Here is a 60,147-nt window from a genome sequence, read left to right as displayed (position 1 = left end):
CAGTGGGCAGGATTTGGGGAGGTGCACACAGAATGTCCTATTACAGCAGGTTGCTGCAGAGACGTTACCTCACATGTCAGCATCAGCAGAAAACTCTCGCGCTGGCTGAACAGCCAAAATGCTGGGTGAACAAAACAGTGCTCGCTACAAGCAAGCCTTTTTTTTTTTTTTTTTTTTTTTTTTTTTTAATTCAGCCAAATGTTGTTTCATGCTGTAATTGCAATTTTCAAGAACTATATTAGCATGACAATTTATATAAGTGCCGGCCAAGTTACTATACCACTTCTAGTATCTGTGCCTAAAGCAGATTTCACAGGGGGGTATAGGAAGGGGCTTGTACAACTTTGGGGGCTCTGTTTGGATGGCCAGCTGCCATCTAAAATGAGATTTCTGCCATCCCCGGATACCAGAAAGGGGTAAATAGCACTTTTGTACAGCACTGGGAATGATTTTCCTTGGAAAAGAGGGGGATTCAGCCCAGCCCAGCCCTTCGGACTACCTGAAGCACAGTCAGTGTGCTGGGTTGTATTTTTCTCTTTGTCTGTAGTAGAATATATTTATAGATTCATGAAAGGGATTTCTGAGCCTCAGAGCCATGCCTGTGCTGATGCATTAGGAGCAGAAAGGACGGGCAACCCTTGCGGCTCCTGCCCTATTATTATTGCAGGCATAAAAAGTATTCAGGGCCCCTGCTCCCACCTCTCTGGCTTGGGACGAGCTTCAGAAACCCACTGCTGGGAGGGTTACAAGCAAGGGAGAAAGAAAAACCGGCTGATACAGCAAAGCAGAAGGCAGCCCCATTAGCCCCTCGCAGGCCATGCACACAGAGACCTCCCCAAATCAAAAAAATAAGTATGATGCAATTAAATATGTTACACATTATGATCTTCCTCCCTTAGAAATAACAAAAAACTGCCAAACCAAAGCATTCTGCTCCTGCCTTTCCTGCTCATGCAGAAGTCCCCTTGGGCTTCACGGAAATTTTGGACTCACAAAAAGCTGCAGAACAGGGGCCCCATGGCACTGTGTAATAAATCTTAGAAGTTAACAGCCAGAACTGTGCCAAATGTGATGGGTTTTGCTTTGTGCAGGGTCCTGAAAATAATACATTCTGGCTCAGTAAGTTAGGCCTGATGCACCAAGGCTAATGGCCCGCTGCCGCTGCTGCTGCTGGCGGATTTACATTTTTGTCTCCTCTGTTCGAAGGCTGTGATTTGGGAGGCCAAGGCCCAAGGCTCTATCAAATCTCCCCGTGTCCCTGAAGGGAAATCCTAATTGTGCCCTAAATCCAGCACTCAAGAGTCACCTTCCTTCGATCGCCTTCCTTCCCTCGAACTTGGTGCATCCGCCACGGCTCTCCTGAGCCACTGCAAGCCCCCAGGAGCAGTGCTCCCCTTCCCAGCCCAGATTTGGGCAGTTTTGGTGTCGGGAACAAACTCAGGATGTCTTTTTGGGGGTGTGCCGGAGGCTTAAAGCAATGTGCTGAGCTCCGGCCTGCCCCCAGCATCTCAGGTGCTGGTGGCAATGCCAGAAAGGAGATGGGAGAGCATCGTGCTGGGAACAACGGGAGGTGGATGTGGGGGACCTGGGGACAGTGGGAAACCTGCCCAGGGTGATTTCTGAGTGAAGCCCTATTTAAAATGAAGTTGGGAAAAGAAATAATGAGAACCCATGGATCAAGGGTGAAACTGAGCCAGATAAAACACGAGGGCTGGAAAACCAAGGGCTGAAACTACTGCTGAAGGGAGCCGGGGGCTCTCCAGAGCTTCCCTGCCCACGAGGGCAGGGGTTGTGCTCCTGCAGCTGTGTGCAGGAGGCAGCAGGCACGGGGGCAGCAGCCTCTGCTCGGCACGCAGGACCTCCAGAGGAATCCCACTGGCCCTAAAGAACCGTGTATCTTATTGACTAAACCTCATTACTACGTAATAACTTTTGTTATTTTAGACCAAACCTCGCATCCGGCTAATCCGCTTTGTTCCAGAGCTGCCCATCCTTCCCCTGAACGGGAATTAACTTCGGAGGGAATTAAAAGGAGGAGGAGACTGCTGGAGGGGTCCTTCGAGGTGTCTTTTTATAGCTGCTGGCTGCCCCCCCCCCCACCTCTGCTTCCCTTCTCCTCGATGTGTGGTATCCCTCCCCACTGCTTCTGTCCTTTTTTTGCTCGCCAGGCATTGATTTGTTCCCGCGTTGTTCTAATGGAGCTTGCAATCAACAGGACTTCTGTTGGCGGTTGTTGTCCTTGCCGTTCACATCTTTGTTTGGGGCTCAGCATCCTCGGCGAGGCCCGGGCGGCTCCGTTTGCAGGCTGAACACCTCCTGAGCAAGGGAGCCACGAAGGCTGCAGCCGTGCCCACGAAACAAGGGCTGCTACGAGGCGGAGGAGCAGAGCCTCCCTCCTCCTGCGTTTCAGCCCTTGTGCTGCTTGGGAAGCCCTTCCCTTCTCGAGGCATGCAGAGCGTGGCCAGAACAGGCTCCTTCCTCCATGAAAACGCTGTACGTTGGGATTCACACACACAAAAAAAAAAATAAAAAATAGATATATTGGTGAGTGTGGCTGCAGATCCCACACGCCGGCCGCACGCAGCTCCCGCTGGGTTTGTGTAAGGTGCGTTTACCCGCTGCGTGCCAGCACCGCCGGGGAAATTCGGGGGGCGAGCCTCCAGACCCCCCAAAACCGGGGGAGAGCCCCCAAAAACCTGGCTGACGAAGCAGCGGAGATGAGCAGGGGACACCTTGGAGAGGCGCCCAGCCTCCATCCTTCCCCCGGCTTTGGGGAACAAAAGGCGGCGGCGAGGAGGCTGCAGAGGAGCCGGGGAGGCACGGAGCGAGGCCGGGGCTCGCCCACAACCTCCGCTCTCCCCGAGCGAGCCCCGGGGCTCCCGAAAGGGATGCTGCGGAGCAGGCAAAGAGTTAACGCGGCTCCCTCCTCCCCGCCGCTCCGCACTGACATCACGGAGGAGAGGGCGAGCGCCGCCGCCTCCGCCCCGCCCGGGAGCGCGCGTGTGAGTGTGAGCGCGGCGCAGCCAGCGGCCGGCCGTGCCCTGCCCGCCCGGGCACAGCCCCTGCCCGGCCATGGAGCTCCGACACCGGCTCGCCCCGGCCCCGGCCCCGGCTCCGACCCCGGTCCCGGCCCCCTGAGCGCCGCCGCCGGGCTCCCGGCGCCCCCCCCCCCCCGCCCCGTACCCCGAGCGGAGGCAGCGGCCGGGGGCTGCTCCCAGCCCAGCCCCGCCGCCGGAGCCACGGCACGGCCCAGGGCTGCTCCCTGCTTCTCTTCGGCTGCTTTACAACACCGATTTTTTTTTTTGTTTGAAAGCTTTTCGGTCTTTTTTTTTTTTTTTTTTTTTTTTTTGGAAGGTTTTTGCCTTTTTTTGAAAAGGTTTTTGCTCTTTTTTGAACCTTTTCCCTCTTATTTTTTACCTTCTCCCTCTTATTTTTTACCTTCTCCCTCTTATTTTTAACCTTTCCCCTCTTATTTTTAACCTTTCCCCTCTTATTTTTAACCTTTCCCCTCTTATCTTTAACCCTTTCCCTCTAATTTTTTACCTTTTCCCTTTTATTTTTAACCTTTTCCCTCTTATTTTTTACCTTTTTCCTCTTTCCTTAAACCTTTCCCTCTTCTTTTAACCTTTTTCTTCTTTTTTTTCTAACCTTCTCCCTCTTTTTTTCTAACCTTTTCCCTCTTTTTTAACCCTTCTTACTTCTTTTAACCTCTTTCAACCCTTTTCCTTTTTTAACCTTTTCCTTTAACCCTTTTCCTTTTCTAACCCTTTTATTTTTTCCCCTTTCTCTTTTAACCTTTCTCCTTTTTCCTTTAACCTTTTCCCCTCATTTCAACCCATTTTTTTTTTTTTACCTTTCAACCTTTCTCCTTTTTCCTTTCCCCTTTTTCCCCTTTTTCCCTTTTTTTTTCTCCTTCCTCTTTTCACCCTTTCCTTTTTTTTTCCCCATCCTTTTTTTCTCTCTCTCTTTTTTTTTTTTTTTTTTTTTTTTTTTTTGGGTGGATTTCCCCTCCCCTCCCAACCAGCCTCCCCGGCGGACATCCCCGCTCCCCTCCGAGCCCCGGGGGACCCCGCGGATGTGCCAAGCTCCCCGGTCCCCCCCAGCCTCCTGCCTGCTCTCCAGCCACCCCTATTACCTCTTCACCCTCCCGCACCTCCATTTTTCCCTTTTTTTTAATTTTTTTTTTTTTAAGCAGCACCGCGGGCGGGGAGGGCTAAAGGGGGGGGGCCAGCGACGCTGCCAGACCGCCCCTTGCCCATTTCTCGGAAGGAACTCTCATGGCTTCACAGCTGCACACAAGTTGCCCTGCATCTTGGTGGACTATCGGAGTTTGCATCCTGGCGGCCGCGCTCTCCCCAGGTGAGCCGCTGCCGGCCGGACCCCCCCCCGGCTCCGGGTCGGGGCTTTTCGGGATGGGGGCAACCCCCCCGTGGGGGTTTTGGGGTGTTTGGGGGGGGTGGAGGGTGCTGGGGAGGACGGGAGAGGCTTTTTGGGGTGCGCCTTTGGAGAGGGTGTGGGTGCATCTGGCCGGGGGTGGGAGGGGGGTCGTGGCCGGATCCCCCCCCCCCCGGTGTGGGGAGGAACAAGGCGATGGTTTGTTTGGGAACCGAGGCGGTTTTGTTTGCTTTTTGGGGCTGGAGCAAACGGCTGGCGAGGCGCAGCAGCCGGGCTGCCCCGGGGAAGGGAGCCACGAGGCTGGGTGCTGAGCCCAGATGCTTCGGGAGGAGGCAGCGAGGTTTCAGCCACCCCCCCCCCAAAAAAAAAAAAAAAAAAAAATGCCCCCTCCCTCCTCATGCACGCTTCCCACGGGCCCTTTTGGCAGCTCCCAGGTCTCCGAGCTTCTTCCCCTGCTTGCTTTGTGCTCGGCGAGCCTGCTTGGGTGCTTGGGGTTGTTGGGAAGGAGATGGGCAAGGATTTGGGTTGTGTCCCCCCACCCAGGGCTCGGTGCTGCCCTGGGCTCCAGCCCGGCTCTCGGCAGTGGGTGGGTGACCCCGCTGCATAACGTGCCCATGGGGGGGGGTTTCTTCTGCTGGTTCACGCCACCCTGGAGGGCTGTGGAAACGTTCCCATGGCAGGGCGAGCAGCACTTTGGGTTTGCAGGGCTTGTGAATGAGCTGGGAGGTGAAAGCAGGACGCTGGTTTGCTTTTTGGAGGCAATCTGGGGGTGGCTGGGTCTGGAGAGGGGGCAGCGGGCGCGTGTGCCACCCCCGGGCAGGGCGAGGGGCAGCCTGTGTCTGCAGAAGTTGTGGCATTGCCTCTGTTCCTCCTCTTTTGGGGCTAGAGGAGCGGCCAGGCTGGCTGGGCTGGGAGCTGGAAGCAGGGTGGGAGCCAAAGCTCTGGCCACCAGGGCAAACACCAGGGCCTGGGGGCTGTGGGTGCTGGCAGAGCTGGAGGTGGCATCACCCTGGGCATGGGAGGTGGGCAGAGCGCAGCGCCCAGAGGGGGTCCGGCTAAAATGGGTAAAGGCAGGGGTGAAACAGGGGCTGGCTGGGTGAGAAACCAGGCGGATGGGTGAGAGGGGAGCGAAGAGAAATCCGGGCTGGGTAATGCCTCTGTGCTGCCAGGACAAAGGGATCTGCTGTGCATTGCAAAAAGGGGTGATGGAAGGGACAGCCTGGGGCTCCCTGCCTGCTCTGTGCTGCAGGCAGGTGCCTGGCTGAGCTCCGGAGGAGGCTCAAAACTTTCCGTGCAGTTCCTCCCGGGGGCTTGCCTCCCTCCTGCCCCTCCACCAGGCAGCCCCACGCACAAAACCCTCCCCACGGCCCTGGGAAAGGCGCTGGGGCTGCAGTGACGCGGCGGTGACGGTGCCAGGTTAGCCAGAGGGGGGTTTATCCTCCCCCAAATCCCCGCAGGAATTGCTTCCACCAAGGAGAGACACCGGCAGCGCTCGGGGGCAAGCCTGGCATTTCACCTTGCCCTGCCACGGGAGATTTCTTCTCCCCATTTCTTCTATTTCTGGCTGGCGTTGGGGCTGCGCTGCCAGCACTCAGCCAACCTCGTCTCCTGCCACTCCGTGGTAGCCTGGCAGTTTGTCCTGCCCTGTCCTGCTGACAGCTCCGCCGGAGCGAGCCAGCACTGGGTGCACCCAGCAAAGCGAAGGGCACGGGCAGGAAAAATCCCCCCCCGACCCCATCCGTCGGGATCACGGGGTGCCCTGCAGCCTGCGTGGGCGCCGCTCTCGGCCGGACCAGTTTGGGGGTGGCTGCAGCACATTTGTGAATCTGCCTGGTGCTCGCTGTGCCTTCCTTCACTCAGCCCTCCCCTTCATTCGGGGGCTTCTGCGGGCGCATCCCGGAGCTGCAGGGGAGGGAGCAGCACGTTGGGGTGCTGGGTGCTGCACAAAACCACCCCGTACTCGTGGCCCTTGCTGGAATTAGGGTCTGAAAGGCACGCCGAGGCAGGTTTGGCAGCGTGTTGTGCCGCAAGAAGCTGGGGGGATGTGTATATATATATATATATATATAACAAGCCATATGTGAGCGCCGAACGCAGACGGGCTTGCTCATCGAGGAGAAGGGGAGAGGGTAACTTAGGATTCTCTGCTACAAGTCAATTAGTGGCTGTGGACTTTTTTTTGGGAAATGCTGCTTGGTGCCTAGCACCGGAAGGATGGGGGGAAGGCAGGAGGCACCACGGGCTTTCTGGAAAGCCTTTTGTGCCCGTCTGATCAATGCCATTTGATTTTGTTCCCATCCATGCACACTGCTTCCCCTTTCTGCCAACGTTGCCCTTCTTGCTGACAAGGAAATAGGATTTGCCCGCTGTAGCAGCTGTAAGGAGCCCCTGTAAAAACCTGCTTTACAAATCATCCTTAATGCAGTCGTCTCAGTCATCCAAAAAGGGTTCAGAGCGGGGTTCCTGCAGCCTTCCATGCCCGTCTGCCTGCCTGCCTGCTTGGGACCCCTCGCCAGGTCCCACCTGGCTGTGGGATCGGGGTGGCAAGGTGTTAGAGCAAACAGGGGCCGTGGTAAAGCCGTAGGGTGCCGGGGAGGGAAGATCCCCTCCAGCTGATTGTCAGAGGCTGCCAACACTTGTGGTTGGATTTCTGCTTTGCAAGCTGCAACAATCCACCCGTGTATCCCCGCGTGATGCTCGGTGCAGCTCGGGGTGCAGCCACGAGGAGCACAGGCCCTGTTTTTGTCCCCTCTGGCTGGGGACAAATTCCTGCCTGCCATCACCAGCCACCTCTCGGGCTCAGGCAGGGCCCTGCGAGTCTTTCTCTGCGAAGTGCTTTGAGATCCCCAGCGGGGGAGAGCCAACCCATCCCCTTTAATGTCCCGAAACAGCTTCCAGAAGGCCAAAAGTCGCCAAAGTTTTGCTCAGCCTTTGCTTGGTTCGTTTTTATATTTTCCTGTCCTCCTGAAACTCTGAAAAAAACACCACCAGGCCGTGTCAGGCAGCGAGGCAGTGCCCTTGGCTGATGTTTCCTCATTAAACCCAGCTCGCTGCAGTGGAACCGACCCGGCGAGTCCTCACCCGGCGTGAATCGGCGAGCGAGGCGCCGGCAGCCAGCCGAGCCCCCGAGCAGCCAGGGCATGGCTGGGATTTGTGCTCCTCGCTCCCTCTTCCAGCAGCATTAATCACTTTTTGACGAATTTTTAGACCCGTTTGCAAAGGGTTGTGCAAAGCAGGGGCATCGCCACGTCGTGGCTAGCGCCGGGCAGGTGCTTGCAGCCAGCTGGTGGCCGACGAGGTGCCGGTGGTGGCGGTGCCGGGCGCATCCCTCCTCGCATCGCATCGCATCGCATCGCCCCTCCTCTGGGCTGCAGCCGGGGCTGGCCACGACGCTGAGTTGCAGGGAGGCACCCAAAGGATCCTCTGGGCACCGCGCACGCCTCAGCTGAATCACGGAGATGGAACCAGAAGAGCCTGTTGGTGTGACCTGCTTCCCACGGCCGTGCGTCCACGGGCACCCCGCGCCCTCTGCTCGGGCCGCTAAGGCTGGGGACAGCGGGGACAGCCCATCCCAAATTGGCTACGGCAGCCACAAAGCCAGGGGAAGGCTCTTTCCCATCGGCAGCACCCCGGGGTGCTGCACAGCACCGCCAGCCCCAAGGGGAGATGGGGGCAGCACCCGGGAAAAGGACTTTGGGGAAGAGCAGAAGGCTGCAGGGAGGAGCTGCTCAGTCCTTGGGGCCTGTGAGAAGAGGTTTGCGTCTCGCAACAGCATTGCTGAAGGTTGTGGTGGCTCTTGGTGTCGTTTTCAGAAGCCAGCAAGGCGCAGCGGGGTGTGAAAAGCAAGAGAAGGACACAGGGGCTGCCACCCCCGGAGATGTTGCCTTCAAAACCACGCCATTAACTGAGGGCAGCGCCGATGCAGGGCGAGCTGGTGCCGCCAGCTGCTGGAGCTGGGACCCCGTTTGCACGTGAGACACCTCCGGTGTTAATTACCACAGCCTCCCCAGCCCAGCACAGAGAATTCAGAGCTCTGCGCCGAACCCAGAGTGATGTTGCAGGTGAACGTTTGTTGAAGTAAAGCACGAAGCCTCGTGTGAAATGTTCCTCTGCTTTCCCTCCGCCTGCTGTCGAGCTGCAGGCACCCTCCTGGCCTTTCGGTTTCCTCGGCTCCCAGGGGAGGTTCAGCCCAGGTGAAGGTGACGCACGGAGCATCCAAAGCAGCCTGGCTCCACGGGGAATCCGTGACAGAGGAGGAACTCCTGCCCGAGCTGCCCAAATGCAGAAGTGCTGGCCACGAGAGGAAGGACAATTCTGCCTGATCTGCAAGTTAAACCCCCGGGCAGGCAGACAGGCACCGCTCTGGCCTTTCAGCGTGCCCCTGTGCCGGGTTTCAAGTCCTCCATTCCCACCCTGTGTCACGCACTAACAGGAGGGAAGTGAAAGCTGCAGGTTCAGGGGTTGTCGTTGCCAGCACCGAGTCACATTAATGCCCTCTGCTGCCATTTTTGCCTCTCCCTGCCTCCACGGACACCCGAGGGGTTTAAGGCACTGCTGTCCATTTGCTGTTTCTCCCCGTCCCCGGGACTGGTAACAGCATTTGCTCAGGCTGGCGTGGTAAAATCTGCAGCAGCTCTCGGCTCTGCAGCAGTCCCGCGGCAGATGAGCAGCAGCTGCTGGTGTGAGAGGGGGAGCACGAGCTGCAGTCCCTGCTCTGTGCCCATCCCAGGCTGCTCGTGCCCCACATGGCACGAGTTTTGGGGAGCCTGGCCAGCGTCTCCGGTCCCTTTGGCTTCTCCGTGGCGTGCTGGGGCTGGACCCAACCTGCTGCTGAACCTTCTCGTCTCCATTCCCCTGCTCTGGAAGGGAAGGGGCTGAAGGAGGTGACCGAAAACCACCGCCCAGGGCTGGCCGGGTGCCTTCCCGACTGCAGGAGATGGCAAAGTGGCTCCGTCTGCTCCCGACCGTGCAGGAATGTGAGGGACAGGCCCTCAAATCACATCACTGCCTCGCAGCGGCGGCAGGTACCAGATGGGCCACCTGGCTCGGAGACAGAAGGTGCTCCCAAGCCTGGTTAGCCACGAGATCTCTGCCTCCATCTCTCTTCTCAGCACTTCTCTCCCTACCTGGGAAACCCCCATGATCGGACCGAGCTCCAGCCTGATTTTCCTTTCCCGTGGAAGATCCCTTCCTCTTCCCGTGCTGGAGGGAGGCAGGAGCAGGACAGAGGGGCCATGCAGCAAAGACGCAGCAGTGTGCAAGGCACGGGGCTGGCACGGCCACCTGAGAGCAAAGCCAGCCTTGTCGGGGGGTCTGTGGCCACGTCACGCAGACACAGCTGTCATTTCTTATGGAATAAGATACCCCTGGACCAAGGGGTGTGCTGGTTGGGAAAGGTTTTCGGGAAGAGAGACAGCCCGAGGAGGAGGTCTGGGGGCCAAGCTGTGGCTAAGGACTCGATGCTAGCACGTAGAAGAGGCTGACAGGACTCGAGAGCCCAAGCAGAGCCCTTTGATGAGGGGATGTTGTGCCGAGTGTCCTAGCAAAGCCGGGGTTACACCCCGTCCCTGATGGGCAGAAGTCATAGAGCAAGGGAGAGTTTAATACGATGAGCGGGGATTACTGGAGGCAAACACGGAGCTGGCTAGGTGAGGAGAAAGGTCGGCATCTCCGTCACCGTATTCTCACGGTTTCTGTGCTGAGCAGCTCAATATTTCGCCGTGGTGCTGCCTGCATGAGGCACGGCGGCACTCGGGGCAGGGGCAAACAGCGAGGGCGGAATGAACCCTGCCCGTCCTTGACCAGCCCACAGAAACTGCCCAAGCTCAGAGTCCGGGGCTGGCTGAGCTATCAGCGCCCCGTGGCGTCACAGCTTGCCCCTAGCCCAAACCAAACTGAGACCCCTTGTAGCCCAGCCCTGAGTCACCTCCCCACCAGAGCCCTTGTGCTGATGCTCTGCGTAGAAGTCTGTTCAGGGGCTGGAAGTGCACCCCAGGAAAAAAATCTCCCCTGCTCCAGGGCGCTCCCAGCACGCAGGCTCCTGCCTGTGTCGCCTACCCGAGGCCTGTGCCACTTGGGGCTGTCGTGGTTTGGCGGAGCGCAGCGGGGACGGCGGCACCAGCTGCTCGTGCTGGGGCTGCCCGTGCTCTTCCCATCATCAGCACGGGGTTTCGGCACCGACCGGCTTCTCGGGGACGCGGGGGGGAAGCGAGGCTGTGCCCATGTATAGGCATTTTGGAAAGGGCCGTGTCGCACGGCAGCCTCCCTGCCATCTCCTAATTCGGATCAGCTGCCGCCGTTTCCACGGGATACGGGACCCCTCTGGGCTCTGCTGGCAGTGCTGCTGGGTGCTGCAGTCTGTGGTGTCCCCCCCGCTGGACACGCTCGGCATCTCACTCGGGAGGGCTGAGCTCACGTTCTTGGATTTTGGGGCTGAGAGCTGGGGGTTAGGGGCTGAACGGGGTGGTCGCAGCACAGCTCAGGGGGGCAAAACCTGCAGGACACCGACCGGCACGGCTTCAAAGCCAAGCGCGCCGCTCCTTGTGTCAGAGTGCACATGGTTTCTTACGAAAGCCTGGAGAAAAAGCTCCTGGCTTTTCCCTTCGAGGCCAGGGTTATGAAAGGCACTCGTGCACCAACACGTGAACCGACACGCAAGCGCCACTTCTGCTCCGGTGCTTGCCCCAGCGCGGGCACGTCCAGCCCGCGGGCAGCACTCCGGGCACCCCGTGCTGCTTTTCCCCTGGGTCCCGGGGGTATTCAGCAGAGGGGACGTGCTGCCACGGCTCAGGACACCTTCAGCATGGCCCAGCTCAGCTCCTGCTGCAGGGGGACGTGAGGCCCAGGCAGCAGCATCGCCCTGCTGCAGGCAGGGACAGCCTCTGGATATCCACTGTGTGCTGAAAGGGGACCTGCACAAGGCCTGGAGCTCTCTGGTGCAAGTTTGGTGCAGATTTTTTCTGGTGATGGGTCTGAGCTTGCCAAACCTACCTCAGCGGGAACCCAGGGACGGGGCAAGGCTTAGTGGGATCTCCTTGCAGAGGGATGATTGCAGCGCGCTGTGATCTCGAGAGGCGGCTTGTTTGGGGATTTGCTTGGTGCTCTGATGTCTGATGGGTGTGTTCGTGTATCCCTTTGATACAGGCGGAATGGGATCCTCCTGGGAGGATGGCAGCAGTCCTGGAAGGAGGTGGGAGGGATGGGAAGGAGAGAGGCTTGCACAGAGCACAGCTCGTAAAAAGGGGAATGCTGTCAGAGCCCGAGGACCCGGGGGCAATTAGGGGCAGAGTTACGCAGGAGGAGTGCTGCAGCGGTTGCAGAGGATGGGGATGCTCCAGCAGGGTCTGGTTTATCCTCAGGAACCCAGAGAGCAAGGCTGAGGACTTTGCATCTCCCACTGTGGCCGTGCAGGGCTGCTTCACCTGCGCTCTGTCAGTGGGGTTTCCTAGACGGCTGCCCAAAAGGGACCTGGCCTCGCTCCCCGCTCTGTGCAGGGACAGAAGCATTAACCAGCAGGGACATTAAATTATCAGAAATTAAAACGGGCATGGTGATTCAGAGCAGGGTGCCTCCTGCATTCCCCTGCCCCAGAGCCCAGGTGGCCTTGCCATGCAGCAGGGCTGGGACATGCTGCTAGAGGGGGGGAAAAACCACGCGGGGCTGTGCCGGCTCCAGGGCCATGTCCTTCACTCGACATCCAGCAGCAGGTCCCTGATCTCATCCCCGCTGCGTCTGGTTACAGGCTCGGGCTCCCAGCCCAGTAATCCTGGCTGCAGATCCCGGGGGGGTGCCGTGTCACCTCCTCTCCCCGGGACCTTGTCCCAGGCGCAAGCAGGGGCAGCGCCGGAGTCACCCCCAGGATTCAGGGGAGCTGCTCTGCCTTTGGGACTGGTCCAGCTGGGAGATGCACCAGCAAGCTGCCAGTGGGAGAGCCTTTATCCCCCGACCCCGCAGCCCTGCTGGGAATTCGACTTTGCAGCCTACAAGTGCAGGATGGGGATAGGAACGCATTCTCCGGGGCTGATTTTTCCACTTATCACTCTCTAGAAAGTCTAATCTTTCTTTTTTCCTTGGCATGGCAGGAACAGACTTTCAAAAATGTATCCTGATTTTTAAATACTCTTTTTGCCTGTGGTGTAAATACTAAGATGTGTTTTTTTGTTGTTGTTTTTTTTTTTTCCTCTCCCCTCTCTCCTGGAGTTTAAAAATATCGCTAGCCTGGGGAGGTGCATCTTCCAGCGAGATTTATAGCGGCTGCTCTCAAGTGATGTGGAAAATGAGCCTCCCTCTGCCCCATCCAGCCTGGCACCTTCCAAGAATTTATTTCCTTTATTTGCGTGAGCCTAGGAATACTTAGAGGCTTCATCTCCGCCCAAGCACTCTAATTATTGAAGTTTTGTTTATGGCCAGGCTCTGGGGAGGCGAGTAGGTCCGGGCTGCCAATACCTGCCTCGTCTGGATAACCAGATGTTATGCTGTTGGGCCTGTGTGTAGCAGAGCATCATGCCAGAGCCATAGATAAACTCTCTCTAGGGCTGCTTTTGCCTCAAAATCTGCTCCCAAACGGCCTTGAGCCCCGTGGGACTGGCTGTGCACGGGGCAGGGTGGCAGCTGGGCGGGCGCGGGGTTTGTCCGCACGCGGCCTCTCCTCCAGACAGAGCGCAGCCGGGTGAAGTCTCCTCGTGGTGCCGGGGAACAAAAGCTGCTCGGAAGGGGGAGGAAGGAAGGAGGGGGAGTTTCCCTCTTGCTCTTCAAGGCGACCCGGCAAGGTCGGAGCGAGGCCCGCTGTGCAGATGCTGCCTCAGCCGTGCCCTGTCTGCGGCTAAGGGGAGGACTCCAGCTCGCAGCTCTGTTGCTATCGATCCCAGGCCTTTCACAGGCTCTAAATTCACCTCAGAACTACGAGGCTAAAGTCATTCTTTTTGGATACGTGGCTATTTTGCATCCTTGCGGGCCCATGGTGCTCGCTGGCAGCGGGTGGACCTGCTGCCTCACGCCGGCTTCCACCAGGCGTGAATCAGCTTTTACTTCAAGGGAAAGCTTGGCCTGGAGGTGATGGCAAAGGCAGGCTGAGCTCAGGAGGGCTGGCAGCATTTCTTGGCTTTGCCACAAGCTCCCTGGAATATCCTTGGCCAGCTCTGTTCTCCTTCGTGTGCCTTGCCTTGTCCGGAGCTGCTGCTGGCTGTCCTCGTCTCCTACCCCGCGTCAGGGCGCCTCGCCATGCCCACGTGCCTCCCTTCGAGCTGGAGATCATCTAAAAGGCACGGGGGAAGGCGACTCCCCTTTCTTCTGCCATTTTCCTCAGCCTGCCGAGATCGCACAGCTCCCTGCCCAGGGATTTTAGAAGACAATTAGACTTGAGAACGGTTTTGCACAATTTGCACCAACGCTCTGCCAGGGTTTCTGAGTGCGCGCTGCGTGGGTTGGAGCCGTGGAGGTGGGAGGACGCGGTCCATTGCCTTCCCTGCCTGCTTTCATTCAAAGGCCTTCTGATTTCCACCCCACTAACGCTGCATTTGGGTCACTTCTGGCTTGCAGTCATTACCTGGGGGGGTGTTTTGGTGGTAGGTGAGGGGTGCAGAGATGCTCGGTGCAAAAGCAAGGGAGCAGCGGGCTGAGCCCAGGCCTCCTGCTGCAGCCCCCCCTGCCCCGGCTGGCAGTGCTCCATACCTGGTGAGTTATTACAAAAGCCTTGTCGGGACAGAATGGAAAGTTTAAAGTTCGATAATTGTTAATTATTACCCGTGCTTCCCGTGAGACCTGCTGGAAGAAGAAGCAAACCCTCACATGCCTCTGTGCTGCAGAGGTGTTTTGTGGGCCATTTGTCTCTGTCCTGGCCACGCCGAGGCCTTCCTCGCTGCCTTCTTCTGCCTCCAGTGGGATTAATAAAGAGCTGCTGGAGAGCTTCTTATCTCCGAGCCGAATAATGTTTGTAATACGGGGAGGGGAGGCAGCTTTGATCCAGGAAGAGAGCAGGGAGGGGAAAAAAAAAAAAAAAAAAGGGCTATTGGGGCAGGGGGTGCGGGGCAGGCTGGGCTGTGCTGCTGCGTGGGAAGCTGGCACGGCTCTGCTGCTGTGCTGAACCTGTTCTGCAGAGACGAGCTGTGGGTTTTAGGGCTTGCCGGGTTGGGGAAGAAAGGGCTGGAGCAGCTCCAGGGCCGGCACGCCAGCCCTGTGCTCCGCTCCGCTGGGGGCTGTGGCTGCGCGATTCCCTCTTGCAGCCCAGCCCGGTGAGAGGGCCGGGAGCCTGCTGGCCGTGGGAGGCTGGGTTTGGCTCTTTGTTGGTAAAGGCGTGGGTTCTGGTGGCGGAGGAACCCAAACACCTGGGGTTTGTACCCATTTCTGTCGCTGCCCCCCCCCCCCCCAAGCTGGCTGGGGCGAAGCGCTGTGCCTGCTTGGAGACCTGCTCTCATCACCGAGCACGTTCGGGGTGCCACAACCCACAGCCTCCCGAGGGGTCTGACCCCGAGCAGAAACCCAAAATCCCAGGGTGGGGGGATGGAGCTGGGGGTGCTGCGGACGCCCCCATCCGAGCCTGGAGGCTGCCGAGCGCCTCCCGCTCCCTCCTCCCGGCCGCATCCAGGCTGGCAGCAGCAGGAGCCCGGAGGCGAAGGGCCACACCTGAGAGGCAGGACGGGCTCCGGCTCTTCTCACGGGTGTGGGTTGGGAGCCGGTTGGGCCGGGCTGGGCCCCCCCTCGAGGCCAGGAGCCCCGTTCCCGTGCCAGGGCTGCGGGAAAGGCAGCGGCGTGGCGCAGGGAGGAGCGTTTGGCCCCCGTGCATCCTCCCCGTGCGCCAGGGGGACGTGCTGCACATCTTCCCACACGTAGTCTGTGATTTTGGGGTATTTCCAGGAAGGTCTGGGTGTTTAGTGGCTCCAAAGTCCCGTGCCACAGCCCCATGTAATCCCCAGGGGGATTAGCAGCCTGGTTTTATCGTCACCCATCCCAGTCTAAACCCCTCTGGGAGACCCAGCAGCAGCTGAGCCCTGCGCCCTCCCGCTCTGTGATCCCCCCAGCCGAGGTTTGGGGAGGGCAGGGGGATGCTCCACGGGCCTGGCAGCACCCAGCTCGCCCCATAGGATGGGGAGTCCATGGGTGATGGGTCCCAGAGGGTTCCTGCCCCTCGGGAGGGGAGCACACAGGTCCCCCCGTGGGCACGTCCCTGTCCCCGAGGCGTGCGGCCGCGGCCCCGCATCGCTCCCCCTGGGGTGGGCTCCGGCCGCCCAGGACCATCTGTTCATTTTCGGCCCGTTGCCGTGGCGACGGGGAGGCTTTGAGCTGGGGTTTCACCAGCAGCAGCGGTTGGGGGAACGCCGGGAAAATAACACAGGCGGGGAGAAGTCTTCCTTTTCCTGGGCGGAAATGGAGGGGAGAGGGAGGGATCCAGCCACGGAGCCTGCGTCCCGGCCCCTGCCTCCCCCCGATGCTCCCATCCTGCTCCCAACCCCAAGACGCACGATATCAGCGTGCACCCAGCCAGGGAGCACCCGTTTTGTCCCCATTGTCCCCTCCAAGCCATGGCAATGTCCCTGTCCCACCACTTTCTACCCACGGTGGCTCCCCAGGCTGCAGCCACCGCTGCGGTTCCAAGCCAGGGGACGTCCCCAGCGTCTGCTCGCACTCAGCCCTGGCAATGGGAGCAAAATTTAGGGTTCCTGCGTGCCAGGCTGCGTTGGGGCCCCTCCTCTCGCCATGCAAAGCCTGCGGTCGCAGGGGAACACGTCTGCAGGTGGGCAAGTGCTGGCAAGCGGGCTGCGAGCTGTGCCCCGTGCTGCCTGCTCTGCCCCGGCACCGGAGGCAAAAGCGAGCTGGAGGAGGCTGGGGAGAGTTTGGCCGTGGGGTTTTACACACAGGGTCGCTGCTCAGAGCGAGCTGCCCCTGGTTTTTTGCATTAAATAAGTTCAGGGCAGAGAGTGAGGCTGGTCTGCCCCTGTCTGTACCTGGGTGCGTATATCCGCGCATGGCTGCGTCTAATTCGAGTGGAAATGGCTTTTAAAAAGCAAACGAGAGAGGAAGCAACAAATAACTATCTGCTTGTAGATGGCGAGATCCGGGCTAACGTGTGACAGACGAAAATGAAGCGAACGCAAAGTGACAGATTGACAGATAGACAGACATGTTTGCGCGCCGCTTCAGCATCCTTGTGGAAACAGGAGATAATTCGGGTTGTGGAGGACCTCGTCAGGTCGCCTGCCTACCTGCCGAAGCAGACGGCTGTGCTAAATGCCTTTTTTTGAACCAAATTCCCGTGGGAGAGGCCAGCACAGGGCCGTGCATGGGATCGGCAGGCAGGAGCCTGTTTTTTGGTGCCCACGAGCCAGGCGGGGGGCAGCAGACATCGAGGAAGCTCGCCCTCCCCGCCTGGGTGCGATGCTGGCTGGAAAGGCAGCCGGGGCTGCTCGATGATGAGGCTTTTTGTTTGTTTTTACTAAATCTAGGGAAACGGGATCGATTAAGTGAGTTATCGCTGTGTACCTTGCGCTGGAGGCCCGCCGTGCTGGCTGCGGTCCCTGCTGGGGGATTTTCTCTGGCTTTAAGGTTTCCACTGGACGTGTCCCTGGACCTGTCTGCTCCCGGGGCAGGAGGGGGCACTTGGGGCCAGAGCCGAGCCTGCGGCCCTAAATACAACCCCAGTGGCCCAGCGATTGCTGTGGGAAGCAGAGAACCAGCCCCGTGGCCCTTAGGAACACGGAGCTGGCATAAAGTCACCTTCCTCCCTCCTCTCGTGTCCCAGATCCGAGTGCAGCAGGGCTGAATGTCACCTGCTCCCCTGGGACTCACGATTTACAAGCGCTCATCCTGCGCCTTGTTTGCAGAGCAAATGCCCTTTTCCTGCTGGCTCTGCCCTCCCCGCGGCGGGGAATCAGCATCTTCTGGGCTCAAAGCTTCTCCCAGATTTATGAGCTTGCTCTTCACCTTGAGAGTACGGCTTCCTCGCCCCGAGACGGGTCTGAAACCCAAAACACCGCTTGCTGACTTAAGCAAACACCATTGATCCCCCAGGAAGTCAAATTTCTTCCTTTTTGTCTATTTTAGGACGCGAGTTGTTGAGGTTCTGTTGTTGGCCTTTCTGGGTTTCTCTTTTCCTCTGCTGTCAGAGAGTCCCAAAATATTCTGAGCAAAATCAATACGATGTGAAGAGAACTCTTCGGTAACACTGAGAGGTGGGACGTCGCCTCCTTGCCAGAGACCAAAAGGAAAAGAAAAAACATGAAAAAAAAACCTCCTCCCGGCTCCCTCTCCCCTTGAAAAGCAGCATTCGTTAATTGGCTTTTAATCTGGGGGAGAGGAGAGCCGTTTGCATTGAATTGGTAATAGGGGATAATATCCTACCCCGAGTGATGGGTTATTTGATCTCTGGGCATCAGAAACCCAAGCGTACGGCTGGGAAACTGGGGGCAGGGACGCCAGGAGCACAGCTGCTTTGTGATTTCTGATCACAATTAGAAATAAAACGGGGAACAATCACCTGTCCTCTTGCTCCAGGGCATCGGGTGACACTGGGAAGCCCGGGGAAAAGCCTTCAAAGCATGGCACGGGGCGCACGGGTGGTGTTAGCATCCCCCAGCCACGGGTGGCACGGGGCGAGCTGGGGCTGCGGGCACAGCCTGGCTGTGAGCCCGGGGAGGCTGCAGGAGGAGCACAAAATGGGCAGTGCTGGCCTGGGGGCTCTGCCTTTGCCTCCCACCCACCTCCCACACTTGTGTCCCTGCTGTCCCTGCTCAAAGCTGAGCGATGCAGGAAGGTGTCTGCGTGGCTTCCTGCGGCTGCAGGCTCTGGTTGCTGGCTGAGCACCGCTCAGCGTGGTCCCACCACCCCACTCTCACCTCATTTTACATCCCCAAACATCATTTCCAAGCCACGGCCACCACCCTCCTTCGCCGAGGGAACAAAAGGGCTGAACCAAGCGGCAGCACCTCACCCTCCCGGAGCCGTGCGAGCTCTCCAGGCTCTGCAGCGGGGTCTGGAGGGGAGAGCATTGACGTGAGCAGCCCTGGATGGGGCTGTCGGTGGCTCGGCCCCGTGTTCCCAGCAGAGATCCCCCCCAGCAGCAGTGCTGCGCCCAGTGACACGTGCTCTGAAATGCCTCCTGGCTGCCCGCTGACTCAGGAGCGCATGGGAGGCTCGCTGGGGACGACACCATTCCTTCCCGGCTGGCTCCGTTTGGTTTTGCTTCTTGCTGCAGCTGCCTTCGGAGCAATAAATAGCTGTGGATCCTGCTTGTGGTCTGCGCGGAGCGGTTAATATTTAATCGGAGGGCTGGAGCTGGATTTGGTTGGTCGGCGAAACACGAAAATCACTTTTTCTGGTTTTAGAGCTAGGCAGCTAGGGCCAGCCGTTCCGAAAAGCTCAGGGTCAGCTTTTAATTGATCGGTGGTTCTCAGCTTGCAGCGTGCTGCTCGGTGACAGGTTTCCCAAACACCTTGGGTCCCAGCAAACCACCTTACCAAACGCCAGAGCAGCTGAAATGCCTGGCACCCAGCGAGGAGTATTATTTATAGAAGTGCTGTGTCCCTTCTCCTGCTCCTCCTCGGGGTTTTCCTGCAGGTCTGCTCGCATGGTTGGATGCAGGTGGGAGGGAGAGGACCTGGCTTTCCCAGCGAGCCTTCCCTCTGGCTCTGGTGGCGTTAGGCAGCCAGGCTTTGCGCAGCCATTAGTGCAGAAACCCTGCCGCAGGCTCCTGGGGGAGAAAAGCTGAGCTTTGATTCCCCCATTTGCAATTCTGGCCACCGACAGAAACGCTTTGCAGCGGGCACCTCTGGTTGGAAGCATCCTGGGCCCCGCAGCCAGACCATCTGGGTCGTTGCTTTACCATTCCCCACAAAAAGCCACCTTCGGGCCAAGGTCAGCCCACAGAAGAGGCACGCAGGTTTTTGGGGGGCCCGTTGCCAACCTGGAAGGTGGCAGCTGAAGCATTCAGAGGCGAGCATCCAGCAGCTCTCCTTGTCCCCAGCCCAGAGCCTGAGGCAGTGCCACGGGCAGGATACCACCCAGCAGCCCGGCTGCAGCATCCTGCCCCTCCCGGGCCCCGGGGAGCTTCTCTTCTCCTCTTCTCCCTTCTTTTGGAGAGGCGCTGGCACGCTAACCTTCAAACCTTGCTGCTCACCTCCAGCTACAGCCTCTTTCCAGGGAGACGGGGGCGAACCCTGCCCGTGCTGGGAGCCGCCAGACCCCACAGCTCGCGCCCAGCTGCTGGCTCCTTGCGCCCCTGCGCAGCGCCCACGCGGGCTCCCGCTCGCTCCCCTTGGCAGCATTTCCACCCTGACTCGGGCTCGCTTTAGGAATTTGGCAATCCGTGGAGATCTCCAGGACGTTTTGCAACGCGAGGCCTCTGGATTACCATCCCCTGGGAATCAGCAGCGGGACGGCCGGGGCTTTACCCAGCTGCTGTTTGCCTCGTGTAGGAGGGCACGGTTTGTTTGCGAGAGGCACCGAGCGCCGGCACGTCAGCTCTGCTTCCTGCTGATGGGAACATTGGTTCCTGCGAAAAAACAGCGCCTGGATTAGGACAGGGAGGCCAGCAGCCCACCCGCAGGGGTCAGAGCCTTGTCAGGTCTTGCTTCTGCAGGAGCAGGGCGCTGGGTGCCGGCCGTGCCGGTGGGTGCAGAGCTGGAGCTGGGGCTGCAGCACGGCGCTGAACCAAGGGCAGCAGCTGCTGGGGGTGGCTGGAAGAAGAGAGAATGCCGGGGATGGGAATGCAGTGCTGGGTTTGGGGTTTTTTCACCACTGGTAGAGGCAGCAGGTGCCTGCTTCCTACCATCGTTAGGCTGGGACGAGCCCACCGTGCCACGCTCTGGTATCGTCGCCCTGGGGTCTCCTTGAGCTGTTGTTCAGGCCATAAAAGAAGCAGTGAATGCACCTGAAAAATGCATTTTCAGAACGCGCTTTCTGAAGCCAAGAGAAGACCCGCACCCTTTACAGCCCCACCAAATCGCTGCCTCATCCCCTTGACTGGACAAAGCATGGAAATGCTGCAGCTTAGGGCAGATTTTATGGTTTTCCCTAAATATTGCTGGTGTCCTGGGTGCCAGATCCATTAGAGATGTCAGAGGAGGAGCAGGGAAAATCCTGTACGGGTTCTGGAGGCCGTGTGGGACAGGTCTGCTCCCGTCTGCCACCTCGCACTGCCCCATCCATCGGCATGCAGGGCAGGATCCGTCCCCATCCCCTGCACAGGCACGAGGGGAGGTGAGGGTTGCAGGGAGGGCTCGGCTCTCCCTCATCCCCTCATCCTTTGTTCTGGGCAGAGCTGCTGAGGTTTGGGGATGGAGATCAGGGAGCAAACAGCACAAAATCTGTCTGTTAGCACCATACGGCGCTGATTTTTGGTTGCAACAACCATTCTGTTCAGAACTCTGGTTTCGTAGGAGTCAATGAAAAATAAAACCCAGGGAGCAGGAGCGGTGCTGGAGCCCGGCGACGCTCCTCGGCCGTGAAAGTTGCCTCTCTCCAAGCCTGGATTTTCACTTCAATTTGCCACAGGCGGCGGGATCTGACTCGGAGCGCTCATTAGCATAGAAATGCTGTTGGTTGCTCTGCATTCCTGGCCCCATCGCTTTGTTCCTGCTCATGGCAGGAGCCCAGATGATAAAACCAACCCCCCGCCCGGCCCCCCCTTCCCTCAGCTCTGCTGAGCCCCCTCCCCGTGCTCAGGGATGCTCGGGGTGGGGAGAGGGGACAGATCCCTGGGGATGGGGATGGGAAATGGGGATGGGGTGAGAGAGGAGAATAGGGATGGGGATGGGGATGGGAAATGAGGAAGGGGCTGAGAAAGAGGATGGGGATGGGGATGGGGGTGCAGATGGGGATGGGGGTGAGGAAAGAGGATGGAGATGAGGACAGGGATGGGAATGGGGGTGGGAACAGGGCTTGGGGCCAACTGCCGTGACCTCCTGCAGTGTGACACCACTGACCGAGGCGGGAGGGAGCTCGGTGCCTGGTTCCCCTGGCGGATTAGCCAGCAGACAGCAGCCATCTGCGGGGAGTGGGGCAGGGGGCAGGGCTGCCGTCTTTTGTTGTTGCTTTTCCGCTGCATGTGGCCAGAATATAGGTCGCCGCCTGCACAATGGCTTCGTGCTGTCTTTGGGGGGGTTGCCTCTGCTTTCCCCAAGCAACGAGGGAGGAAAAGCTTGGCTTTGCCCTGGGTCTGAGCCAGGTGAACGTCCCGGTGCCTGGGATGTGCCCTCGCTCTTATTCCCAATCTGGGCGCGTATTTTGGGGCAAGAATCCTCACTTTGCCTCTTTTTGCCAGCAAGAAACGGCGAGCAAGGCTGGGAAGTGCAGGACTATGAGGTAGGGTGTGTGCCTCCGGGAAGGAAAGGAGCTGATGGACCACGGGGGGATGTTTGGGAGCCTCCCCTTCCTGCTCCTCCTGAGCCCCTGCCTTTGCCGAGGTGGGGAGCAGCATCAGGCTGGGGGTCACAAATTTCCTCCCCTAAAGCCAACACAGCTGGCTCAGCGCTGCCTCCACCTGCGGAGGGGCCGAGCATAGTTTTACAAAGGCTGGACTGAGCACGGGGCCAAAGGCTTCATCTTTTAGAGATGAGTCGGGAACGTGATCCGCACGCAGGGTCGGTTTTCAGAGAGGGGCAGCTTGCAAAGGGAGAAGGGAAAAGCCCAGAGCTTGGCTTAGAAATTGGGGTAGGAAGTCACCTCTGCAAAAAATGCAGAGTTTTACACAGAGAGGGCAGGGTTTCTTTTCCTCTCACCTTTCTGCCCCTGTGACCTCAGGAGCATTTCCCTGGGTTGGTGGCATCTCCTGGAGATGCTCAGGAGCTCTGCGTTGTGGAAGGTGGGCCCTTTCGTGAAGCCTTTCGATCGCCCCTTGTGCCTTCCCCCATTTCTTGGTAGTGTTTGTGTGACAGGAAGGGAAAACACAGGGATGGGAAATTAAATCTGGAGGATAGATGAGAGATTTATTAATTTATGAATATGGCAGGACTAATTAATGTCTCTCCAAGATTCATCTCCTTGCCTGGGCTCCCGCATGCCAGTGACTCAGTCCCAGGAGTCACATTAAAGTGATGGAGAGGCTGAGAGGAGCTTCATGAGGGGAATGAAGAGCAAAGTACGCAGCCTGGGCAGGCCGGGCACAATGGCAGAGAAATCTGTGGCTAAGTTAGAGCAGGAGGAACCAGGCAGGAACTGAGCCATCGCCTCCCTTTCGGCTTCTTGTGCCCACCGGGGGTGATGTGGGGCAGGGGAGAGCCCAAACCCAGTGGGCTGGTGTGCACAGCCCAGGAGGATGGGTGTCTGTTCATCTAAAAGAGCTGTTTTATCCAAAAGCTGAAGTCCCCGGGTGTTTCTGGCAGCAGCTGACGTGGATTTCTAGCTGCTGGAAGGCCTCGCTCTCCTTTCACTTCTGCTCCTGTTAATGTGCGATTTAATGTGAGGATGGGCAGAGCCCTGCAGCCCCTCGGGATGCCAAAACATGCTGATGAATCCCTTGGCTCCAGCCCCTGGCGTTACCAATGAAAAAGCCATTTGTCCTCAGCGCACAGCCCCTTCAGAAACGCTCGGTTCATTTTCTTCTCCATCACCTTCAGCGCGGCGAGGCCCGGGACTCCATTTAAAACCTATTTGAACAGTGGCTCAAAGGCCCCACCGCGTCTTGGTGAGGTTCTGCAGGCCGTGCATCTCGCCGGCGACTTTACCGCATCCCCTGCAGACCTTTCGCTCCGTTTCCACTTCATGAAAAAGCGAAGGCAATGGGCTGGGATCAGTTTTCAAACCACCTCGCCGTGTACTGCGAGGGGCCTTGGGCCTGATCCTTCCTCAGCAGGCAGCAGCAAACAAAGGCAGCCGGGCTCTTTGAAGAGCCGTGGCTCAAAAAGCCTCTGGTGGTGCTTTTTGTTGCTGGGCATCTTCGCCTTCGTGTTTGTGATGTTTCGAGGCGCTGTCAGCAGGGAAGGGCTGCTGCAGCGGGATGGGGTCAAGGGAGCATCCTCAGCTCCCTGCTGCCACCATTTTGGTGTGTGACCGGCCGGTGGGCAGCAGGGCTCGCTCCCTGGGTCGCCATACAAGCATCCCTCATCCCAACGGGGTGTGTGGGCTTGGCAAAAGGATGCAAAACAAGGCAGACTGTAGGACTGTAGCAGCCTGTAGGACTGGAGACCGACTTCTGGCTTTGGCCCTAGCTCCTGCCCTGCAGCACGAGGGAGGGCTGCGATGCTGAACGTGCTTTTTTTTCCTCCAGAGCAGTGGCTAAAAGCCCTCTGGGCTGGCCACCGTCCGCACCAGGAAGCCCCGGCCCCGCTCTGCCCCGCGCCGCCGAGCTGCGTCTCCGGGAAGGTTTCTCATTTCTGGGCTGGGTTTTTCTTTTGGCTGCTTTGTTTACAGGGGAATAAATGACACAATCAGGCGGCCTGATCTTCCGCGCTGGGAGGGAGGAGAGGATTGATGCAGATCTTCACTGCTGCTGCAATCAGCTTAGCTGTTCCCAGGGTCAGGGGCTGCCGGGATCGGCCGTGGCAGGGAGACAGAGACCCTGCTCTGCCTGCAGGGAGGGCAGCAGGGCTGTAACCAGATCCCTTTCCCACTTCTCCAGCCCTTTTTTTTTCTCCCTGCAGCAGTGCCACGCTTTCTGAAGCCCAGCACGGTGGTCAGGCACCAGCCAGCCTGCACCTTCCTCCTATTTTCTATCCGCCGTGCGTCGCGCTGGCTTGCTCCTGGGTTGCACCCCTTCCCCTGCAGCTCCTGGCCCTCTGTCCCAGCCTGGATTTCACGTCTGATATCCCTGCTGGCTCGGATTTGCTGGGGTAAAGCAGGGAGAGCAGCCAGCACCTGAACGCACACCTGCCGAGCTGCTGCGGTAGCCACAGCCCAGTGCAGGATGGAGAGGGTGGAGAGGGAGCGAGCGTGGGAGAAAAGGGCCTGTGTACGAAATATTCCAAGTGGGGAAAATTGGCATGTTTGCTAATGCTGCAAAGAAGGAGGCTGCCTTTTCTCAGGCCCTGGGGTGGATACGTAGGCAATAAAGGAGAAAAAAACCACTAGGAGCGAGAGCCGCCAAGCTGACAGCCCCAGCAAGCTGAAACCTGCCTGGTGAGGAGGCTGCTCCGGAGCGGGAAGGGGCAGGTTCCCTGTCCCAACCAGCTCTGCACGGCCCTTTCTCATGGAAATGGGGCCCAGGGTTTCCAGGAAGAGCTGGCCTTTCGGTCCTTTTAAGCTCTACCCCCTGCCCTCAGCCTTCAGGCTGCTCTGAGCCTGTGACCCCAGCGTGTGCCCAGGGGGAAATGTGAGCCCAGCTCCACAGCTCCCCTCTGCAGGTCTCAGCTCCCCGAGCTCGCCCGGGGCCCAGCTGGAGCCACGCTGGGGCTAATTTGCAGTGGGTGCCCCACCGGGCTCCTTCCAGCACCGTGCCGGGGCTTTGCCCTCGTGCTCAGCTGCGGAGAGCCCGGCACTGAAGGAATCAGAGAGGAAAGCTTTTTGGGGCATCCTGCTTTGGCAGCTGGATGTCTCCCCTGCAGAGGACTGTCACAGCCCTGCACAGCACCGTGCCCCCAGGCACCGCCAGTCCCTGCTCTGGTTCCCATGCCACGCTTGCAGCTCTCCTTGGTTCTTGCGCCAGAGCTGCTGAGCATAGCCTGGCCTCAGTCCCTGAGGCTGGAGCAGGAAGGACAGCGGTTCCCTGCCCTAAACCATCCCTTGGCATTCAGCTAGGAGCTGGGACACGCTCCTTGTCCAGCCAGCACGGCCACCCACACCTCCACCTGCTTCGTGCTGCCCCGTGTCTTTGCTGGCCCTTGGTCCCCACGCCACGGGGGCTGGCTCCGTGGCCCTCCTCGCTGATATTTCTGACTGAAGCTGCATTTCTGGGGCAAGTCGGAGCAGGCAGCCCGGTTTCTGGTCGGACTGGCTCTGTTTGTGCTCTGGGAGAGACGGGGCCATTGGCTGCCGGCCCCGCTGGGGAGCGGAGTCGCACGGTTGGGGCTGGGGAGAGGGGGACGTGCCGCAGCTTGCTGCCCGCTGCTCCCCCTCTCCCCGCTTCCCTCCCAGGGGTTTGAACTTTGGAGGTGTCTTCCTGCAGAAAAGGGCGTGAAACAGTGCCAGAGGGAAGCAGGGACGGAAAAAAAGGAGAACGGCTGAGGCAGGTGGTTCTGTCTTAGGGGGAGAAACATGCTGGAGGTTGAGCCTGTTGGAGATGGAGGGTTTGGGGTGGTCAGCCACCCCCAGGAGCTCCAGACTTCCCTTTTTCCTCTTCCCTTACCTCCATTCAGCCCTTTTCCACCTGCTTTTCCAAGCCTTTTCCCGTGCTTCCCCTCTCTCCCATCCTTTTGTCTCGTTTTGCCCCCTCCCCGTGTGTCTGTAGGATGCCTCTGCCCAGACACAGCAGATGCTGAAGGGCAAGACTGGAGCTCCTCTAGATGCAATCTCCATTTTGCTCAAGGATCATTAATTACCCTGATGATTAAATACAATTAAAGATCCGTAAGACCTTTCTGATATCAGAGCCATTAGCAAGGGCAGCTTTTAGGAACCTTCTCCTAAAACAAAAGGAGGAGATAGACCAGTAAATCAGGGAATCCCAATTAAAATCCAAGCTTAGCTCATTAACCTAATTACGCATTGTGTCGCGCTCCACCGAGGGGGCAGCGGGGGCAGGCTGCCCCTGGTGGGCTGTCTCTGCCTGGTGGCTGTTGCCTCTTTGCAAAAATGGCCTTGGAGGGGGGATTTCTGCACAAATCAGAGAAACGAGTGCCAGGCCCTAAAAGCTGGTGCAACGCCACGTGCGCCCCCTCTCCCCCTAAATGTCCTTTTTGCTCCCACCCTCCTCTGCACCCCCTGTCTCCGGTGGTGTCCCCAGTGCTGGGGCTGGATCTCCACCACCTAATTCGCCCTCTGGGGACAGCAGATGGCACGGGGGCCTCCCCTTCCCCTGTCCCCAGGCCGTGCCGGCGATGCGACGTCTCCAGCAGCTGAGCTCTGGGGCTGAGATCCCGCTCCCAGCACCTGTCCCCCCTAGGAGCTCCTGCTGGTTATAGGATCGGGAAGGGGGTGCACATGCTGCCCGGGGACCACGGCTGTCCCACGGGGCGAGGGAAGAAGGGAAGAGGGCCCCGCCGGATCCCGGTGACTCATGGATTTCAGCGTTTTCCACACCAAAGCATGAGCGCTGGATCCCGCGGTGTGCAGCTGCATCCCGCGTGCCTCGCTGCCTACGTGTTTGTGCTCAGAGGGCCGGGAGGAGGAGGCAGGCCCCAGCACGTCCTGCCCAGAACCAGCCCAAGTTGGAAAAGCAAGTCGGAGCTCGAAGGGGTCAGGGTGCGGCTCCCCGCGTGGCAGGGAAGGAGGAAAGGGAGCGTGCTGGAGCCCCCGAGTCCCGTGGGACCAGGCTGGGACTTTCCTGCAAGCGTAGAGAGAGAAAGGGAAAGAGGCAGGGAGCCCGCAGCAGCTCCTCGGGGAGCTCTGCGTGGGGTCCGAGCAGCTGGAGGAGGGGGGGAAGAGGTTTACCCTGTAACATCCCCATCAGCTGCTCCACGGGGTGCTTGGGGAAGGGGCGCGGGGAGAGCAGAGAGGGGAGCCGGGCGTCTGCAACCCCTGGGATGGAAACACAGCCTGCCGAGCAGCCTGCCACGTGGGGGTTATTTGAGCTGCTGATGGGGAACGCTGCCACGGCCCCGTGTGGCTTCCTGTGGCCGGGGTGACTCAGCTGCAGGGAAATGCCCCTTGCCCAGCGCTGCCTCCCTTGGGAAAAATCCTTCCCTGCCCTCTGCCCGCAGAGAAACGCACCCAAACACGTTTGTCTTTCACTTGGGTGTGCTGCGGGCTTGTCAGGGAGATTTCAGGGATCCAGGGGGGGTGCAGGAGCCACGGGGAGCTGCTGGGGGTTGGGATGGGGACGGATGGGATCAGATAGGCACGGGGAGCCCCGAGGGGCGAGCAGCCTGCGGGTGGCTGAGATGGGATCTGAGCTCTGTGGGGCAGCTCCGGAGCTCTGCGCAGTGGTTTGAGATCGCAGCCTTTCCTTTTTTATTTGGTCTGAGCAGGCACTGAAGGGGCATTTCCCTGGGGTGCCTTCTCCAGCTCGCAACCGCTTGTCTTGGCTCCGTCCCCTGGGCCGCCTGCAGCAGAAATCCGTGGCAGAAATTGGGATTTCAGCAGCGAGGGAAGCTTGACCGAGGGGTTCCCCTGGCACAGCTCAGTCCCGTGCTCTGTTTCAGCCCCGCTGAGCCGTGGTGAGGGTGTTTGTCCTGGCAGCAGGCTGCTCGGAGCGAGAGCAGCTGGGCAAAACCTTGCACACCCGGTGCCAGCCAGAGCGGGGACTGCAGAGGCGGCCAGGAGGCAGAAAGGTGACCAGAACCCTTTGAACCTCCAGCAAACAACAAACAGCAGACAGGTTGGGAAGTTCAGGACGCGTCTGGCTTTTTTTTTTCCTTATTAATTTGTCCTTGCTTTGTTTAGAAAAAAAAAATTCCCGCTCTTCATAAGCTGCGTGGCAGTTTTTGGGGTTTCTGTGCTAGCCATGGCATGTGCTGTGTCTGCCCTACCAGTGGCCCTTTCTGGGATGACACACTGCTGATCTGAAACTCCTAAGGCTTGGAGAAGTGGGGTCTGCCTCTCTGCAGTGCTACGAATGGAAAAAGACAGCTTCAGACCCTGCTGAAGGCACAGGGCTTGGGGCTTTGCATTTGTCCTGGGCCACAGGCATTGCCCCAAAGCAAACAGAGGACCCCAGGTGCAGGAAGGAGGTTATCCCCAGTGCCATAAAGCTGTGGTCCTGCTCTTGCAGAAGAATTTAATCTAGCCGGAGATCAGCAGGCAGCCTGCTTGAGCCATCCCAGCCCGCTGGGACAGCAGGGCTTGCTGTATGCACTGCCCAGGCTTTGGCTGGGGCTCTGCTTCCAGGTAATTAAAACGGCTTAACCCTGCAGCCCAAACAGCTGCTGGCACAGAGCGTGCCTCCGTGCCCAAGGGACCCTTAGCTCATCGTCTGGTGCACAGCACCCGTCAGCTGCAGGGCAAGTCTGGAGGATGCAGGGATTGCGTGGAACAGCGAGGGAGGGAGGGCAGAAACTCAAACACCTTTTTTTCCTTTTTTTCCTGGAATAAGGGCAATGGAAGGAAAGAGAATATGAAAAAAAAAAAAAGGAGAAAAAAAAAAAGGGGAAAAAAAGTCCTAGCTAGAAGGATGTGGAAGAGCCAAAGATTTTCAGGTCCTGCGATGGGAGCGTGGAGTCTATTTCTCAGTTACACCGAGTGCATCTGGAGTATTCCCAGAGCAAACAGTGCAATTACTTCAGATTCACACCGCGCCAGTGAGCTGTCAGCCCGAGGTTCAGGCTCCCACAGGGCCCTGTGCAGGCTTGCATCTAAGCTCTTACACTTCCCTGTGGGACGTGGAAGCTCTTGGAGGCCAGGCCAGGCTCACCTTCCCGAGGCCAGCTGTAAACTTCCTCTCGGGCTTCCTGCTGCTGCCCCGTCGAGTCCTTGGCTGTCCAACATCCACAGCCCAAAGCCCAGCCCTTGCCTTGGTGCTTGCTGAGCTCCTGTAGCCCCCGGGGGTGAAGGCAGCCTCGGGGATGACACTGGTTTGGCCCTTTAGGTTGCCTTCAGCCCCACAAGTGGCAATTATTTCTGCATGGCACCGTGAGGGCTGGCATCCCTTCCCTCCCAGCTCACCTCCTTCCGAGGCTGTGCAAACAAACCTCTGCTGCCAGGCACAGCCCCTGAGACTCCCACCCGTCACTGCAGTGACCCTTTGAACTCCCTGACACACACTAATAGGAGTTAATGACATTTATCTCTAGGCTTATCTTCCTCTCCCACTGCCTCTCCCACTGCAGTATCTGGGTACGGGACTGCCGGGAACTGGTGGTGGCACCCAGATGACATTAGCTCTCTGACCCTGATGGGAGAATTACAGTTCAGAGACATTAAGAAACCTTCTTTGATCTCTTTTCCCTGGTTTCTTTTCTATTATTTTTTTTAATGTTTCATTTGCATCCATTCAGTACCCATCTGGTTATTTCTGGAAGCCTTCCTGCGCTACTATTCTGGTCATTTTTTACAAGGTTGGAGATGGGACTTTTTGTCCTCTTTTTTTCTCTCGGCTATTTATATCCTTCCATCTGTCTTTTTAGGTATTCAGGCATCCAGCTGTGTTCTATCTATCACCTTGGAGATAGCAACAAGTGAGGATGTTTCTTAGCAGCTGTTAGCTCCAGCAGTGGCTGCTCTCAAGCAGGGGTGGCCAACGAGGGACACCCGAGCAGCTTGTGAGCATTTCAAGCCCAGCTGCCGTGCCCAGAGGTTGGGAAGCCCCAAGGGGAGCCCTGGGCATGTTCATCCCCTTCTGGGGAGCGCTGGGAGCCCAGATTTAGGTTGTGTTATAGGGATTCATTCCCTCCTTGCCGCCCTCAGTTGTGTGGTGGCCATCTGGTGGTCCTCAGCTACCGTGGGACCTGGCATGGGGGGGGTCAGGGAAATCCATCACAGCGGTGCTGCCCTCACTCAGACCAGGATTTTTTATTATTATTATTATTATTTCATTTATCTCCCACCAGGAGAGCTGGCTGACATTTTTGGGGTAAAGTTTATCTTTAAGAAATGTAGGATTTTCTGCAGGAACTGTGTCCGTGTTGTCATGTCTGCTAAAAAAAAATGTACTGGTCTGCTTTGTGTTTGAAGGGGACGAGATGCAGGAGGTGCCTTGTCCTTGGGTGTAAGAGCTGTTGGGAAGGTGAGCTCTGGAGGTGGCTGGATCAGGTTGGCATCTGGGGATGTTGGGCATTTCAGCCTGAGCTTTGTTTCTGCCTCGAAACAAATGGACGTACAAGAATTTCTGCAGAAATGAAATTTCTGAAGAAAACATGGGTCTGCTGTAATCCAAAGTGTCTCATGGCGTTACAACCAAAGCATTTCATTCTGGTTGCAGTTCTGGTCAGTGCTTTGCCATACACCATTTAAAAGGAATGAGAGTCCAGAAGAAGTTGCCCTAAAATAAATACAAGCCTTCAAAAAGAAAAAAAGAAAAGAAAACTTGTTTTAGAGTGGGAAACTCTAACACCACAAAAAAAGGAAACATTCTGTTCCAAGGTTAGCACAAACCAATCTCAACCTTATCAAAAGGCTTTTTAGTTTTTGACTTTAGTTCTGTCAAAATCAGCATGTTCCACTGGATAGTTTTGGCTTGGACCAAGTGGCACTTCCCATCAGAAAAACATGCTGCGCTGGAAAATTTTCCACTAGCTCTAGTTTCTCTTTTTCACATGCTTCCCATTTCTGTGGCCTCTTAGTCCCTGGTCCCTGCTGGGACCCAGCACCCGGCCATCCCCTGGGAGCAGCTGCCCTTGGGGTTTTGTAGGGTGGGCGATCCTCCAGAGCTCTGCCACCCTCGCCTGTTTCTGCATGAGAAGGACACAGGGAGCCCAGTGCTGCTGCAGTCTGAACAGGAGTCAATGAAAGAACTCTGAACAGCGATGAAATACGCCAATTAGGGCCGACAGAGCTATTTAACCCCCGGTCCCTGGGCTTAGTTTCTCCAGAGTGAGGCTGGGAATGGGATGTGTACTCTCAGCTTGCCCTGTCTTGTCGACTGTTAATGTATCTTTATGGGGAAGTGATTGCTTTTTGGTTCTGGCTTGTCTCTATCATAAATTTAGACATTAGGAACACTTAGGTTTAGAGGAAATATGTGAATCACGCACGCCATCAAGATTCAAGCCTTGTAGCTACCCACAGCTCCTGTCGCTGTTGCTGATATCCCAGCCTTCCTGCTCGAGCATCCCCAGATTAGGGGGGAAAAAAAAGTGAGGCTGAGCCTCCTCTGTGCTGGGAGAGGCCCCAAAAATCAGCCAGAAAACCAGCATTGACTTGGTGTTGGTACCTGTTGAGGCATCACCCATCAGGGTCGGGGTGATGTGCAGCTGAGATGCTCCAGGATGTGCATGGAGGGACATCTCTGCTCCGGGGCCACGAGAGCCCTGGTGTCACTGGGTTTCATGCAGGGATATCTCTGCTTTGGGGCCACAGGAGCCCCAGTGTCACTGAGTTTCATGCAGGGATATCTCTGCCCCAGGAGCCCCGGTGAGTCACGGAGCACACAGCATGTGGTGCCACCTCCAAGTGACTCGATTTAGCAGCAAGTTCCCTGAATGCTCCGTCACAGCTCACTTCCTCCCCGGGGCTACCTGGAAGCACAAAGCCACCTTGTCTGAGGAGGGGGTGGATAATGAGGGCAGGAAAAGTCCCGGGTTTCTCTTCGCGGGGGTTTTCTGGCTTCTCCCATTGCACTGCAATCACTGACCCCTGCTCCTCCAGCCCTGCCCTATGCTCTGGGCTGAGCACTGCCTCCCCGAGCCCTTGCTGGCTGATATGAGTGGATGTAGCAGTGTTGGTCCCACTTATCTACCTCTCCCAAAAAGCAAATCCCAAAAAAGTGGCAGGAGGAGGCAGCGAGCGTGACCCCTCATGGGGGGCCTCCCGCCAGCTCTGACCCTCGCTGCTCTCACCAGGGCTGCCTCTGATGGGTGGTCCTGGCCCTTGTTTACAGCCCCACGTCTCCGAAACTCAGCAGGCTCCCCCAAAACCCACCTGTGAGACCCTTCTGAGGCTCAGCAGCCATTCCTGCATCCTCCTGGAGGGAGGCTGCGATGTAGGCCGCGACCTTAACAGCAGCCCTCATAGCCTCGGTGCCTCTCATCATTTCTGGCACGTTAACACAAAATGTCATGGATTTGTTCATTGCCAGGAAGAACTCGAGCCGTATTTCGGGAATTTTAGCATAGCTGTTAAGATGAATAATGCTTAGGGTCTCTTCCAGGCTCTGGCAGCAGAGCTTTCCCACTTCATCTGTCCGTGCCTCAGTTTCCCCAGCCGTAAAAGTGAAGGTGACCTGAGGTCTGCACGAGCTGTAGGTGGGGCAGGGAGGTGAGAGTTGTCACCAGAATATTCAGAGGCCCACAGCAAGCCGAAGCCATTGAGGTGAGGCTGCCAATGATTACCTGGGTGGCCTTGGGCACATTTCTTTGTCATTCAGCACCTCTGATTTCCCCATCCCTGAAAGCAGGGGGTAATAATACTTACCTGCCTCTCGGGTGCTGGAGGATTAATTAGTTACTCTCTGAAAAGCCTTTTGAAGATGCAAGGCTGTCCATAAATATGCAGAATTATTCCTACAGGTGGGGCAGGGGGGGTAGGACTGAAACGTGGTGTCACAGTGCTGTGGAGATCATAAATCTGGGAAAAGGAGGAATCTGTAAACTTGTTTCCTTGTGCAGGGACTTTGTGATAAGAAGTCCGAGCAGCAGCAGCCTGGCAGTCAGGCCGGGCACTGGGTTTTTGGTTTACATGTACACACTGTTCTTCACAGCCTGCTGTTCATGGGCAGGAGTCCTCAAACAACCCAAACAGTTGGGAGGTCTCTTCCACTTTCCTGCAGAAAGATCTCTAGGGCAAGAGAAAATGCATTATAAGAAAAAATACAGGCAGGCAGGCGGTGAAGGGTGCCTGTCCTGGGCATCTGGGGGTGCCATGCTTGTGTTCATGCTGCTTGCAAAGGTTTCTTGACAGCTCTGACGGGTTGTGAGCCACCAGAACTTATATCCCATTTGTCTGGTCACAAAAAAGAAATGAACTGCTTCTGTCTGTGGACAAATTATACTAGCAAAGAGCATGGCATTCCCACGTGCCATTGTAGAAAATATTTCTCTTTAACGTTAGGAGCTGGTGAAATATCCAGCAATACGTTATATCCCCAAAGGATAATGGGAGGAAAGACAAGAGGAAAGCGAGACCACAAGTCAGAAGGCTGTGCCTGGTTAGCAAGCCTTTAAACTACAGGAAAGCAAAGAGGAGTTTTGATCTCCTCCGCAGAAATTCCAGGCCTGGTCACCACCAGCATGGTTTGGCAGGGCTTTTTTTCACCATGCCTTGGCCAGGGGAGCGGAGGGTTTGTGCGTGCTGTAATTCCCTGCGACCCGGCACCTCCCCTGCCGATAGAAGAGGTTTGGTTCGAGTCAGGACACAGGGAACCGGGGCCGAGGCTGGTGGGGGCAGCCAAAATGGGGCTGCCAGCCACTAACCCCTGCGCTGGAGTCACACCTGAGTCAGCAGAGTTTCGGCTTTGTCGCGTTCCCATTGTGGAGGCGAGTGAGTCACCAGCGGGGCCGGGTTTCTTGCTCTGAGCTGGCAGCCCGGGGAGGGAGGGATTTCGTGCTCTCTCCTTCTGTGCCGTCAAGTTTATTTTTATTTTTTTCTTCTTTTTTTTTTATTATTGAATCTCTTCAGACTCAAGTTCCTCCATTTCGGAAATGAGACTCTCTATGGGTTGCTATCTTGATCCCCTCTTCACAGCTCTTCATTAAATCCCTCCTCTTCGGCACCTGGAGAGCTCTAATAGGGAGAATATTTAGCCTCGGACCGGGGCTCTTTGAGCAACATCTGAGGTACTGCAGAAAACCAAGGAAGAGGCAAGGCAGAGAAAATACTCATGCACATTTTAGGGGCTCAGTCCATCGTGATAAGGTGTCATGACCTTCAGTCTCAGCTGAACTGGCTTTCCCCTACTCAAGGCTTCAGCTTCTTTCCCCTCCCCTGTACTCACTTTTCTGGCTGTGTCGTTCTTTTCTGCCCTTGCTTCCCCCCCCCAAGCTCCAAGCAGACATATTAGACATTGTCTCTGAGTCTGGTCCCCTTTCTCAGGCCATCAGACGTGCCCAGGATCAATTTTCTCTCTTGCTTAGAGGTCAGAGTTGGTAAGCGAGAGGAGCTCAGGTTATATCTTGCTGACAGACAAGGGATGACTCTTGGGATGAAGGTCTTTGAGGTGTTGTTTTTTGCCCACCCTCGCCTCTTCCTGCCCCCTGCCTGCTTTTCCTAGCACCGACTTGTGACCCTGGACACATCCACTTGGTGCCCGTCCAGAGGAAGAGGAAAGTGAGGTGATGATGGTGGAGAGACACAAGAGGGGTGCGAAAATTTGTAAGGCTCGAATAGAGAGAGGACAAGTCAAGAAAATGAGCCTTGTGGACCATCTGAGAGCCTCCTCGGTGACGGGGACATGAGGGGGGCAGGAGGGTGATGCGCCTCAGCTGCGGGGTGTCCCACGAGGCCACGAGGGGAGGAGAAGGACCGGACAGGTATGAGCAAGAGCACACAGTGGGAAAAGAGCTGAGGGAAGGAGCTGGAGCAGAGTCCAGCCCCGAAAAGCCCGGAGGGACGGGCTGCTCGGCCGGGAGCTGGTGCACGCCAGGCAGCGGCGAGGGGCAGCGGCTGCTCAGGTGTGTGGGAACCGGCCGAGGGATTAGCTGACGTGCTGGCGAGGCGGGGCGGGCAGCAGGGGCTGGCTCCTCCGCCGTGACTGAGGAGCCTTTGTGCTTTGTTGCTGAGCACGGGATTTGGCGGCTTTATTGCAGGAAGGCCTTTCCCAGCGCTGCGTCAGCACTTGCAGCCAGAGCCCTTGCTCTGCCAGCCTCCCCGCTGCTGCCACGGGGCATGTTCCCCTCCCCTGGTCTCGGGGGCGAAGCAAAGCAGCTGTGTGAAAGTCGGGGAAGGTACGGCAAGGAGCGAAAGCCGGGAGCAAAGCAGGCATGGTTGTTGCCTTCCCACTCCTCCTGGGTGCAGCCCTGGTGGGGAAGTGGGAGGCCGGCTGCAGCTGGGGCTGTTTGCAAGGGGGAAGCACGGGCAGCAGGAACTGGGGTGCAGCCCCGCTCCTCGCCGCTGTTTGATCTGTTTGGTCTCACCCCGGCGTCTGCTTTTCTTTCATCTCTCTGTATGGAGAACACCCAGGACAAGCGTGGCTTTGGTCTTGGTTGGGGCCTTTGTGAAGGCTCGATTGAGGCTTCCCAAACCGTAACAGAGAACGCGGGGAGCATCAGACCCCCTGGGAAAGACTTTTCATCCAAGGGGATCCCGAGGCTGCTTCGTGCTCTCATTATCCAAAGAGGAAAAACTGCATGGGCAGCAGAAGGCAACCCTGCTTTATCCCAAAGGCATCTCCGCTGTCCCGTCCCAGCAGACAGTCACTGAAGGGCTGGCAAGAGAGCTCACCCAGTGCGAGCCTCAAACACCGCTGCTGTCACTGCTGTGTGCTGGCCCTGGACATGAACCCAGGGTACAAGGCCCCACAAGCCAGCAACAAGCCTGTTCCTTTTTTTTTTTTCCTTCTTTTTTTTATTTTTCTTTTTTTTTTCACAAGGTACTTGGGTGAGAGCCAGGTGGGCCATTGTGCACGCTGCCATCTCCTGTCAGCTCCTATAAAGCTCCCAGCTCACGGCTGGGGGCAAGGGATGCTCAGGCTCACAGTTCCTCTCGGCGTGCCCCTACCCCATCTGTTATCTCAGGCCTTTCCCTTGCAGCTGGGTCACCTGGAGCTGCAATCTTCCCACTTCTCCTTTCCGAGGCCCCATCCTGCTGTGCTGGGCAGGCAGCCTTCGCCTCCTAACCCCTTTGGTGCACGTAAGAGGGGGCTGAGCTGGATGGAGACCTGCAGGGGAGGTGTGCTGCTGCAGGAAACTTGGGCAGAGAGACCTCTCCAGCTTTGTAATAAGCTCCAAACCATCTACAAAGCAGGCAAGGCGAGCTCTGTCCTCTTCTGGAAGAGCAGCAGGGTACTGAATACGCCTGGCAACCCATACCAGGTCTCCCTGGCAAGAGGGAAGGTTTTTAACCCCAACATCGTGGCCCAGCGCCAGCTCAAGCCTTTGCTTCCTGCCACCTGAAATTCCCCTGCTGGGCTTTAGGATCTTGCTTTCCCATTTCCCACCCTGCCTAACGCACCTGTGGTGTTCCTTTGGGCTTTTGGATGCTGGGTGCATGCTGCCCTGGGATGCTGGGTGCATGCTGCCCTGTGTGCTGCATCTCAGCCCTTGATCTCCGCTTAAAAACAGGGGGGACTTGAAATAGGAATTCAGGAATATCAGGAGAAAAAGAAATGACTACCAACAGCTGGAAAGTTTCAAGTTCAAGTTTCATCCCATTTGTACACCATCATGAGGGGCTTGTGGACATCTTGAAGTGTCTCTGAGGTGTGCAAGCCCCTGTTTCGGGCAGCATCCCTCATACCAAGGTGCAAGGCAAGGGGCCAGCTCAAAGCCAGGTGCTTGCTGCAGGGTCTTTTGTAGGTGGCAGCACGAGGCATCGCCTTGTCCTTGTGGGAGGTCCAGCTGCTGTGACCTTCTCCACATCCCCTTCAGTTCTCAGTGATGCCAAGTCTATTAGGATGGATCCTCTGACATTTGCATCAGCCGTGATATTGCCACACCAAAGGGCGGCTCATCACACCGCTGCCAAGGGCTGTTTCAATGCCCTCGGGGTGAGATGAGTATCAGGGAACAGGAGAGCGAGAAATCAGCGAGAGGCTCAGCGGAGGCAAGGTTGTGCAAAGCAGAGTGCAGTTCACATGGTGCTTAACAAAGAGGCATTGATTGGAGGCTGGCTGTTGTGACAGAGCTCGCTAATGCCTGGAGATCAGTTCCAGAGCTTTCTATACGAGGGAGCAGGAACCAGGTCTTGCAAGTGTGGGAGCATCCACGTAACAGCACCTCCCGGGCTCTTCGGAGAAAGGTTTCAAGGTTCAGGAGCCACCAGCTGCCTTGGCTGAGTCAGCCACCTCTGCTCATGGTGGCGTTACGTGCAGCTGGGTGGAGTGGAGGAGAGAGATGATGCCCTGATGGCAGCTAGTGGCCTTGAAACCTTTGTGTCCTCACCAGGCTGAGCGCTTATTGTTTATTGATCATGGCAGGACTCCACTGGCACCTTTCACATGGCTTTTCACATGGCTTTTCTCCTCTCTCTGCCTCTTGGCCTTTGCATCTTAGCACCAGGCAGCAGCTGGGCGCTGGTCCCCTTTCGGCGCTGAAAGGATTCTGCAAAGCCCTCAAGGGTCAGCAGGTTCCTTGGTTCTTTCTCAGGATCCAGCCACCGAAGGGAGCACCATCACCTCACGCAGGGCGCCCAGACCTTCGCTCCCAGCCCCCTGCCTGTGCCGCAGGGCACCCGAGCTCTGCACGGAGCCCCCAAGGCCTTGCATGACCTAGTGAATATCTGGGCTCGGGATCGTGGGGAAAGGCAGCAACGCAAACCACTTCAGAAGCCAGGGTGGAGGAGTAGGATCCCAGAGGTCTCCACTAATGAGGTCTTGGCACCAACATGTCTTTGGCGCTCAGCTGGGCCTTTTTTACTGCTTTTGGCCCTTAAAAACAAAACAAAGCGAAACAAAAAAAAAAAACACACACCACCAAAAAACTAATGAGTAAATTGCAGCTCGGCAAGCTTCAACCTATACAGCTCATCCTTCCTGGTGTGCCGGCTGCCCCGGGAGGTGTCGGAGTGGATCGGTGGGCACCGGGAGATCTGGCATAGGAATGGCAGGATGTATCCCAAGCCTTTTCTCTGCCACGTCGACCACACACATCATTCAGCAGAGAAAAAGCAAGACGAAGAGCCCCAGCACGGCACATGCACACACACATCCTGCTTAATATGCCCAAGCCTCTCCAGGGGCTGATTAGGGATTTTAGTTTCTCCTCCTCTCCCTGGCTTGCACACCCGGTGCCATCAATAATCTATGCGTTCACCCTGATGAATTATTGAGTGTGTAACGGGGCAAGGACCCGCCGTCCCGGCTCAGTCACCTTGCAGACGAACCCTCCCAGGAGCATGACAGCACCCGCTTTGCCCTCTGGCTTCTGATTTAGGATGGGGAGCATGGGAAGCGGCTCCAGCTCCTTGCAAAACCCCTTTCCTCCGTCTGTTCCTGTTCCTCGCCGTCCTTGTTGGGGTGTGGGTGTTATTGCTGCGGTGTGGAGCAGCGCAATGGGTGCCTTATTGCCCCCGATGGGAGGTTTGGAGGAGCAGCACACAAGGACTTTACCCCGTCTTGCAAAAGAGCCGTGAGTTATTCAGTCACCTGGAAAGGAAACGCGATTTCCGCACGGTGTTTGTGTTCTTTTTTTTTTTTTTTGCTGTTTGTTATTTCTTCACTGCTTTTTTTTTTTTTTTTCCCTTTTCCCCTGAAGCCTCTAGAAAGTTTGGAATTTGTTTTTGTTACAGCTGCTGCGTGTAGGGGCCTGAATCGTGGCGTTGGCAGCGCTGCGCCCTTGGCAGGCAATCTGCAGCTGGCACCGGCTTTTTCCCCGGCCGAAAGTCTGACACTTTGCACCTGGGATGCTGAGGGCTCTGCAGCACCTTTGTGGTCGAGGATCATCAGCCTGAAAATTTGCCTTTTCCCCAGTTTGTGTCCCAGTACGGTCTGTGCTGATGCATGGATCCCATGGCAGGAGCAGAGCGAAAGGGGGAGGTCAGAACTGGGAGCTCCACACCCAAGGTCAAGGAGAACCACTGGCTTTGTGAGAAGGCGTTTGGTTAATTTTCAGAGAAATAGCACAAACAGGAATGCCGTAATGATGAGTGAGGGGCTGGGTTGACCCCTCTCATGCTACACACCCACCCCTGCCAGCCTGGCTGGCTATATATTAAGGGACACACCGCTGGTGGCCATCCCCTTGGCCTCAAGCCTGGCACAGCCTCCTTCATGCCGTGCCCCTTGTCCACTCCATGGAGCCCACACAGCCCTGCAAGGCACCTCCAAGCAGGGCCCGGTGGCTTCCCGGCCTTCTGCGGGGTCCAGCCGGCCTCTGGCGTTTGTGACACCACTAGGCCACCACCGACGTGGCCTCTTGGAGTGGGATTTCGAAAACGTGGCTCCGAGCGAGCAGCTGGGGCCCGTGGGGGGCCAGGGAGCTCGTGTGGGAGCGGGGCCAGCAGCACCAGCGCCCCAGCCCCGGGCAGGTCCCGCTCGGGGGGCCCTAAAAGAGGTGGGGACCGGCGCTGATGAAGCCGCTCCGCTGCGGCGCTGGGAGGAGGAGGGCGTGCTGAGCACACCGCGGGTTGTTCCCAGGGCTTGTGCTACAGGATTGCTTTTGCTTTTGCTCCTCGGCAAGCTCCCACACGCCTCGCCAGGCGCAAAGGGCTTCAGAGCCGGGCCGCTTGGCAGAGCTGGGGCTCAGCCCCGCAGGTGCAGGCAGCCCGGAGAGAGGCTCCTCGGTGAGGAGCGCTTTTAGCTGTTCTTGCCCCAAATCCCAGCACAACGTACCCAAACCCAGCCCTGATCTGCACCCGCTGCCCCCGTTTCATCAGGAGGCCACTCTGGGCCAAGTGTGCAGGCTGGGCTGGTGTCAGGAAGGTTTTGTGGTGTCTAAATGCTTGGACATCCTGGAGGCATGAGCCTTCTGGAGACCTGAACCTTCAGGAGGCCTGAGCCTGAGCTGGCACAGAGATATGGTCCAGCCATGACTCCATCAGAGCAGGAACATCCCTTCCCTCTGCTTTCTGGTGGGACACCCATCCCAAAACGGCCCTGGCCGTGCTGGGAGGGGATGGTGCAGCCCCGGCAGCTCCCCTGCCATCTCCCAGGACTCGCTGGCTTCATGCATGCAGGCACATGAGGGCACCAGTGCTTTGCTGTGGCTGTGCTGAAAAAAAAAACATTCCTCAGCACCCAGCCGGCGTGGTAGGGTGTGGGGCCAACTGGCGCTTGACTCAGGAAGGGGGCAAGTTCACACAAAGCTCCAGAGACTGAGTTTCGGGCTTAATTGCTGCTGACTGTGGTCAGCTGCTGGCGTCTCGTGGCCAGGCTGGGTTGTTGAGGCTTGTCCTCGGGGTCACGGGCTCGGCGTGAAGGAGAAGGGGATTGAAGAGAGGCCAAGGTGGGAAGGGGGCTGAGATCGGGCTGAGCAGGCATGGAGGGGGCAGCACAGCGGGGAGAGAGGTAGAAGTGGTGTTTGTGGGCGAGATGAGGTGCGTCTGGCTGCGTGGGAAGCTGCAGGAAGGAGCCACTCGAGGCCACGTTCGTGTGGGGAAGGCAGAAGGAGCAGTGCTGGGGGCTGGGAGCGGGGAGTTTACGCTGCCCTAGCACTCGGGGAGCCCTTTGGTCCCTGCAGGAACATGGTTGGGGGGACTCCAGAAATGCTCCATCCCCTCAGCTAGAAGATGCTGTCCTGTTTCTCCTGCCATCTATTTTTTTTCTCTTTCCCCAGTCTTTCTTTCACTACCCTTTCATGTTCCTCCCTCTTTGTGCATCTCTCTTTTCTTCTTACCCCTTTCTTCCCTTTCCCCTCCCAGAACACATCCCGGCCCAGGCTGTGCCAGGAGTGAGCAGAACGCGCTTTTCTTGTTCTCACCACCTCGCTCCTCCATTGTATTTCTCATATAAATACCGGCTGTGTAATTACCAGCGCATTATCTCTAAACATACAGATTAGGGAAAGACACGGTGGCAGCCAAAGATGAATTTCGGGGTCAGTCTGGTGGGAGACATTTTTCTCCATCTGGCAGGGGAGGAATCGAGTGAGACAGAATCGCAGTCGTGAGCACCAGCCACCACTTCTCCCAAGCACCTTTCGTCTTCCCTCTGCAGAATTAAGATGGAAGGCTCCTAAACGCAGTCACTTCTGTTTGTTTGTGCTTTTTTTTTTAAAAAAAAAGGCCACAGAAGGTATCCGGATCATGCAGATAGATCATGCAAGGTGGATGGGCACCGCCATAAATCTGCTCTTCTCCGGGAGCTGTTGCTGCTCTGAAATCCAGGCCTGGGTCTTTGCAGCTCATTTAATTACTGGTGCACTTCCAATAGGATTAAATGGATGCCTGAGTGTGTGTTAGCATATGTTAGTACATGCTGTGCTGATAAATATCTGCGCCTTCGTATGCCTACAGACACACAAGTTGTGTGTAACTTGCAATAACTGATGCAGAGCCTTCCAAGGTTGAAGGCAAAGGGAAGGGAAGTTATTCCTGATCCAACCTCGTGCCTTTTGGTGATCCCGAGCCCCAGGGAGGCTGCAGAGCACTGGGGCTGGTTGTGGTGGGGGCAGAGCACCAGCGGTGGGGCAGGAGGTGCTTCCAAACGGGAACGGAGCTGCAGGTGGAGGCAGGTTGTTGCTGCCAGCCTGTAGCCATAGCCTGCTCTTGGATCGGCCGTGACGAGAAGAAGAGAGCGAATAAATAAAGGAGTTCACGGGCCCAGTATCCACCAGCTGTTCTTTTGTTCTCCTTCCCCAAGAAGCGTGTGTATATTCACGTCTTCCCGTGTCGTTGCAGGGGTGCAAGCTCAGACTGTCTTAGTCAATGACACAGTCTCGGGGTACATCGGGACGGACGTGGTCCTGCACTGCAGCTTCACCAACCCGCTCCCCAATGTGAAGATCACGCAGGTGACTTGGCAGAAAGCCACCAACAACAGCAAGCAGAATGTGGCCATCTACAACCCGGCCATGGGGGTCTCCATCCTCTCGCCCTACAAAGAGCGGGTGACTTTCCGCAACCCGTCCTTCAAGGACGGCACCATTCAGCTCTCCCGGCTGGAGCTGGAGGATGAGGGGGTGTACATCTGCGAGTTTGCCACCTTCCCCACCGGCAACCGGGAAGGTCAGCTCAACCTCACCGTGCTGGGTAAGACACTGGGCAGGTTTTGGGGTGCAGACCTTTTCCTCTGGTTAAGCACACCTAGAGGGATCTGAGGCACCCTTCCTTGGGACTCAGGGAGAAGGCGAATCCTGGGTGTAAATGTTACCTCTTTTAAGGTGACTGTGAAGAGGTGAAGGGCTGGGAACACAGGGTAGGTCCTGGGAAAGTCTCCTCCTCCTTCCAGGCCTCAGCTCCCCTGTCACTTACCGCAGGCACAGTACAAGTGACCTGTTCCCCAGGGGAGTGGTGAGTTAATGTACCTGTATCTGTCAAAGGAACAGGGAGAAAAGACAACAGAGAGGCCCTGAGCACAAGCAGAGCTTAGAGTTGTGAGTGAAGAGACCCCACCCAAGGTCTACATGATTCATTTGCTCTCCAGCTGGGGTTTCTCTTGTAGAAACAAGGCTGAAAACCTGTAGCAGGAAAGCACCAACTTCATCATGTATCTGTGCATCCAGGGCACCTCCACCAGTCTTTCCCTGCTAGCAATTTGCACCAGTTCTGGATTCCCAACAGGGTCTGTCTGAGGCGCAGTGGTGCTAGGTGTCTCTTGGGTTGTAGCAGAGAAGGTAGCGTTGGCTTTTCTAACCATCCCTTCGCACCCTTTTCTCCTCCTCCTCCTCCTTCTTCGCGCTTCTTGCAGCCAAGCCCACGAATCGGATGGAGGGCACCACGCGGCCCCTCATCGCCAAGGCTGGCAGGACGGAGAAGATCCTGGTGGCCACGTGCACCTCCTCGAACGGGAAGCCCCCCAGCACCGTCACCTGGGACACCAAGCTCAAAGGGGAAGCGGAGTTCCAGGAGATCCGCAACAGCAACGGCACCATCACGGTCATCAGCCGCTACCGCCTGGTGCCGAGCCGCGAAGCCCACCGGCAGCAGCTCATGTGCGTGGTCAACTACCAGCTGGAGCGCTTCACCGACAGCATGACCCTCAACGTGCAGTGTAAGCGAGCTGGGGCAGAGCCAAGGAGCAGAAATCCAGCATCAGTGCATGGGTCGGGGGATAAAACTTGGCCAAAGAGGGGTTTTCTGAAGGGGTGGTGCTGGTCGGGTGGAGGGGTGGGAGTGGGGGCTGCTTTCTTGTTCTGGAGGGTGCAGATGGAAGTGATCCCTTGGAATAATGATGTTTTCCCTTTCTCCTACCTCCTTTCCCTCGCTGCCTCTACCATATCCCTTTGTTCCTACCTTTTTCTTTCTCCCTGCCCCCTCTTCTCTTCCCGCTTGCTCCCCTTCCCACCCCATAACCCTTCCCTCTGCTTTCCCGTCCTGCTTTCCCTTTTTTCTGCCCCCTGCAGATGAGCCAGAAGTCACTATCGAGGGGTTCGATGGCAACTGGTTTCTCAATCGGAAGGACGTGAAGCTGATCTGCAAGTCTGACGCCAACCCCCCCGCTCACACCTACGAGTGGAAGCTGTAAGTACCCGCAGTGCTCCTGCTGTCCCCAAATGTCACCTTCCAGCCACCTTCCTTGGGAGGAAGAAGGGCAGTGGGGAGGATCCTGACCCCCTGCCTCTGGGCTGGAGCTTGCTACCAGTACCAGTGCAGCCTCAGCACCCAGAATAACCTCCTAGTACCATCACCTCGCAGTGCCCCTGCGTATATCATTGCTCCACTGCCAAACAACAAGGGATTTCCCTTCCTTAAAGGGGCACAAATAGCACAAAATTCCTCTGCGTGTAAAAAAAAACCCCAAACTTTCCTTGGAAGCAGCCCTGGCTGTGAGCAGGAGCTCCCCTTTGGAGCGCTCATCCCCACGCATCTGACATTAAACAGAAGTAATTCCTCATCCTCCAGGGCTCCAGCTCTTGGCTGAACACACCGAAGGGACTGAGCAGCGAGCGGGGGATGCCCGGGGAGCCGGGTGGGAATTGATGGAACCTGAGGTGGTTCTCCCTCCCTCTCTGCCTTTTCTATAAGCACTTATGTAGCTTTAAAAAAATAGAAGGATAAAATGGATCCTTTCTTCTTTTCATCTGGCATTTGTCATCGGGAAAGAGGCTCTCAAAATGGCTTTGCAAGGAGCTAGGCATATTGTCTCTCATTTTGCTTCCAGATCAAACTGCTCACAATGCAAGCCTGAAGAGGATTGTTTTTCTTGCCTTTTTTTTTCTGTTCTCATCCCCAGCTCTCTCTGGTGGTTCTTCTAGCTTGATTTAAGCTCTGAGGGGTCTCTCTGGGTTCCTCTCAGCATTGCCAGGAAGGTGTTGGAGGCAGAGGTGCCCCTTGTGGCACCCAAGGCAGAGGAGATGCCGGCTCTCCATGCAGCAGAGCTGAAGAATTGAGCTGAAGTGAGCCCTGTGGGATGGAGCCGAGGACAGGAGGCAGGTTTTCTCTCAGCTTTTGGGCAAGTCATCCCTTTGTTCTGCTCTTTCATGCAAGGCTGAGCTCTTGCTGGGCTCCTGGGCACCAGGCTGTCCGCGGCAGGAGCTCACAGCCAGCGGCACGAGCATCTCCAGCTCCTGCCCCGCAGCCATGCTGAAGGCAGGCTGAGAGCAGAAGCACGGGGCAACCCGCTGCCAGATTTCTCAGCCAGGTGATGTTCTCCTAGCCCAGGGCAGGAAAAAGGGTTAGCTACCGACTGGGCTCAAGCACAGCAGGGGATGCAGGTGTCAGGGCTGAGCACGGCACAGCATCACCGGCTCCGGCGCTTCGTTTCCACACCTGGTTGGCACGCTGGGGGGAATAAATTCAGCTCTGGCAGAAATAATTCTTGGCAACTTCGTGTTTTTGAGCCAGGCACTGAGTTGGTTCCTCTGTGCTTGTGGGGTTGATGATTTATTTTTTTTTAACACTGGAAAGAAAGCTTTTCCTGTGAATTCTCCGTGAGCTGTGAGTGTGTCCATTTGTCTGTCTTTAACCCGCTGTCCTGGTGAGGGTTGCTTGATGTACAGCTCAGAGGCAGAGGGAGCAGCAATACTTGGCTTTGAGGAGGGCCTGTGGGGAGAAGAAGGGAGAGAGGGACAGCACGGAATTAGAGAGTACAGGCTTCTAAGCCCAACAGCTCTTCGATCCAATTTCCCAGCCTCTCCCTTTGGCACACTTGTTGGGTCAGTTAGGACGGAAAATAGGATTATTGACCTGAAAGAGGACGGAAAGGAAAGCTGGACTGCAGCTGAAGGTAAGGAGAGGGCAGGCAGGAGACAAGGGAAGCAGAGGGTGAGAGCGAGCAAGGCTGGCCCTGCTTCCTCTCCTCTCCTTTCCCGGCGAGGAGCCGATAGAAGCAGCCCCACAGCAGCTTCCAGGTGTGCCTTGTCTGTAAATTCACAGCCCTACTTCACCCCCAGGCAGAGGACCAACATTAGGCTGCTCTGCTCCTCCATCAGCATCCCTGGCTCGGGGTGGCTGGGGAGGAGTGCCCCTTTTTCTGACCCAGCTGTTTGCTCTCCGCGTGTGCCCGTGTGTATATATAGACAGGCAAAATTTGCCCGTGTGCATTTAGGCACTTCTTTGCAAATATAATTATGCCCCATTATTGGCTTTTGTTTCTTACAAATTGCTGACAATATGTGCACATTTTTGTTGGGAGGAGGGGAAAGAACTACTTGAGTAATTTTTAATTGCCTAAGAGAAGTAATTACTTTACTTTGCTTCAGTAATTAAGAATAACCAGGCCATGTGTGTCGTTTCCTCACACACAGGCTTTTTTTTTATTTTTATCTGCCTTTGTTCATTTACTCTGTGTACCTCTAGACTTAGCTTTGCATGGTTCCAGCTTCACACTTCTCTGACTCTGCTGACACGGGCAGGCCAGCGATGGCAGGGCTGTAAATTAGCACCACTTTACTCGAGCTGGAGTTACAATTAACACCGGCTGATCGGCCAGCAGTTACACGGGCAGGAAAGTGGAGTAAAGCAGGGTTAGGTCGGTGTCCCATTCCCGTATTTTCCATCAAATGGGAAGTTAAGGCTGGAGAAACACCCTAAAGGTGGGCCTGCTAGGGGTGAGCGGCCTGAAACAAACCCATCAGCTGTCTGTTGTACCCCACGTTTGCACCCACGTGGGGATTGTGCTGGGAAATGAAGCACTTTAAGCTCCCAGGCTGTGCTCTGGATAGGGAGAACATGGTCTAAAAGCACTCCACATACCATTAGCCAAACCCAAGGGGCTAGCTGTGACCCAAATATTGCCAGTCTCCCTTGAAATCACTGAGAACAAAAGATCCATACAAAGAGCTGATCCTCATCACGCAAAGGATTTACCCCGGAGACACCCCAGACTTTTCCCTGCAACGTTTCAGCCCCAGGGTTTGGTTTCAAGCCTGGCTACGTGGCCGTGGCCGGGTGTTTTCCAGCCAGCACCACCAGCACCCGGACCTGCCCAAGGGCAGGAGCAGAAGCAGCATTTCAGCATCACCCCTGCAGGGCTCCTTGGTCATTTTGAGCACCACCTCCGGGCTCTGCCATGGTCTTTCTCTCCCCTAGGCCAAACGGGACGCTGCCCGGCAGTGTGGAGATCCAGAACAACACCATCTACTTCAAGGGGCCCGTCTCCTACAGCGTGGCTGGCACCTACATCTGCGAGGCCTCCAACGCCATCGGGACCCGGTCGGGCTTGGTGGAAGTCAATGTCACAGGTAGGAAAGCTCTGAAAGAGGAGGAGGAGGTGGGGAGAGGAGGTGGGGGTGAGCTGCTGACCTCTGCCAGCCAGCGATGTCTTCTCAATGTCTGTCTGAACCCCCGGTGTCCCTTTTGGGGGAGAGTCTTGCTGCAAAGGGAGCAGGGGCTCTTTGCTTTCTCCTGGGTTTGCTTGGATTTTTTTTCTCCTTTTCTCTCGTCGTCTTTTCCTTTCTTACACCAAGAGGCCTTCGGTCTCGTTCCCCTCGTCTTCTTTTCTGCTTCGGGCTCGGGTGGCTCGTTGGACGTGTTAAGAGCTGAGACGTGTCGGGGAGGTGTTTGCTGGAAGGTGGAAGGAGTGGGACGAGGACAGAGGGAAGGAAAAAAAGCACTCAGATAGGTCAGGAGAAGACGGTGATGCCCAGAAACAGGCAGGGAAGTTCACCCCGCTCCTTTGGGGTAAAGGAGCGATGGCTGCACGGGGTCAGGAGGTGATGGCTGGGCAGTGACCATAAGTTGTTGCACCAGGGAGGCTTGCTGTGGGTAAAAGAGCTCTCAGGGGGGCACAGGAGGGATCAAACACCTGCCACAGCCCCCCGGGACACCCGCTTGGTGTCTGGGGTGATGCACGGGGGGTCCGTGGTGGGCTCCTCCTGGTGTCCCTTGTCCCCAGGGGATAATATCCAGGCAGCACAAGCTAGCCGGGCTCACAGGGGTGCTGAGGCTCCAAAGCTGTGCCCCCCGGGGCTGGGGGTGCACAGAGGGGCTGGGGGGCTGCAGTGGTGAGCAATGAACTGGTGAAACTGGGAGAACTGGGCAGTCCCCTCGCTGTGACATGGGGGAAGCGGGCGAATCTTCCTCTATCCGAGCGCTCGGAGGTCAATGGATGGGATGTGCTAATTAGATGCTAATTACGAAGCGTTTATTTATGATCATTATCACTGTGGCAGGCCTTTAATTCACACCTCCTGTCCTGGAGCCGTGCCTGCTGAGTTGTTCCCGGTACATGCTTTTCTCTGGGGGATTTTTTGTTTGCCGGGGGGAAGGAACCAGACAGACAGAGCTCCGTGCTGAGCCCTGCCCCATCCCTGCCCAAAACCCCCAAAAAAAAGGGCAAGGTCGTGGCCAAAACCCACCCAGCTGCTGGAGGTGCCCAGCAGAGCGCCGTGTTCCTGGGGCTCTGCAAACTGCCAGCCCACAGGGGCAGCACACAACGTTGGGTAGAGGTCTGCCTGCATTCCCAGTTTATTCCCCAAAATCCAAATTGTGGTGCTGAGGTTGAACAAGAGGGATGGAGGGACGCACCAGCAGCCCCCGCTAGGAGCAGAGAGCAGCCAACACGCTAAGGCAGGGCTCCGGCATGTAAAAAAATAAAAATAAAAACCACCACACTTTTAATAATTCATGGGATCTGAATATGTTTATCCAGATCTCCCTCAGGACCGATTAGGCCAGTGCCTGGGAGGGCTCAGCCACCCTCGCTCAGCTATTACAGGTACATTTGTTTGGGTCTCGCAGACAATTTCGGGATTGTCAGCGGACCACGAAACATCTTTCAAGAGATGCATGCCGTGAACAGAGCTCAATCTAGTGAGCAGCCAGCCTGGGGAGAAAATAAATAAATAAATAAATACATAAATAAAACCCACAGAAGGTTGATGCAGAGAAAAACCTGCAGCAGCCGCCCAGCATCCTCCATCCCAGCCCCCGGGAGGAGGAGCAGGGCTGGGTCAGCCCCGATTCGTTTCGGGGGGACGGCTGCACGCTTCTGCTGGAGTTTGAGCGTATTAAAGGGATGGATAAGTGGAAATTTAATATTTTATTCCTGCAATCTGTTCCTGTAATAGCTTCTCCCGCCTTGCAGGACCTTTGTCAGTGGCAGCCAAGCCATGTAGTGTGACATGTAGCTCTTTATTCCGGCCGGGAGGGCGACATAATCAAAAGCTGGGGGTATGGACTGCCTGGGGCTGCCCTGAGCGCTTGCACACGCGTGTGGAGGGGAGCTCCCCTCCGTCTGCACGGCTCTGTGCAACCCCAAAAACCGCCCGCTGGCACGGGGCTGCCCTGCTGCACAGCCGTGCGTGAGCATCGGCGCACGTGTGAGCACACACGTGTTTTCGGGGACGTGCTGGGGTGCAGCAGCTTTTGTTGCCCCGTGACATGATTATTGCATGCCCTGGCCCTCGGGCACACGGGGGTGCGTACAAATTTGGGGGGGGGTTGCAGCTCTGGAGCCCTGGGGCTACGGGCAGCTGGATGGGGGGGCTCTGCCTGATGCTGACCCTCCAGACGGCGTCTGCTGCACCCCGGCTGCTGGCATCCTGATTGACAAGCGGTAGGTGACCTGGCAGGAGATTAAAACCTAAGGCTGGCTTGGCATCTGGCCTGAAAGCCGTCACCCTCTGACACGCCAGCGGCAGCTGCTGCACTGCTGGATGAGTCGCCAGAGGTTTGTTCTCCCCCCTCTGCCTCCTCTGCTCCCTGCGCCGCCGCGGCACGAGGAGAGCAGGAGCGCCCTGCGTGGGGATGGGAAGGCAGCACCCCCGCTGCAGGAGGTGGGATGCTGAGAGGGAAAAGGGCAGCAAAGCTGCCAGGTTCTCCAACCAGCCCTGCCAGGGCTGAGGTGTCTCCCTGTCGTGACTCAGGAGCAGAACGGGTCAAAGTCCCGGGATAATTTGGCGTGGATGGGTTGCCGCCAGCAATCTGTCTCCGAAAAATAATAAAACGAAGCCACTCTGTTTGCTTGGTGCCAGCTGGGAGCTGGGAACCCACTGGTTTTAGGGCTCCTGCTCCTCCCCAGAGCTGCTGCTCGCCCCTACCAGCTGCTGCTGCATCGGGGGCTGGTGCTGAGTTTCTCCTTGGCCCTTGATTGAAGGGAAGAGGATGGGGCTGTGACTCCACAAGGAGATGTTCCCACAGGAAGCAGCCCCTTATAAAACACTCAAGCAGCACGATGAGCACTGGGCTTTTGTAAACCCTTTCCTGCATACCATAGAAGAATAATCTGGTGGCTAAAAATACATTTTTTTCTGATCAGGGCCCTTCCTGCCCTTGGGAGCAGGCTCTTGTCCCTGTGGGTTCTCTGATGTCTAATGAGGTTCAGGTCCCACCTCTGCCAGGGATCCCACCTCCGAGAGCTGCGTGGTGGGGATAATTCTGCTCCTTCTCCATCAGATAGCACCGAAATTGGCCAGCAGGCTCAAAAAGCCGTAGCTGAGGGATGGATGGGCGGGCGGCGTGATCTGCATAGCTCCCTATTTTTTTGTGCTGGAAACCAGCCATGAACAGAAAGGAGCGATTTTAACACCTGTATTTTTTCCAAAGCCACCCTCATGAGGGGGACGGTCGGCGGCGTCACCCCTGGGTGCTCCCAGCTCCCAGTTCCCAGCAGCAGGAGAAGCCCCCGAGCCCCCTCCTGGGGGAGGCAGAAGCAGGACGATGCTGGTGGGATCAAAGGGAAGGGGAGCGAAGCCCCGGGGCCATCCCCAGCCCCCTCGCTCCCAGCTGCCGTGCGGGAGCTGGCACGGGGACAGGGAGCTGGGCTGAAAGCAACAGCTGGCAGAGCCGGGCAGCGGGCAGATAGTGTTGCTGCTCTAATTCCTATTCACACAGCGCTCCCTGTTTTTATGAGGGCTGGGGAGGGGGGAGCAGGAGGAGGACAGGCTCTTTATGCTGGCATTAAAGCCCGGCTTGTTCCCCCTCCCCGCTCTCCGCCGTCTCCTGTTTCCCCACTCCGCTTTTCACAGCGGCTTTAATTCTCTCCAGACTCTCTTCCTAATGGATTTTTCACATGGAGGGCCCCCAGCGCGCTCAGGCACCGCACCGCTCTCCAAAAAAAAAAATTTCACGCACCCCTCGGACACAAAAAGGAGGGGGGGGGGATCCTGTTCCCACACTTCCCCCTCCTTGACGCCCCGCGCACAAAAAGCGGGTGGGCAGCACCCTGCCTCCCCTCCCCTTTGTGGGGCTGCTGGCAGCGGCTGCGTGCCCAGAACCTGCTCCATCCCGAGCTACGAAGGAGCCTGGCGGTGTCCTCGGTGTCCTTGTGGCAGGGCAGGGGCACCCAAGGGTCCCTCTCCCAACCCTGCAGGGGGGGTGCCCAGAGGCCACGGAGAGGGGCGCTGGGAGGCAGCGGTGGTCTGCACCGCCATCCAGCGGCGGTGGCACGCCTCGGCCTGCCCTGGATCCCTCTTTCCTCTTTTTTTTACCCATTTCTGACCACCCCCCCCACGCCCCAGGCTTGGCCACGCTCCCCTTCTGCGCCCCCTGAGCCCCTCGGTCCCACAGGCTCGGAGCACGGTTTGGGGAGGAAGGTGGGAGATTTGGGCTGCGGGCTTCCCACTTGCCCAACCCCTCTCTTCCCACGGTTCGGTTTTGGTTTCTCCGGCATGGGAAGTGGGCCACGGCGAGGAGGACGTGGACGGGAGCTGAGCAGAAAATAAATTCAGCAGAAAAAGGTGTGAAAAGCCCGGGAGCGGCGCGCTGGCTGCCGTGGCCGCGGCGGTGGCCCTGGCACGGGGGTGGCCCGTAGGCGAGCGTTATCTCAGGGGCGAGCAGCACAAAGGGCAGGAGAAAATAAATACACACAGGAGAGGGAGGAAAACCTTCGCCCTTGCCTTTCGTGCCTCCAACCTGGGCTGATAAAGAGGCTCGTCATGGGAAAGTGGGCCAAGAGCCTTTGGAAGGAGTGCGCAGAGGTTCGGATCAGAGCTGTGGGTGGGGGAAAACATCACCAACATCGCCCCCGGGGTGTGGGGCAGCTCGCTGGGCTTTCCCTGCACCCCTCCAGCTCCAGGCTTTGGGGTCTGCAGGGCAGGGGTGGGAGCTGGCACGGGCAGGGCTGGATGCTGCGCGGATGCTCGTGTGGTTGAAGCGGAGCCCTCGGCAGCCAGGACTAGCAGGGGATGGACGTGACATTTCTTGCTGGCTCGGCAGAGAGGCTTTGCATTCAGCAGCTGGCTCTGACAAGCCTTCTGGTGAAGCAACATGTGGTTTTGGCTTCCCAGAGCCCAGCCTCAGCTCCCCGTGCTGAAATGCATGCCCTCGCTCCTGCTCCGAGGGCTGTCTTTGGAAGGAGATGCTGACTCCTGCCTGCGCAGCATCTTTCTCCTGGTTCTGGCTGCAGCAGGGAGCCTTCCATCTGCCTGCCCCCCAGCCCGTCCTGCCCACTGTGCTGCTCGGCGCCTGCTTTCAGGCTCGTGAGGCTTTGCTCGAGGCCAGGCAGCGCTGCAGAAACCACGGTGCCGTGGCTGGGGTGATGTCTCGGGAAAGGCAGGGGTGAAACAGCTCCCAGGCACGAGCAAAATGCTTGTGCCAAAAAGATCAGGCCGGCGATTGCTCGGATTCAGAGCCCGTGTCCAAAACGTGCAGCTGCTCCTGGAACTGCCTCTGCGGAGAGGAAGCAAACTCTTTTCTCCCCTCTCCCTTCGTGGCTGGGCTGCCTTGTGCTGCAGGGCAGCTCCCTGCACTGCTCTGCCTTGCTCAGGGTTTCCTGCCCTCCTGCAGAAACTTGGCTGCCAGCAGCAGACTCCCACAGGCCCGTGACGAGGGGACAAAAAGCAGATCCAGCCCCAGATCCGCTTTCTTTCAACCCCTCCCAGCCCATCGCCCATCCTGGCTGCTCTTGTGGAGGACGTGCTGAGGTCCTTCGGTGCCTGCCGGGTATAAAGTGAGGGTTGGGAGGGTCCCGAGCAGCAATAAAAGGGCTTGTGGCTCCGAGCAGGGCTGGGAGACAGGGCTGGGACGTGGAGGGAGCAGCGTGAGGGGGCTGAGCTCGGTGTGCAAGGGCAGGGCTGGTGGTTGGAGCAGCCCAGGTGCCGTGCTGCTGGTCCTGGGATGCTGCTGGGTGCTGGTCCCGTGGTCTGCTCGTGCTGTCGTGGCTTTCTGTCCCTCTCTTCTCCCCCTGCCCACATGGATGGGGGTCAGGGATGGAGGGTCCGGGCACAGCAGAGCCCACAATGACCAGCATGACGCAGGATGGGCCCTGGGGACCCCCCTTAACAATACCTAGGGGTGGCAGGGGGTGTTAACCTGGCATCTGCTGCTGAAATTAGGAGGCAGGTGAAGGACAGAGACAGCCACTTGGTGCTTGAAGCCTCACGGACACCGCTGCTCGACGGGCAGTTGGACAAAAAGAGCAGAATTTGGCCAGGGGCTGTCAAGTGTGCCGAGGGAGGGCTGGGGAGGGTGACTTACGTCCTGGGTCAGACTTTATCCGTGCCAAAAAGCATGGCTCAAAGCGTGTCAGAGAGCAGGGAGCCGCTTTCCCATATCTCTTCTACTCTTTCTGGCATTGTTTGTTTATGAGGGGGGTCGGGGTATCTGCTGGAACAAGATTAGCTTGAGCCGTGGCACCGCGCCGGCCGCAGGGGGGGAGGTCGGTGTCCCTGCGCCACCGGGCAGCCAGCCCCAACCCCGAGCATCACCGCGTGCCCGTGGGGTGTGTGTGGGGACAACGAGGTGCTGCTGCCCTTGGGGATGGGCTCAGGGTGGGCTGGGGTGCCGAGGAGGGGGACACGGAGCACCGCAGCCGCTCGGTGCCCACCACTGGGTGGGTTTGGGGTCCTGCTCCCGGTGCCGGAGCATCGTAGGGCTGTGGGGACGCGTGAAAGCTCCCCGTGAAATGGAAAACACCCGGACCGATGGCACTGGGGGTGTGGGATCCGAGCACGCCTGGAGGAACCGGGAGGGGTGGGGAGGGAAACGCCGCTTCCAGCCTGCTGGGCTCCTGCATGCAGCTTGGGCAGCTTGGCACGGCATGGCCGCATCCCCGCGCCGGGGCAGAGCTCCTGCCCCGACCCCTGCTCTGACGCACCCTTCTCCCCTTTCCCTGCTTTTTCCCTTCCCTGTTCCTTACCCTCATCTTCCCACCCCTCCCACCCACCCCACCCAAAAAAAAAAAAAGGCAATGAGAGCATGGAGGGAGGGCGCGTTTCCGCATGGTTTGACACTGTTCCCCCTTCCATCTGTCTTTTCCTACCCAGAATTTCCCTACACCCCGTCTCCAATCGATGATCGCAAATCCATGGTGCAGCCGAACATCCCCACCCCCGTGATCGGGGGCATAGTGGGAGGCGTCTCGCTGGTCCTGGTGGTGGCCGTGGTGCTCTTTGTGGTACTCCGGCGCCGGCGTCACACCTTCAAGGGTGACTACAGCACAAAGAAGCACGTCTACGGCAACGGCTACAGCAAGGCTGGCATCCCACAGCATCACCCCCCCATGGCCCAAAACCTGCAGTACCCCGACGACTCGGACGACGAGAAGAAGCCGGGCCCGCTGGGCGGCAGCACCTACGAAGACGAGGACGAGGACGCGGGCGGCGAGCGCAAGCTGGGCGGCCCCAACAAGTACGAGGAGGACGCCAAGCGGCCTTACTTCACGGTGGACGAGGGCGAGGCGCACCCCGAGCCCTACGACGAGCGGACACTCGGCTTCCAGTACGACCCCGAGCAGCTCGACATCGCCGAGAACATGGTGTCGCAGAACGACGGCTCCTTCATTTCCAAAAAGGAGTGGTACGTGTAGCTCGCCTCCCGGCTCCAGCCACGCGCCCGCACGCAGCCACGCGCCCGCCAGCTCCCCCCGAGGCGCCGCCGAGCCCCCCCGGGGCCCCCCGAGCCCCCCGCACGCCCCCCAAGGACTTCGGAGGCTCCGGCGCTGGCGAGCGGGTTGGGGAGGGGGACATGGGGGGTGTGTGTGTGTATGGGGGGGAAAGCTTTGCTTACAGATCGTTTTTTGGGTTTTTTTTGTTTTATTTTTTTTTGGGGGGGCGAGGGGGGGACGGGAGGTGGGAGGTCGGGTAATTATTTTCTCGGTTTTGGTTTTTGCCTTTTTAATTTCTCTGGAAAATTTTCGTCCCCTTCTGTGGTGTTTGTATTGGTCGGTGGCGTAGGTGTTACTCTTTGCTTTAACGACTGGTGCCCAGCCTGTATATTACACTCTGTTCGTGTCTTCATAGCTCAGGGGGCCCTTTGGCCCCGCGTCCCTCCCCGAGGTTCCTCCTCCCACTTCGGCACCCCTGAAACACTGGAATTTGTTTGTATGTTGTCGTTTTCTGCTTTGTTTTAACCCGGGGAGGGGGCCGGCCGGGCTGTCCGCAGGACAGAGGCCAGAGGAGCTGGTGGCGAAGGAAACGGAGGTGCCACGGCCGGCTGGAAGGACTTTTCTTCCTGAGCACGTTGCTCCCAGCGGGGCCTGGGCCTGTCCCCATCGCCCGCTGCACGCCTGGGGGATCCTCTCCCGGGCTGGAATGACTCGATAAAAGGAAAATGAGGAGAGAAGCGGGGAGGAAAGCCCCAAAACCAGCCCCGGGTGCGCGGGCTGATAGCAGGGCAGGGAAGCGGAGCTGCCATTTTCCTCCTCCCATCCATCACCTCCTGCCTGTTCATTTTCCGTCTTTGTCGGAGCGTTCTTTATAAAAGAAAGACGAGGAGTATTTATTGCTGACATTATTTTTTCCCCCCCTGCGATGGCTCGAAGCAGCCCTGGCCCCTTCTTGCAGCCCCCAGCCCCGGGCTGCACCCGGGGGGCAGCGCTCCCCCCCTGCCCACCGTACTGCAGGGGCTGGGGACAGGCCCCGTGCTTTCTTTATACCACTAAGACTTAATTGTCATGTGTTTACACTTGATTTTGTTTATTTTTTTTTTCCTCTTTCTTTCGGTCAGAGCATGCGGGCGGCGCTTAATCCCTCTAGCAGCAGCCCGAGCCCGTGGGTACGTTGCTTGGCCTGCTTTGGTTGCCACTTTTCCCATGTCCTCTCCCTCTGATCAGCAAAGCCTCGGGAGATGGGGCAGGAGGGAGTGAGCCTGGGCTACTGATCTCGTCCTCCTTCCCCCGGGCCCCCGCGCTGGGATGGGGGCTCGGACTGCTGCTATCTCTGCTCCGTGGGTAAATGGGACTCCAGGCTCCCGGGCCCTCTGACACTGACCTTATCCAAATCAGATTCACTGGGTTGGGGATTATCGCTCTTCTTCTTCTTCTTCTTCTTTTTTTTTTTTTAATTTTTATTTTATTTTTTTGTTTTGTTTTTTTTAATTGGATGTATAAATAAATCTTTTGTTTGAAAAGAAACCCCCAGTTCTCCGCGCTGTGTTATCACGCCCCTCTAACACCAGCAGGGCTGCTTTCTCCTCCTGCCCTGCCCGCTGGGCTTTGTTCCCCAGCATCCAGCGGTTATCCTGCTGCAGAACCAGACCCACACAGATGAGTCCAGGTCAGCTCTGATCCAAGCAGCCTCTGGTGCTTTCCTCGGTGCTTTCCTGCTTCCTGGCTGCTGGCAGAACAGCCCTGCACCGCAGGAAGCCCTGTGGCCACCTCAGCCCTAAAGCTGACCCTTACCAAAACACGGCCAGACCTTCCCGTGTCCCTCCAACCCCAGCAGGAGCACCCCAGAACCAAGCAGCCCCCGCAGGGGATGAAATCTGTGCCATCCCTCTGTAATAGGTTATATGGGGCTGTTGCACGCCGTGGGGTCCAGCAGCGATTCTTCCAGGAGACAAATTCGCCTCCCCAGCATTTCAGAGCCCCAAACTGCTCCCAGTTTGCTGACACCGTAGTTATTACCCTCGCTTTGAGGTGTCGTTTTGGGGATATAACCTCCTTGGCTTGTCCATTGCCCATCTGGGGGCTCTGGAGGACAGTGGGCTCGGAGGAAGAAGAGGAGATAGCGGGTAGGGCATCTCCAAAATTCCCTGGTGTGATACCCTGGGCACCAGGGGTCCCACCACGAGCCCCCCCAGCTTCCCAGGAGGGTCTCGGCTGACCCAAACCCAAGCCCAAGCCTCCTGCTCCTCCACTCCCCTGCCACCAAAAAGTGCTGAGGAGGTGTAAAACCCCGCTGGGCCCAACCGAGGGCAGGCAGGAGGCTGGGACCCCCTCCGAGCACGTCCCTGTCCTCGCCCACCCATCACCTGCTGAGGGCATGGCGCTGCCCTGCCTTGCTGAGGTGCCAGGAGCTGCTGGAAATGCCCCAATTTATGCTTTAGCTCGTTAGTTGAGTCGCCTTTGGGTTTGGAAGGGGTCCCCAGAGAGCACCTCCGGAGCCAGCCAGGCAGGAGAGGTGAGCAGGGAGCTGGGGGCTGCCCTGAGCCCCCCGGGCATCCTGGTGGAGCTCACCCAGATGAATAAGGGCTGAGCCCCAGCTCCTTCCCTCCACATGCTCAGGAGCTGGCACATTGGTGTCACAACCCCAAACGATCCTATAGTTGACGTACAGACACCCCAGCAGTTTTCCTGCTGGGGCTTACGTCTAGGATTATTCATTGCAATTCGCCCCAGTGATGTTATTTTCCCTTATTTAATTACTTTTTTTTTTTTTTCCCCCGGTTGTAAAATCGTTTTCGTTCAGTCAAGGGGGAAAAAAAATAAAACCTGAAGATTTCTTTAGTAAAAAAAAAAAAAAATCAAACTGAAATGGTAGCACCAAATTGATTGCAAAGACACGAGGGACAAAGGGAGCCATTTTCCTGGTGTTGAGTCAAAAAAAAAAAATTAAAAAAAACACAACTGTTCAGCACAAATCACCGAGGGGTTGAGGGAGAGAGAGAGAGACTCAAAAGATTGATCTTCAAGCAATTAGAGAAGGGAATGCAATTAGAAAGGGGGCTGCAGATCTCCTCCGCTGTTTGCCTTTCCCCTACACAAGCACGCACACGTGGATTTGGGCAGTTTGGGGCTCAAAGCTCAGAGGGAAAGCCCCCATGGCCGAGAGGCCGGGAGGTGGGTGAGGGCATCGTGCCGGCGGCTGCACGAAGCTCAAGGGGGTCCGAAATGGGTCAGGGGTCCCAGGACGGGGAGAAGCAGGGGGGTGAGGGGCTCGCGGTGGCACCCAGTGCCGCGGGGAGAGCACCAGAGCCACAAAATGTGCTTGGGGTGAAGGCAACAGGCAGGATCCTCGCTGGCACACCCCGGTGCTGGCCGAGGTGTTCTCGCTGAGGATCTGCTTTTCTCTTTTCTTTTTGCCTTTTTTATTTTATTATTTTTTTTTAAACGTGATTCCTTAACTCCGGTGATTTTATCTCGTTTTCTTCTTCCCCTTGCTGTAATTGTCAGTGTGGAATAAAGGCTGCAGACAGACCAACAGCCCCAACCCCACTTCTTTTTTTTTTTTTTTTTTTAATCTGTGTTGTAAGTGCTTTTGTAAAAAATAAAAAATGAAAATAATAATAATGTAATGGACTTTTATGATTTTTTTTGTTTGTTTTTTGTTTTCCATCCTTTGTAACGATTTGTTTGTTTGGGGTCCAGGGGGACATTTTCATGGTTATAATTTGTGTGGGCGGGGTGTTGCATCACCCTTCCTTTTACTTGTACAAAAAAAAAAAACAATAGTGGCTCAGCTGTGGAAAAAAAAAATGTACTTTTTTATAAATAAAGAATTTTAAAAAAAGAAACACTCTCCTCTTTTTGCGCACCTCTGGCTGCGTCCTTCTGCATCCCGTGGCTCGTGGCTGTCAGGGGTGGTGGGGGCAGGAATGGGATCTGCTTCCAGCACCCCGGGGCTGCTCCCGTGCTCTGCAGTGCTTTGCTGTGGGAATTCCTTGCGGATGAAGGAGGAGGCTTAGGAGATCTCCGAAACGAGTCTGGAGATCTTGGGAGCCTCCTAAGAACAGCACCCCAGAAAGGGGACGCGGAGCGATGGCTTTTGCCAGTGGAGTGGGTGGTCTTATGAGAAATTCTTGGGCAATAGATTCAAAATAAATAAGATGGGAATTTTTTTGTTTTCTTTTTTTCCCTGTTTATAGTGTAAAAAAAATAAAAGGAGTTGTTTTTTTCCTGCTGTTTACAGTGCAAACAGTGAAATTCCTCGTCAAAGGATGCTGCTGAGGCTGAAAATTAGCCAGGGCTATGTGGCTGGGCCAGGACACCGGGCAGGGCCAACCTTTGGGCTGAGGTTGTAGGATGCTCCTGCAGCACAGCGCTTGGCTACTGTGGCGATCGGGCACCAAAACCATGTAAAAGCCGTAGGGATGCCCAGGGTGCTTCGGGAGGAAGGATCAGTCAGGTCGCTGCTTTGCCTTTCCCCTTTTCATCCAGCTTCGTGGCTGTGAGCACACGCTGCAAAGGCAGCCTTGTTCCCAAAGATCAAGGCGGGCAGCCCTGCGAGTCCCGGGGTTTTGCAAGGGAGTGAGAGACAAAGGAAGGAAGAGATCAGAGAAAATGTGCACGTTCTTCCTTGTGCTGATACCAACAGGAGCTTTGCTGTGCCTCTGGCCTGGAGAAGGCTCCCAGGGAAAGCATCTTTGTGCCCGACTGCAGCACGTGGCTGGCTGCTGGAGGCGTGAACCAAAATCCCCGACACTGGGGGAGAGGATGGGGGATCCTGAGCCACATCTGAGCCTGGCCTGGTCTTCTCTATGAAGGGATGAGCTGGACGGAGAGGGAAGAGTTGGGGTTAGGCACCAAGGAGAGGTTTGGTGCAGCCCCTGGGCTCCCCGTCTGCAGGCACAGCAGCTGGATGGATGGATGGATGGATGGATGGATGGATGGATGGATGGATGGATGGATGGATGGATGCTCTGTGTGCACCTGGCAGGCAGCTCCCCAGAGCCCTGTCCTTGAGCATCACCCCCAAATGTGACGGATTAAAACCCAGGAAGACTTGTCATCAGGCTGCAGCATGGCCAAGGGAGCTGTGACCACTGTCCAGGCTGGATCTGTGCGCTCCTGTAATCACCGCCCTTGCTTTCCCCTTCTGCCAGCCCCTCCTAGGAAGGACAGAAGTTGGAGGTGTAGTTTTTTTGGGGGGGTCGAGGATGGTAAAAAGGAGAAAAGGAGGCGCTGCCTGTGCCCGTGGTGCTGCTGGGATGAGCCCCAGGGAAATGCTGCGCTGATTTCCCAGGCCGTGCCTTACAGCGAAGCGATGATGGATAAAACCCATGGCAGGGGGCCTCTTCTGGGCAGCTCAGGTTGCAGAGCGCTGAGCGCGGTGGGAGCTGACTCCCCCGGAGCACCCCCACGTCTCGTGTTTCTCTGGAACAAACCAGAAGCACGCTGGGGCAGGAACGCCAGCAAATGCATGCAGGAAAGGTGGCAGCGTGGCTGGGATCTCTTCCCAAAGCCACGGCTCTGCAGGCAAGCGCTGCTGGCCACAAAAGCAACATCAGAGGCTGGTAAATGAGCAGAGCAGCCAGCAGGGAGGCAGTGGAGGAGCGAGGTCGGGGTGGCTGGGGGTGAACAAGGGGATCGTGTTTGCTCCAGCAGCGAGCTCCGAGCAAGCAGCAGGAGATGTACCTGCCTGGGGCTGGCTGTGCGCAGGGTGCAGGAGGGAAATATCCACGTTGAAGGTACAGAGCCAAGCTCCCGGTTGGTGTAAGCACACCCGACTTTCCTGACTAGGACAGAGTTATGCTCATTGCCACCCACGCAGATTAACGTAGCCTGAGCAGGATTTGCAGTGAGAGTGAGACACAGCCCCACGTAAGCAGGGAATTACCAGGCAACCTGTCCGACACCCCTGGGCACCGGCACCTGGGAATGTCCCCTCCAGCTGGGACCGAAGCCTTGCACGCTGCCCACAACCAGGTGGATCTCCCAGGGATCCACTTCTGTGGCTGCAAGGTCCACAGATTCCCAATTCCCTGTGAGGTGAGAGGTAAAGGCAGAGCTCTCAAGGTCACGCATCTCTCCGAGCCCCCTACAGCTGGTGCCTAAAAAGTCGAACCGAGAGAGGCTCGCTGCTTCAGAGCTGGGCGAATTACTTGTAGTAACAAATACGCCTGATAAATTTTTTTCCCCCCATGTTTTCAGATTATTTGCGAACTTGAGTTTGGTTTGTATGAATGTATTTG

The 60,147-nt window shown here is 57.2% G+C and overlaps 1 protein-coding gene across 1 annotated transcript; it reads left to right on the top strand.

Moving 5' to 3' along the window:
* Positions 1-3,937: 3,937 nt before the first annotated feature.
* LOC311422447 (nectin-1-like) lies at positions 3,938-54,008 on the top strand. Its single transcript, XM_084495522.1, has 6 exons — positions 3,938-4,359; positions 41,437-41,787; positions 42,446-42,748; positions 43,101-43,218; positions 46,228-46,379; positions 53,343-54,008. Exons 1-6 carry the CDS (start codon positions 4,278-4,280, stop codon positions 53,882-53,884), a joined length of 1,548 nt encoding a protein of 515 aa, XP_084351648.1. The 5' UTR covers positions 3,938-4,277; the 3' UTR covers positions 53,885-54,008.
* The last annotated feature ends 6,139 nt before the right edge of the window (positions 54,009-60,147 follow it).

The sequence above is a fragment of the Aythya ferina genome (genome assembly GCF_964211825.1).
Source record: "Aythya ferina genome assembly, chromosome: 22".
In the NCBI taxonomy this organism is placed as follows: domain Eukaryota; kingdom Metazoa; phylum Chordata; class Aves; order Anseriformes; family Anatidae; genus Aythya; species Aythya ferina.
Note: the sequence above shows the minus strand (reverse complement) of the source record. Positions and strands in the feature narration are given on the sequence as shown.

What these genes read in the sequence shown, in the direction of transcription:
- LOC311422447 (XM_084495522.1), top strand. Translation starts at nt 4,278, where the DNA reads ATGGCTTCACAGCTGCACACAAGTTGCCCTGCATCTTGGTGGACTATC. An exon ending in GGCGGCCGCGCTCTCCCCAG is followed by an intron (nt 4,360 to 41,436) that starts GTGAGCCGCTGC and finishes GTGTCGTTGCAG; the next exon opens with GGGTGCAAGCTCAGACTGTC. An exon ending in CACACCTACGAGTGGAAGCT is followed by an intron (nt 43,219 to 46,227) that starts GTAAGTACCCGC and finishes TCTCTCCCCTAG; the next exon opens with GCCAAACGGGACGCTGCCCG.